This window comes from Phodopus roborovskii, unplaced genomic scaffold (genome assembly GCF_943737965.1).
Source record: "Phodopus roborovskii unplaced genomic scaffold, PHOROB, whole genome shotgun sequence".
NCBI lineage: Eukaryota > Metazoa > Chordata > Mammalia > Rodentia > Cricetidae > Phodopus > Phodopus roborovskii.
Genome location: NW_026126541.1, coordinates 28,236,536 through 28,298,935, shown reverse-complemented (window position 1 = coordinate 28,298,935; position 62,400 = coordinate 28,236,536). Strand labels below are relative to the sequence as shown.

The following is a 62,400-nucleotide window of genomic DNA, read 5'->3' as shown; positions in this document are numbered from 1 at the left end:
AGGTTGGCCTTGGGGAAAGATTAGAAGGGAAGAAGAGAGGAGCTGAGTAGAATCAGGGCTGGAGAATCCATGGAGAGGAATGCCAATAACTTATAGCTCTCAGAAGCATGCAGTGTTTGGGCTCAGAAGACAGCAGCCACACTGTTTGATGGCAGCAGTGGCCACAGAAAGGCAACCAGACAGCCCTATGTTGAAACCCAGCTCCATTATCTAGTCACACTGTTATTTTGGGAGAGAAGCTTAGTTTAGCCTCAGTTTACCTCATAGGGCCATTATGGAGATGAAGTGACATAAAGTTGTGCGTGTAATATGACACATGAGAAGTGCTCATATTCAGTGGATATCCTAGGCATTTTAGTTTTCTATATTTCCCTCATATGGTACTTGCCAGAGCCTGGTTTGGATTTGTGAACATAGATTCCTGAGATTTCATGTCAGTCAATCTTATCCTAAGAACTAAGGTGCAATAAAACAACAACAAACTAGGTCTTGATAGAAATAGATTTTCAAATAGAAAAGTTTCAGAACTAGAAAGTCAACTAGAGGGGAAATTAAGTAGTGTATTTAGCAGGGAATGCAGAATGAAGTTTCTAGAAAGTCTATTATTTCTCAGAAGAGAAATGTGATGCCTCAAGAACACCCTCACTTTGGGAAAACCTAACTTAAATGTTAGTGAGGAGTCACACTCAGAAAAATTATGACCCTGTGTAAGCACAGAAAATACATACATTTTTGGAAGAAAGAAACTGGCTGCATCTCTTTACTGTTTCTGTAACTGGAGAGCCAGATGGGTTTTTTTTAATGTATTTGTACAGAAATTTCATGTTTCCTAAGACTTTTTATGAATTGTGACAGATGGCAGGAGAGGAAACACATCTGTCACAGCATCTCCTGCACCCTTTCAGGGCATAGGCACTAGAGAGAGAGAGACATTTGGAGTCCAGAGGAAATAAACAGAAATGGGGGAAAGGCCTGCATATGCCTTTGCGTCTGGATTCCTAGACCATACAGTACCAGTTAGGGGTGATGCTTTAAGGACCCTCTCCTCTGAGCATCTTTCATTTAGTGAGACTACATGAGATCTGTTCCTAAGTTCCATGTGGGTCTGCCAGGCTTCTTTGCTTGGGAGGGAGCTCTCCTCAGAAGGCAGGAGCTCCTATCTTCTGACTGGGCTGGGCCTGTTCCTCTTGTCTCCAAGAGAAAGAGTCCTAGGAAAGAGTCTGGTCAGTGTGAACTGGTGACTCCAGTGAGGGAGCCCCCAATGAGCCCTTGATTGAAGCCACTTACTTTTCAATGTAATAATCAATATAAGGGTACTTGATTTCACAGCTTTACTTCAATAAATTTTCATCATAATTTCAGTCATCATAACTTCAAATTATCAGAAAGGCTCCACTTTTGACAAATGTGCATAAAATTACGAATATCTGCTGTTCTCTCTGCCTGGAAAGGGTAGAGCTTGGCCTAGAAAGTCAAACACATTCTCTCCCTGCACCTCTTTCTCTCTGTGTGTATGTGTCTTTTTCTGTCTCTGTCTTTGTCTCTCTCTGCCTCTCTCTCTGATAAGAAATTGTTATGTAGCTCAAACTGGACTTGAACTGACAATCTACTGCCTTCACCATTTGAACACTGCAGGCAGGGGTCACTACTCCTGACTTGAAAGTAAGTCTCTGGATGTCCAATATTCTTCCACTTTCTCCAAAACACATAATAGCAGGAATAAAAGGTGTTAAAATGCAGTGTTCTATACAGATCTGAGAAGCAATCTTTGTTCTGTCTTGAAAACAAGTTGCAATAAATGCTCTAAACTTCAGCAAGCATAGCAAAAGTATTAAAAGCAAATGTTTTCATAAAAATGCTTATTTTGTGATAACTTGGAAAATAAGCATGACAGTGAAGAGAATGAGCTCACAGACACAGCACTGACATATTATGTGAAAAATCGGGCTTTGATAGTGGTTGCTACAATTGTTCCAGTCATTAGTGAAAAACTATCAGCTTCACTGAAACACAATTTACGTGCACATAATTTGCCCATGACAAGACATACAAGTCAATATTTTAAAGCATGCTCACAGTTAGGCAGCCATCCCCACCATCAATTTTACATTTTCATGATCTCTAATGAAATTCCACACTGTCTACCATCATTCCCATTCTTTCCCTTATCCCAGTCCAGACCTTGATGACCACTCATCTATTTCTGTCTATCTAAATATTGGGAGATTCTGGGGCTTTTCTATAAGTGGAATTAGACAACACACCACGCATAGCTTTCACTTAATATAATGTTTTCTGGGTTATTCATCTTACCATACATACCAGGACTTCATTACTTTATACTGTCAAATAATATTCCAGTCAATGGACTTTCAGTCTCCCCTTCTGCTGTTGTGAATGGTGTTGCAACCACTCATATACACTCTTTTCATGAATACATGTCTTTATTTTTCCTCACTGTACACTTAGGCATGTAATTCCTGCACTCTATGGGAGACTTGTTTAATCTTTTGGTGAACTCCCAGAATGATTTCCACAGTAGCTACACCATTTACACTTCCACCAGCAGCCATGAGGTGAATCTTTGTAAACTGGATTTATAGATAAATATATCATCATGGGCAACAGTATGGAGGTTCTTCCAAAAAATGGTGGTACATGCCTGTAACCCCAGCACTCAGGAGACAGAGACAGTGGTCACAGCAAGGTCAAGGCCAGCATGTGCAACACAACACATTCTAGGGCAGTGAGGGTTACATAATAAGAATCTGTCTAAAACCATTTTTTTTTTGTGGAAGCTGGGGGACCCGAGATAGGAACCATATCTGACTCTGGTTTAGACCAGAGGCTGAGGCTCATAAGAAGTTCCACATCTGCAGAGTATCTAAAAGTTCCAGCTTCCCACCTCCTCTCTAACACCCATTACTATGGCTGCTTCTTTTATATTATTATTATTATCATCATCATCATCATCCTAGTTTTCATTAGGTGGTATTTCACTGTGATTTTGATTCACAATTCTTTATAGATAGTGATGCTGGATTCTTACATGTATTTAGTGACCATTTCTATGTTTTCTTTGAGAAACTTGTGTGTGTGTGTGTGTGTGTGTGTGTGTGTGTGTGTGTGTGTAAGCCAGAGGCTGGTATTTATGTGTTTAAGTCAGAGACTGGTGTGTGTTCATGTGTATCTGTGTGTAAGTCAGAAGCTGGTCTCTCTCTCTCTCTCTCTCTCTCTCTCTCTCTCTGTGTGTGTGTGTGTGTGTGTGTGTGTGTGTGTGTGTGTGTAGCTCAGCATTTGGGCTCCATTGAATGACCAACAAGCTCTGGGGATTCCCTGTCTCTGCCTGGGATTACAGGTATGATCCAGCATACCCAATTTTTCCATAGGTAATTGAGGTCTGAACATATGCTTGTGCAGTAGGTCTTTTACCACTGAGCCACTTTCTCAGCCTCAGGAAACTGTGTTTTATGGAATATATTTTGCTGGACATAAATTTATTGCTTAACAATTTGCTTACTCTTCATTCTCCCCAGAATATTATTCAGTTGCCTTCTGGAGTCTACTGTTTCCATTGTTTGGCCACTGCATACAAACAGGGTTTTTCTGTTACACTTTTCAATGTTTTTCTTTGCCTTGTCTTTTAAGATTTTTGTTGTTGTTGTTGTTGCATTGTGTGTATCTTTGTATTTAATTCTCACTTGAATAGAGATTTTTGTGATGTTTGGGGAATATTTGACCAATAATTCTTTGAATATTTCCCTTTGCTCTATAGACTACTCCCACTATGGCATATATTTGTAAATATACTGGTGCCCTACACTTCCCTGGACATCTGCCATTTTTCTTTATTTTTTTCCTGTTTTTTTCTTATAATCTCTAACAATCTTATCGTTTTGCTGTTGCTTTTCTTCTGCACATTCAAATCTACTAAGTCCTTCCAGCCAGTTTCCCACTTTAGGTATTATAATTTTCACCTCTAGAATTTCTGATTTTCATCTTTTTTTTTAATTTTCTGTTTCATGTGACAATGCCTTCAATCTTTTTAAAGATAAAAATAAAAACTTCTTTAATCATGATTGTTACAAGCATGTTTTTCCACCCACCTGCCTGGTCCCACAGCCGTGTCAGCCCCAAATAACATACAGAGATACCGTATTAGATATACAGCTGTTGGCATGTTACTAGTATTTCTTATTGGCTAGCTCTGCCTTAAATATTAACCCATTTCTGTTCATCTAAGTATTTCCACGTGGTCTTGGCTTACCAGAGAGAGGGTCCAGAGTTCTTCTCTCTGGGTCCTACATTTTGAATCTCTTCCTCTATCTATCCCCAAATCTTTCTTGTCTCCTAGTCCTGCCTATCTTGCACTCCTATTGACCAACAGGGCTTTATTCATTAACCAATAAGAGAAATACATTTACAGAATGACATCTCCCATCATCTCCTCTTTTCTGTTTAAAATAAAAGGTTTTTAACCTTAATATAGCAAAATATATAACAAAACAGTTATCAAATATGAACCACAGTTAACAATATTTAGTCCATTAACATTTATCAAGATTCAAGGAAATTATTTCATTATCTATCCTAACTTTGTGAGTCTAAATTCCTATATGTAACTTATCTTTAATCCTAACTAAGAAAAACTATAACCATAACTATTTGTCTTTAACTCCTTTAAAGACTACAGAAAAATAATATATGAACTCTAGAAATGACAGAGACATCTTGCTACCTGATCAGTCACCTGAAGTTTCTCTGTAATGTTCTATTTTCAGCCTATAGGCTATAGTGTGTCTTGCAGACATCTCAGCAAAGCAAGAACTTTCATAATGTTCCACCTGTATTGGCAGTTTGTCAGTCACTTTTCTCTGTGTCCTGTAGACTGTCTGGCAGACTGCCATGAAGCAGGAACCCTGTAGCAATGTCCATCTTGTATCAGCAGTCACTTTCCTGTGGGTCCTGTATGCCCAGTTTATAGAGCATAAAGTCAAACAGTCCAGACAAGAGCAGTATCTTGCCCAAATGACAAGTCTTGCCATATTGACAGCAATCTGCATAGTGAGTTATGTCTCACTACTAAGAAAAACCCTAAACCATTTTAATGCCATATTCTGTAGGTCTTTGAAAGGTTTGAAGAATGCCTATCCATCTTAAATACATCTCAAATACATCTTGAAAACCTAACTAACTTAACTCTAAGTTTTGACTATCTATAATCTGTACTAAATTATACATTACATTTTTAAATGAGCTATATAAACACAATACCTAAACAAGAGGAGAAATATACATATTACAAAAATGACCTTAAATTTGTATCAATAAGTGAAAATCCATTTCAAAACAAAGTATTCATTTCTATACCATAATCCCCTTTTTACCTTTAAAAATTGATTGGTTGTGATCACTAACCATTTATAACAAGCCCATTTAAATGAAAACAAACATGTATAGACAGTATTTGGTAATTTGGGCGTTGTTCTTTCCATACTGCTTCCTGCTGGTAGGTGGCGCTGTCATGGGGAGCCTAAGAAGATGCAGAAATCCTGGCTGTAGTCTGCCTTGACCCAACTCTTGAATGTTGGATCACCTGGGACATTGCTTCAGGGGGTCTGGCTTGATCAAACCATGTTAGTCTGGAAGGAATCCACAGCTTTTCATTTTTTGTGGAAACAAAAATGGAAATCCTTTCCCCCAATAACCTGTCCTTAGACTTAAATTTTGAAGTCAAAGTATTTTTAAAATATACAAATTGGAATAATTTAGCAGTATTGATAATCAAGTGTATTGTAGCAATTATTTCTTTCTTATTCATTGAGCAATTTAATGACAATATGATAGCCTACAGTATCCGGACTCTGTGTGCTTTCCATCTTCATGTAGCTTTTTTTTTTTTTTTAATTACTTTATTTCTTCTACTTTTATTTTTTTCATTTTCTGAGACAGGGTTTCCCTGTATAACTTTGGCTGTCCAGGAATTCACTCTGTACACCAGATTTACTTTGAAATTACAGGTATCTGCTTGCCTCTGCCTCCCAAGTGCTGGAATTAAAGGCGTGTGCCACCAATGCCCCAGCTAGTCTCTCCAGCTGCTCATACACACCATTGAATTGTTAGCAGCACTTCTTAAAAGCCCTGTGGTTTTTTTTTTGTTTGTTTGTTTGTTTGTTTGTTTGTTTTTTTTTTTTTGCTGCTTATGCTGAGTCAGGAAACCTCCCTTAAAGGAGCCATGCAAGTCTTTGTTTGTCTCTAGCAAAACAGAGTCCAGCCGAGAAAAAGGCTGCAACCAAGAAGCCTGGCTTGTCTCTGTTCTTTTGTTTCTAAAATCCCTTTTTAAACTTTTGTTAAGTTTTAAGTGGAGGTTTTTAGTACCCACATTGCAAGCGTCATTTTGTTACAATATCCATCCATCCATCCATCCATCCATCCATCCATCCATCCACCCATCCATCCATCCAATCATCCATCCATCCAGTTTTGGTTTTGCCAGATAGGATTTCTCTATGTAGCTCTGGCTGTCTTAGAACTCACCTTGTAGACAAGGTTAGTCTCAAACTAGCAGAGATCCACCTACCTCTACCTCCTGGATACTGGAATTAAAGGCATGGGCTACCTCCAGCCTGGTATGTATTTATTTATTTATTTTTTTTTTTAAAGAATGAATGTCCACATACAAGAAAAAGAGCAAGCAACTAAAGCTGCCTATGGGGAAGTCTATATGGACTCAACGTAAAAAGAACTCAAGAAGCTTTTAAACGTATGACCAAGGGGCCAGAGAGACGGCTTAGCAGTTAAGTGTGGTTACTGTACCTATACTAGATAGTTCACAACTCCCAGTAATTCCAGAGATCCAGGTCTCTCCTCTGGCCTCAGTGGACACTTGTACCATGTGCATGTGGTACCTATGAAGGCCAGAAGAAGGCATCAAGTTCCCTGAAACTGGGGTTCCAGGTGACTATGAGCCACCATGTGCATGCTGGAATTGCAGCTGGGTCCTCTGAAAGAGCAGTAAGTGCTTTTAAATGATGATCCATCTCTTCATCCTCAAGACTTTATTTTATTTTTAATTATGTGTGTGTGTGTGTGTGTGTGTGTGTGTGTGAGCACATGCGTGCACACACAGCAGGCACATGATCATACTTGTAATAGCATCTTGGAATTCCTTTGATGTTGAATCCATCAGAACCTCTCATAGGCAGCTTTTATTACTTGCTTTTGCTTTTTTTCTTATATGTGGACATTTTTTTTTTTGCATGCCACAGTGTTTATTGCTGTTGTTGCTATGTTCACAACAGCTAGGAAATTGAACTGATTTCTGGGCTTGCCTTGGCTCACTTAGTCTCTTTCCTTTCCAGATCCAGCCATTTACTTGCAAATTTCACGATTTTGTTATTTTTCACAGTTACATGATATGCCATGGTACATACTAGCACTGTTTTCTTATCCCTTCATCTGCTGATAGGCATTGGGATCAGCTCCATTTCCTCTCTGTTGTGGACACAGCAGCAATAAACACTCATGTGTAAGTGTCTCTGTAGTAGGATAAAAGCCCAGGAGCGGTGGAGCTGGGTCATAGGGCAGTTCTCTGTTTAGCTTTTTGAGAAACCTCCAAACTGATCCCCAAAGTTGCTGGACTAGTTTACACTACACCAACAGTATGTGAGTTCTTTACACCATTTGTTGGGATTTGTAATCCTGCTGCTGATGGCCATTCCTGGTGTGGTGAGGTGGAATCTTAAAGCAGTTTTAATTTACAGTCCCCAATGGCTAAGGATGTCTATCAATACATGTATGAATATGAAACAATGCTACACATGTACAATGGCGTATCATTTGGCTGTAAAAAAAAAAAAACTGAAATAGTGAAATTTGCAGGTAAATGGCTGGATCTGGAAAGAAAAGAAACTAAACGAGGCAAGATGAGCCCAGAGAGACACATTCTGCATGTTCCCTCTTATGTGAGGATCCTGGTTCTAGTCTTTTGCTTTGTGTTTAAGTTGGAGCACATGTGAAAGCCAGGAAACTAGAACAGAGCCTGTGTGTGTGTGTGTGTGTGTGTACACGTTAAGGAAGGGAAGCAGTAGGTTATAAATAAAGCAAAAGTAGAGGTGTAGAATGGTATGGGCAGAGAGGACCAAGCAGGGAGGGATGTAGGAGGTAGAAGGGAGGGCTAACCCAAAGGAAGAGTGATAAGAAAGCCTATAAGGAGGTAACTATTTCACAGTCCAATAAAAAAAAATAGTAGTTGGGGCCAACTAAAATTCCGGGACAACCTCATCCCAGGCTCATATGGGCAGTAAACCATAGTCTTAGTGACCTGTATCTTTTTAAAAAGGATTTTAAGTTGGAATGGGGTGGGGGTGGGGGACATGAGTAGAGATAAGGGAGGGAATGGGAGTATTTGGGCTCATCTTAAATGAAATATGTATGAAATGTTGGAGAATAAAGAAAAATTTTAAATGTGTAGATGGTTCAGAGGAGCTTTATTTTTCCCCTCCCAGCAGTCAATGAGGAAAGAGAGTGGTCCTTTTGTCCATCTGAGACAAATCACTGCTGCAGAGCAGAAGAACGCTCTTCTGTGTTGGGGACAGGGATGACACAGACTTCCCATCAGGCGCTGGCCTGGGTTGGGAGGCTGTGCACTTCCAGGAAAAGAAGAAGCTAATTGAGTCAATTCTGCCAAAGGAAAAAAAAATGGTAAGATGATTCAGTGAAGGCTGCCAGTGTTCCCAGTGTCCCCAGTATCATCAGTATCTCATTCACAAACGTGGTACCTAGCATGTGATATTCTGTTCCTTCAGCTGCAGTGTGAACACTGAACTTGGGGTATGATGAACAAGTGCTGTGGGAACGAGATGTAATAGCACTGGCTATGAAACGATAAATGGATATTCCCTTTGGAAATTCAGCTCAATTCACATAGACAAAACATGCTAAGCAGAGGGAAATGATCAATCAATGAGCTTAAGATGCAAGCACATAGGCAGTAGGAGAGATGGCTCGGCAGTAAGATGCAAGTGCATTTCTTTCTTTTTCATGTCCCCTCTTATTTTATTTTTCTACCACAATATTTTAGTGATTATTCAGGAGTTCCACACCATGCATTCTAATAGTACTCACTTCCTAGTTCTCCCAAGTCTGCCCCCACCCTTGTGATTACCCCACCCTGGAAAAAGAAAAAAAAATATTCAATTTGTGTTGCCTATATTCTCACTGGAGCAATGGTCAAACTCTCAATGCTCAGCCCCTTAAGAAAATTTAGTCCTTTCCCATCCCCACTCCCCATCATTTCTCTGATGGTTTCTGTCTAGGCTGTTACTAGGTTGTTTTGTTTTTGGTAAGGAGGTAGAAGGTAGGAGTTGTTGCAGAAGCCTTCTGATGTCCCTGTGAGTCTGTAGTTATCGATACCACCACAAATATGGCTTCCTTCCCCTTTAGAGGGATCATGGACCTCTACATGGTTTCTGCTGGCAGCATGGGCCACAGTCATTCACATGGTCTCCAATGTAAGCAGAGCAACAGCCCTCAGCAAGGTCTCTGGTGGCAGTACAGACCACATACATCAGCTTGGCCCTCTGCTGCAGCATGGGGCACAGACATCCATCCACATGGCCTTCAGCTTGTGCCCCATTTTTACTGTAGTAGCAAACCAACCTCCGCTGTTCTAAGCATCACAAATCTTTTCAATGGAAAGCTTTGCTGAACACAGAGATTTGATTAATAGTAGTGTTGTTTGGAAACTAGACTGTACTATAATTTCATGTCAGGTTCAGAAGGTCTTTGGAACAGTCCTTGTTGAGTATGACCTAGTAAGATACAGTACTATGAAAGATGTGATTACAAGGAAAAAAATGGTTTAAGGAATATCTTTCTGGGGAGTGGACAAAGGAATCGAGGAGAAAGGTCACTGGTGTTTAAGGGATAATTCAGGATTGTCAATACCATATTCCATGGGGGAAAAATGCTACTACATAGTCTAGGAATTTGAATATCTTCTTCATTTTACTTTAGCATTATTTAAAATGATATATTAAAAAAATAACATTACCTCACTATTACATACAATTCTGTCTTCATGTACAAGTCAAAGAAATAAACATCGGATGTCTGTAAGCTTTCTCATTTCAGACTCTTAGAATAACTAGTATAATGAAGATATTAGAATAGACGAAAAATGGAATTCCAGAGTTTAAACAATCTGTTTTCCTAGCCTGTTATATTTTAAAGAATAACGTAGGTCCCATGTTTAGGCAGTAAATAAATATAAATCCCTAGATAGAAAAAGAATTCTGGTTAGAGAGATCAGAAGCTAAGAACACTGGCTGTTCTTCCAGGGGACCCAGGTTCAATTTCCAGCAGTCACACGATGGCTCACAACCATCTGTAATGAGATCTGGTGCCCTCTTCTGGCCTGTAGGCATACATGAAGACACAACACTGTATATATAATAAATAAATAAATTTAAAGAAAAAAAATTCCATGTGAATTAGCAGTCCTGCTACTGGGCACACACACAGGAACTGGTCATTGCAATACAATAGCAACAGAAGAAACTTAAGTGCCCATCGATGATAAATGAGTTTTAAAATGTGGTGTATGTGCTAGAGAGATGGCTCAGTGGGTAAGAATACTTGCTTCTCCTGCAAAGAACCCAGGTTTAGTTCACAATACAAATGGGAGATGTCATTCTGTAAATATGTTTCTCTTACTGGTTAATGAATAAAGCACTGTTGGCCAATAAGAAAGCAAGATAGGTGGGACTAGGAGACAAGGAGGAGAGAGGGAGAAGTAGGCAGGAGATTCAACATGTAGGACCAACAGGGAAGAACTCTGAGCCCTCTCTCCGGTAAGATAAGATTGATAGAAATGGGTTAAAGACAGAGCTAGTCAATAAGTAACACTAGTAACAGGCCAACAGCTTTATATCTAATACAGCGTCTCAGCCTGTTATCTGGGGCTGGCTTGGCTCAGGGTCCAGGCAGGTGGAAAAACTGCTCGTAACACGGTACCCTATGGTGGATGATAAATGTCTATAACTCCAGTTCCAAAGAATCGGATTCCCTCTTCTGGCCTTGACAGGCACCAGGCACACATGTGATGCATATACATATAGATAGGCAAAAAAATTCATACACATAAAATAAATCATTAAAAAGATGGTTTATTTGTGTAAGTAGCCCTGGGTGTTCTGGATCTCACTCTGTAGACCAGGTGGGCCTTGAACTCAGAGATTCACCTGCTTCCGCCTCCCAAGTGTTGGGATTAAAAGTATATGCCACCACTGCCTGCCTGATATTTTAATATTTTTATTACTATTATTTCTTTATTTTAATGGGCCTTGCTGTCAGTTTGTGGAGAGCAACTTATTGCCTTGGCAGCAGCCTGATTTTGGGGGGATTTCCATGGAACCCGTTTGGCTAACAACTCAATTGGATAAAATCCAATCCCTTCCTGGAAGTTTCATTTGGTAGCAAGAGATGGTCAGTTGGAACTCTGTCTCTTGAATTCTTTGGAGACTTCATTAGGATTCCCTTTTAGGAAGTATTTAGTGCACTAGGTTTCCATCCCACTCCTCAAATGTCCCTCAATTCTAGCTGTCTCCCCTGATGTTCCTTCTCCCTCCCTGTCTGATACTCCTGTTCCTGTCTATCCCCCATTTTTATATATGAGCAGCTTCATACAATATTTGTCCTTTAAAAATGTATTATTATCACATAGCAGAATTCTATCCAGTCACCCAAATAATGAAATCTTGGCATTTGGGACAATGTGGGTGAAGCTGAAGATCACTGTGTTGAGTGAAATAAACTAGCCATAGAAAGACAAGTACCACATAGTCATGACCACAGTCATGTGCGGGATCAGCAGAGGCCACAGAGAGCAGTGGAGGAAATATGGGGCAAAGGTGACTGTTTTATTACGTTATAGTTGGATAGGAAAAAGCAGTTAGGGTATGCTAGTGCTTAGTATGATAACTGTATATAACAACCATTTCCTGTACAGTTCAAAAGGTTAGAAGAAAGGATGTTGAAAAATCCTCATGACAGTGAAATGCCAAATGTTTGAGAAGACAGACAGGTTTTGGATATACACAACACATAGATATATCAAAGCATCACATTGTCTATTACATGCATTTTCATGCATCTGTTAAAACTGAATTATTTAAAAAGATTTCTTGAACACACTTTTCACCATTTTCTGGATGCTCCTAGAACAATTTTCAGAGATTTCATTAACTTTTTTCACTACTTACAGCTGTTTCACAGAAGACAGTCATTACAGAAGTCCCCATGCAAAAAATATTAAAGACATAGTAAAGCTAAATGAAATCTAGAGGTCAACTAAAATATGAAAACAGTGGCAATTTCTGTACTAACACAGACTTTCTCGCTTTCAAATGAAAAACTTGAGAATAGAAGTAATTGGCACAAATGAGACCTGTTTCATTAGAGTATGAAGCCTACCATCCTTGGATCCTTTATTTCAACCACGTATCACCATCTTTGTTCAAATACCAGCTTTAAAGACTTTATCTTCACCACCAATGTTATCACAACTATTTTAATACACATGAAATATTTTATTATTGCATGGATCCTTAACCCTGTGATCTAAGAACCCAGTTAGCACTGTACATTTCTTGAACTGCTGCGTTATCCCTCAGACCTAGCTGAGTTTCCATGCTCAGTCATTTTCATCTCTTTGCAGACACTTTCAATCCCCCACCCTGCTTCTATCTCCTTGTATTATTCTCATCTCTTTAATGTCAATCCAGTTGAACACAATACTTGCACCGGAGCCGCTGAATGCATCTCAAAGGCAAAAGTATGTTGATGCATCTCACTTTGAATGTAAGATGACTAAATGTAAGTGGTATTCAGGCTTATCCAGAATCTTATATAGTCCTGGTCAACTTTTCAAGATTCAGGAAACTATTCTCTTCTCTTCTCCTTTTTGTCTGTTTTTTTTTTTTTTGTTTTGTTTTGTTTTGTTTTGTTTCCAGACCAGCCAGACACTGAATTTGCTATATAGACAAGAATAACCTTGAATTTCTAACCATTCTTCCTGGACTTCCCTTGGGAATACAAGCATGTGCCACAATATCCAGTTTTCCATACTTCTGGAGATTGAACCCAGGGCTGTGTACATACTAGGCATGTACTGCACCAACCAAGATACAGCTCTAATCCTGTTCAGTTCTACACAAACATTGAATGCCTCTCTACCGCCCTCATTATTAGTCCTCCAGGCGATGCAGTAGCAAACAGAATTTCACAGAAACTATACCCAAACTGATAGCCTGTGTTGTATGATGCCATGTACTCTGTCTCCATTTTTAAAAACAATGGATGGGCATTGCATCTTGTGGTTTGGATCTGAAATGCTCCCACTGGTTTATGTGTTTGAGCACAAGGTACTTAGCTGGTACACTGCTTGGGAGACTGTGTGGTACCTGGCTAGGGGGATGGATCACACCCTGGCATCTAGTCTACTTGATCTACTTCTTGATCCACAAGATGTGGGAGGTCCTCCAGCTTCCATGCCTCCCCAGCTACGAAGGACTGTATGTCTGAAACTGTTAACCAAAATAAACTTCTCTTTAGGTGGCATCTTCAGAAAATTCTGATGATGAGAAAAGTAACCAGTACATATCCCCTGGTGTCACCTGTTACCCCACTTGCATCAGCACATTTGCTCTGAGATCCACAGATTGTGACCAGCACTCTCAAGACAACCTGCTTTCCCTAAGGACACATGAAGAGCCCCCAGGACAGCATTCTTTTTGGCAAAATTGTTTCATAATCTCCCAGCCTTCCACTAAAGCATCTCTCAGCACAATAGCCATCCTATTCAAAGTCTCAGAAAAAATTACAAAATATTGCTTTTTAACTACAAATTTCTCTTAATACTTAGTTCTATTCTTCCCCAACTTTGAAAGGTCAATCTTAGTTTTCAGAACATCATCCGTGCCCCTTAGCTGTTGGATTCTCCAGCTTCCCCCAATTCCTTCACTCCTCCCCTGCTCAATTTTCAACCAGGCTTGTGAGTTTTCCCTTGAGCAATGACAAAGCTACATAAATGCTAAACTCCAGCACTTTCTGGCCCCACACTTGCATTTTCACTTACAAGTATCTAGTAGAGACTTAAAATCAGTGAAGTCTCCAAAAGGACTCTTTCTGTACACCAAAACCTACCTATGTATCCCAATATCAGTAAAGGATACATCATGTCACACGATGAAGGGGCTTGATGAAGCCCACTTTTCTTCCTTAACTTTCAATTTTAAAGAAATCTGCTGATTTCATCTTCAAAATACATGCCAAATAAAAATATCACCATAGGATAGGCCCTTGTCATCACTTCTAGACTATTTCGATAGCCTCCTAATTGAAGTCCTTTCTAAAACATTCAGTTTTATTGACACAAGCTACCATCACCAAGAAAGAGGGAACCTTACTCAGAAAAGACCTCCATAATATTTTCTTGTTTGCATTTTACCTAAGCAGGTGGTCCTGGCTGTATAAGACAGCTGGCTGAGCAAGCCATGAGAAGCAAGCCATTCAGCAACACTACTTATGGCCTCCACCTCCAGGTTCCTATCTTGGCTTCCATCCATGATGGACAATAACTTGTAAGTCATTACTCCCTTGTTGGTTTTGGTTAGTGTTTTATTGAAGCAGCAAAGAAATAAACACGGAGCCTCACCTTAAATTCTTTTTCTACACTGTAACTAGAATAGGCATGAGGTTTCCAATGATGGGTAGGCTTGAACTTTCCCCCCAAGACAGGACCTCACTGTGTAGCTCTGGCTGTCCTGGAACTCAGTATGTAGACCAGACTGGCCTTGAACCTACAAAGATTCATCTGCCTCTGTCTCCCAAGTGCTGAGATTAAAGGCACGCACCATTATGCCTAGCTAGAATGTGGTATTTTGATGAGTGATTTACTTTTATTAAATTCTCCTCCAATTTACCTGTTTCACAACTTATGTTAGTATTTTTTTCATGTGTTTTAAAGATTTTGTTTATTTATTTCAAAAACTAAGAGGGTGGGCAGTGCTGGGTTGGCTCTTCTGGAGGACCTTGGTTGGATTTCTAGCACCCACACACCAGCTTCCAACTATATATAACTCCACTTCCAGGGGCTCTAATGCCCTCTTCTGGCCTCCACCAGCAACACACACAGGCACACACACATGAACAGATACACACATGCATGAGTACACACACACACACACACACACACACACACACACGCACGCACACACACACACACATTCAAACACATTAAAAACAAAAATTTTAACAGAGAGCCCACACGAGATCAGGAACTGGATGAGGCCAGAAGATGGCAATAGATGCCCCGGAGCAGAGCGGAAGTACAGTTTGTTGCAAACCACCTGATGTGGATTCAGGGAACCCAGCTCAGGTCCTCTGCAAGAACAGTGCCCATTTGTAACCACAGAAGCATCTCCCCAACCCCTCATCATGATTCCCTCCTAAGTGTTTCCATGTGTCTTATCTTACCAGAGTTCCAGAGTTCTGCTCTCTTGGTCCTACATGTTGAATCTCTTCCTCCCTCATCCCGAATGCTCCTTGTCTCCCAGTCCCGCCTATCTTGCTTTCCTATTGGCCAACAGGGCTTTATTCATTAACCAATAAGAGAAACATATTTACAGAATGACATCTTCCATCAGGGAAGGGGAGGAAGAGGGAACTAGGAACGATATGTAAAATAAGAAATGATAATAATAATAATAAACATGTCATGTAGATTGCCTACAGAGACATGCTCATCTTTCTAAGAGATTCCCCTTAGAAAAGAGTGCTAAATAGCAGCAAACCATGTTCACTCAGAGCCAAAATGCAGTGACCTTTGAGTTGACTGTAGCAGGCACCCATAGGCCTGAATGGGCAGGGTTGGCATTCTGTCTTTTAGCTTCTCTCTTCCTGTTCTCTCCATCCAGTCACATCTCCTCACTGAACTGAAGGAATTGTGACCTGGCATTCCTGTTCCTTTCTTAAAACATGCCACCTTCGGCTTGCTCCCATACAGTGTATGTTCCTCTGCTCCACACATACAGAGCCTGTTCCTCCAAGTTCATCCAGTCTGGCAAGATGCCATCCAAGGCTGGCTGCCACTAGGGATCTGTTCCTGGTGCTGCTTAGTGGCTGAGGGAAAGGTATACAGGTCCCTTTGAGAAGGCAAGGAAGTTGGCTCTCCTTCAACTCCAGATCAGGCTCTTTGCAATGATGTTTCCAGGCAGGAAGGTAAACACTACTTAACCCTAGTAACATGTCTTTACTTTTTTTTCCTTTAAGCTAGCTTATTTGGTCTGTTAGGGACCACAGATTTGTATTATCTTAATGGTAATTTTACATCCTATGAAATAATCACCTTAGCTAGCTAGCCTAAAGGATTTTTCTTTTCTTTCCTGGTGTCGATTCTTCAAACCACTGGTGTTTGCCTTCTTTTGTATTATTATTATTATTATCATCATTATTAATATTACTCACTTAATTGCTCTGTGATTAGAATGTGGAGGCAGATCAGCTATGTTGAGATACATGGAGCTATGGGAGCTTGTATTTGTAGATAAGCTGCATAGTTCTGATATGCAACAGGGAATGACTTTATTATAAAAGAATTTGGAAGAAAAAAAGTGACATCTTAAGATTTCAAAATCAGCCAGCGGCAAAAGTGTAATATAAAAATGAAAAACCGCCAGTAAGAACAGTGCTGGAGGTAACACTTTGTAGTTTCACTTAGAAGTTTGGAATTCATGCGCCAAACTTTGAAGGGTGGGGGGCAGAGAAAGAATGGAGATGGAAGGAGAGTTGCATGTGAGATAATTCTGGCATGAGTCTGGAAGAGGGGAGGGCGCATAAAATCCATCATTGATAATTAAAATTTACAATCAAGACAGAGAAGAAAAGTAGGTGTGGTGGCGTTCCAGTCTTGGAGGCTGTCTGGAAGGTCCTGAATTAAAGTCCAGCCTAGGAAAAATAGCAAGAGTTTGTCCCTCAGCCCCCCTTCTGCAATCAACATATAAAGAAAAGGCAGGAGGGGAGGCAGAAATCGGGGACTATTAGATGGTGACAGAATAGCAACACTACAGCTGAAAAGAATGATGCTATTAGCCTTTTGAAAAGAAGCGAGAAAACTGGCCCCAATCCTGCCTCCCACATTTCCCTTCTAAGATTATTTGGTTCTCTGCCAAATCCTGGGTAATAAAAAGCGGCTGAGGCGCTCTGCACAGAGGAGAAACTGCAGTTGCTAAAGAGAGAAATCCAGACAAGAACACCAAGGTAAGATTGACACCACAATTGTGAGAAACTTTTGCAAAGAAAAAACTCTTAGGAACCATAGCGCTCCCCTTCCCTCCCATATTTCTGAGAAAAAAAAATCATGGCTAATAGAAGTGGATGAGAAGTAGCTGCTATTAACTCATAAGCCATTTGCTTTCCTTCCGATGATTTTTAAAATCATCAATAAGTTGTGTGATTAGACATCCCTTTCCACTGTGAAGCTGTACCAAACAAGATGATAATTCGACTTCTTACTTTTATGATTAGCAATTGTCTACAAGTGGATCTCAGTCAAAGGAAGGTCACAGAAAAACTGAGAATAGTGTTGGGGGGTGACGGGCAGGGGAAGGGGGATGTAATTACATAAACGGATACATTTTAAAAACTCATCTGATAGCATTCACCTAAGAGACTCTTCTGCAGGCTGCTTGTCCTTTATGCTCCTGACTTTTCTCTACCTCTCTGTAAATCAGTGTGGTCAAACTTTCTAATGCTGCAACCCTTTAATACAGTTGTGGTGACCCCCAACCATAGTTATTCTGTTGCTACTTCATAACTATAATGTTTCTACTGTTAAGAATTGCAATGTAAATAAATATCTGATAGGCAGTATGTCTGATATCCGACCTCTGTGAAAGGGTCATTCAACTCCCCTCAAGGGGGTCGAGACCCACAGGTTGAGAAACTGCTGTAGAGGCACGTATACAGCACGAACTGCCCCGGTACTGATGCCACACAGGAGCCAGAGACTGCTTGTGGCTGCCTGCCGGGGCTGCACTAGCCTTCAGCCTGTGCCTGCTTCCTGGAATCATCCTTGCTTTATGCTGTGGTCCCGCGCTTGACACACCACCCTGGACAGCTAGCTGCTTTTCATTTTTGTCTTTCAAATACTTGATAATCCGCTTCTGGTTTCCTCCCAGATAATACACAGTTCTACGTTCCAAACGTCTCAGACTCAGGGGCCCCTGAACCTTGTCACACCGTGAGAGAGTTCCCATAAACAGTTACGCGTGCCATGCAGACTGTGCTATCATTCTCCTTGGGCTCGAATTTCACATTTCCCCCATTCCTCTCTAAGTGGCTCTGGGAGCTCCTGTAGGACAAGAGCAGTGACTTCTGACTTCCTCAGCAACTCTCTCAGCCTTTTCTTTACATCCCTGCTAACTTGCAGTATATGCTTCCCATTTACGCAGGAAAACGAGTCCATGGTGAATTTAACTTTCGTGCACAGGTCGAGACAGGGCTGGAAGCGAATTAAAAACAGTAAGAAATGAGGACTTTTCTTCAGGGTCTGCCAAGGGTTACGGGAAAAGCGCTTTGTGAACAGATTATGGGAACGGGAGTATCAATTGTCAAGAGTTACATTCCATCCATAAATCAACTCATGAAAAGGAAGTGGTATAAAGGGGCAGTGCTGTGAGGAGATAAATATATGACTGGGAATATTTTCACCGAGGAAGTCCAATGATATGTACTTTATTTTGTTTTTAACAACCTGAGTGCAACTTTGCCAAAATCAATGGCATTTACGCAACAGTTGCCATTTTTGCAAACACTGTGAGTCCAAAATTAGGGGACAGAATTTCCCCTTTGTGCATCAATTTGCAGAAGGGACAGTTAGATACTATCAGATCAAATGTGAACAGTTGAAAGGAGCAATAATTCTGTGGAACAACGCAAAAAGATGGTTGGTTCACAGGCTTCAGGAAATTACGGTAGACTCTCTTGTCTCTTCTGTTCCTTACCACTTCTCTGGTGTTGGTGTGTGGGCGCAACGGGAGCTTCTTTTCATCTGTCTGTTTTGTGGTGCCCTGGCTCACACCCAAGGCTTTGGGCATGCTGGGTAAACACCTGACCACACTGAACTGCCTCTCCAGCCTACGACCCGGCACACGTTCTTTTTCCTTCACTGCTGCTGTTTGAGGAAGCCAATACAGCTCCGCTGTATGTGGCACGCAGACTTCTTTGGAAGCAGCTGGGTCACTCAGGCAGTGGCCTGGTGGAAATTCTGTTCCCACAGGTCCTGCCAAATATAACTTTTCATTAAATCTCTACCTGGTTTTGCCCCGTCTGGTGTGAAATGTGAAACAAAGCAAAAGCATCAAATAAACATCACTGAAACCCCACTCAAGAGAAGTTCTGGACTGGCTGCGCAAGAGGGAAGTGGTCGTCAGAGGCTGTGAGTCCATCTCTTGAACACCTACTGAATGTGAGATTGCCTCGAGTTCTTGCGGTACCTCTGAGGCATAAACGTTACCATCTTGATTTGTGAAACCAAGAGAGTGAGATTTACAAAGGCCGCGCTTAGTCCAAATGGCAAAGTTGGTAAATTTCAGGTTGGACATTTAAATCCAAGGCTAAGTTTCATTAAGGGGGGGGGGGGGGAGAAAAAAGAAAAAAAAAAAAAGACTAAGAAGTAGGCATGCTTCTAAACCAACTTCATTGCTATCTCTAAGCCTCTCTGGGGAGGAGCACTTACTATTCAAAATTCCCATAGTTTTCAAGTGTAAAATATTAGTGAGAAAACACTAGAGTCTTCTACCTATTTGGGCAAGGCTGAACCCACTGTTACCCGAGGGAAAGGTTTCCAAGTATCACCTCTTCTCTATTTCTTTTGCTTATGAATAAGATAGGTCTGCCCACAAACTTGGCAAGGTGCTTTACTGTTTACATGTAATTCCCCTCCACTTTGAACACCTCACAAATCAAATGGTCACCACAGAAAAACATTCCTTAGCAGTTTGAGTTCATCTGAGAATGCACTTAAGAAAAATAACCAGGAGACTGTTTTGCTTGTTAATTCCCATGGGATCCTAATAGGGACTGGACATTTGCAGTTGTGTATGGCTGCTCTGCTATGTCTCAACCAGTTTTAGCTTGCTGACTTGTTAATAACAGATATTTAAAAATGATATTTAAGCAAGTTATACTTTCATTTGTGGAGTGTGTGTGTGTGTGTGTAGATCAGAAGATGGCTCTGTATAGTCTTTTCTCTCCTCCCATCTTTATGTGGGTCCTGGGGATTGAACTCGGGCCCTTGGACTTGCATCGTAAATGCCTTAACCGGCTGAACTCTCTGGGCAGTCCCATCCCTTACCCTTTTTTAAAGGAAGTTTTGATTTTTTGAGACAAGGTCTCACACTGCAGCCCAGGCTAGCTTGGAGTCCCCCAGGCTGGTTTTGAACTCATGACCATCCTCCAGCCTCAGCCTCTCAAGAGCTAGGATTACAGGCAGGAACCACTACACATGCTTTGTTTTGTTTTTCATAAAAGACCATATGCTTTTCATCACTTGTTCTCACTTGGAGCTCATCACAACCAATCAGAATTCTTCAAAACTGAACTTATTAGTTCAAGATTTCTATTCCCTGGGTTGTATTTTCTGTTATCTCTTATTCATATACTATATATGGCGCACTCATGTTCACACTAATCATGTTCAAAAATACTTTGCAGCCGTTGTAATCCAATCACTGGAGAGGCAGAGACAGGCAGATCTCTATAAGTTTTTCTCAGATCTACGTAGTAAATCCCAGGCCAGCCAGAATTCTATAATGAGAGCCTATCTCAAAACACAAGCAAAAGCACACTTCATCAAATCTCTATATAGCATCTTCATATTGGCAAATTATTACTAGTAGTGCTAAGCTTTCATGAACACTAATTATTTCAAATATTTTCTGAAAGTTTCAGCCAGAGAAACTTTGGCTGAAGTTGGTTCTGGCTTAGTGACAGTCTTCAGCTTCCTGCTCTGACTTCCATAACAAAAAGTCCATATTACTGGAGTGGCTATAAAGATTCTTCTTCTTCTTTTTTTTTTTTTTAAAGAAGGCACATTTTTTTTTTCTTCATTGACCTAAGAGTACTTTTTGTGAAACATCATAACTTTCATTTTGTAGTAGATACTTAATATAATAAACTGGATGCTCTTAATTCAGTGAATACAAACAGCTTAACTGTTTGGAGCGTGCCATTCCTAGGATGTCAGGCTGGACATCTGACTATTATCTTCTTCATTATATCAAGTGGAATGCTTCCTTCTCAGTGTCAGACCCATGAGTGCGGTCTCAGATTCAGATGGATGAAAGCTGTTAGTATTCTGATACAACGGGGGGTGGGAGTTATCTTTGAGAAAAGAGATGCTTAACTGTCTTTTTCCTTTAGTTTTCATGTCAAATCCAGTTACTAGATCAGGAAGACTAAGCCCATTTAAAGTGATGGAGGCAAGGATATGGCAGATGGCTGTTGCAGCACGTAAAGTCTGCCACACAATGCTGGTACATCTTCAGACCTCTGAGTGGCATTTCTGTTGACATAGAATGTATAGCCATTAGACTGTGGGATGAAATAACCAAGGTATGGACTGATGCTTGGTTCCCTAGCTCTCTCATTATCTATGCTTGGAAAGCATAGATACCTTTAACTTTCAAATGGCTCATCATCAGCCAATATTATTCAGTACAGGATGCAGTTGGTTAGCCTCACCTCTGAGAAGACCAGTGTAAAACAGGTCTTTTGAATGTTTTCACTTCAGCCAAACTTCTACTAATCAGGACTGAGCCCACTAGGAATCCTATGCAAAAACATTGAAAGCAGAGTGCTAGGATGTAGCTAGAGATGCCCAAGAAGGGGGACGAGCAGAAGCAAGAGCCAACCTTACAAAATTAAGTCTATGAAGCCAGGCAGCTGGACGCCCATGCTGGGAGGGATTTGAGTTTTGGCTTTTGACTATGGCAGCTGACTTGGGAAGGTGTGGTAGCGAATGTATTGGGAAACGTGTAGTGTTACATAGCTTTTAACAGCCTGCTCTACAATGTGAGTGTTTCTGTTTCTGTCCAATGAATACATCACATACACTAGAGGAAACTCATAAAAACTACACTAGCCTCTGTACAAGGAAAACTTTTTCTGTATCCTATGGATATATTTAAATTAATTTTAGAATAAAGGTGATATGAAATAACTTTTTAATCAGAAAATATCTTGTAGTTGATTTGCCTTTTGGATGCCACTGTGGACTTGGCAGTTTCATGATTCTTTTGGCTAAGTCATTTTAGTTAGCTGTCGTTTTGAGTCAAATTGTCATAATTGGACAAGTTGTCCTGATTAATTTTTAAGTGCTGATATTGGACTTTATTTATTTATAATTTTATTTTATTATTGCATTTTCAAGAAGGGGTTTCCTTGGGTAGCTTTGGCTGTCCTGTGGACCAGACTGGCCTCAAACTCACAGAGATCTGATTGCTTTTGCCTCCTGAGCACTGGGAATAAAGGTGTGTGCTACCACTGCTCAGTTGTTGGCTTTTGTTTTTGTTTTTGATGCATTTAGTTTTATTTTATGGTCTGAGTGGGTGTCTGCCTATGTGTACTGTGTGTAGTGCTGGAGACCTGAAGAGGGGCATTGGATTCCTTGGAACTGGTGTCAAAGATAGTTGTGACATGCCACGTGGCTGCTAGAAGTCAAACCCAGGTCCTCTGCAAGAGCAACCAGTGCTTTTAACCACTGAGTCACATCTCCTGCCCTTAATGTTGGTTGTATTTACAGCTTTCCTTTTAACTTTAGAAATAGCTCCTGGGGGAGATGGCTTGTCTGTTTAACAGCTCAGTGTATCAACCAAATGTTTAACTGAAGCTTTTAAATTAGGAAAAAGTTCATACATGAAAAACCAATCTATATATAAATGTAAATTCTGAAGAAAAAAACCCCAGTAAACTGTATTTGCCACTCAGCATAAAAAAGAATGCTACTGGGACCAATGAGATGACTAGAAGGATGAAGGCTCCTGCCACACAAGCCTGACAACCAAGTTCAACCCCTGGAATCCTCATAGAAAGTCAGCTGTGGTGGTTTCAATCTGTAATCCTAGCAGTTCTAGGGTGAGATGGGAGGCAGAGACAGGAAAGCCACTGCGTGTTTGCTTATGCAATGCTGTGGTAAATACAAGAAAGACCCTGCCTCAGAAACAAGGTGAGAAAATGAGCTCCCCAAAGTTGCCCTCTGACCTTTGCATGCACACTGTGGCACACACACACACACACACACACACATGCATACACACAAACATACACACACATACACATACATATACACACATACACATACATATACACACATACACACATGCACACACACATGCATACACACATGTATACACACATGCTTACACACACATGCACACACACGCACATACACACACATGCATACATAGACACATACACACACATGCTTACACACATACACATACATACACACACATACACATACACACACATGCACACACGTGCACATACACACATGTATACACAGACACATGCACACACATACACATACATACATACACATACATACACATACATGAACACACACAATACACACATACATACACACATACATACACACACATGAACACACACATACACACATACACATGCACACACACATACATACACACATACATACACATACACGCGCACACGCACATACACACACATGCATACACAGACACATGCACACACAAGTACGCATACATACACACATACATACTCACACAATTTAAAAATAAAATATTTTTTAACAACAAAAAATATTTTTAATGCTTAAAAAAATCCTTCTATGCAATTGTCTGAAAACAGCCTCTCCGCCACCCCCAGCCTTTCTCTCCCTCTTTTCCTTTGTTGATTTTTAAAGTCCTTATTGGGGAGAGGACAAGTTGTTGCTATGAAGCCTAGGCTGGACCTTGGGTTCATGATTCTCCTACCTCAGCCCCCTCAAATGGTGGAACTACAAGGCTCGTCCTCTCCAGCTCAAAGTCTTGAAAAGTTATTTTGTCATTATCTGTTCTTCTGTAATTACTACGTGCTGGAGTTACAGGCACGCGTGGCCCCACCAGGCCTTTTGTGTGGCTGCCAGAGATTCAAACTCAGGTCGTTGGGTCTTTGAGCAACAGCGGTTCTCACCCACGGAGCCATCTCTCCAGCCTTGCTTCTCACTTTTTAAAGATTTCATGTCTACACCTAAGAAGGGCAGCGGAAGCCTTTGAAAGTTGCACCAAGGATTCTGCCATAGTCTAATAGACACCTCAGCTATTCCCTTTAGTATGATTAACTTTCACTTCTTTAAGGACAGAAAACAGTGCTTGATCAAGCATATCAGAACTCATCTTCCATCTAACAGGAGATGATTTTGTCTTTTCTGTCAACTAACATTGGTTCAGACAGTCCTCTTAATTGAACAAATTGTATACTTAATGAATTGTCATAAGCTACACAAACCTATGTAATTATATAAATAATCAGAAGACTACAAGAAGGCTCCAAGTCTCCTCACTCACCTCTCTAATATTCCATGTCAAAGGTAACCATTATCACATTTCTCAGTGTCACATATGGTCCTCTGTGCATAATGACACTTCAGTCAATGACAAACCGCAACCGAGGTCCCAGAAGATTATCGTGCCAATGTGGCACATGAGCCATCTCAGTTTGTGTAACTACATCTGTAATAGTTACAGAATGATGTATTTCTCAGAACACGTCCCCATCGTTAAGCAATGCATAACTGTTTTACATATGCAGTTTTGAATGATACATAAGATGTATCCTGCCTTTCCATTATCTTCGTGTTTCTAAGATGCCATTTTATTGTTGGTCAAATAACAGAAGCTGTTAACTTCACACAACTGATTAGAAGTCCTCTAAATAAACACAGCACAGCATATCTGTTACGGTGCAGATGGACACGTGTGCTATTCCCTACTTAGAGATGCATGGCCAGGATCACTCAGAGCATTCCCTGGTAAGCATTTTTATGCATCAGTATTGAGTACATACCGTCAGTGGAACTTCTGGGTCAAAGATGTGCAAGTCTTGAGCACTAGTGGGAAATGCCACATTGTTTTCCATAGATGTAGTAGCAATTTGCATTTCTACCAGTCATACACAAAAATCCCAGCTCTACCCCAAACTTGTCAATGCTTGTGTTGTTTTCTATCTTTCCCATTTGAATTACTCTGATACTTTGCCTGGAAACATGTTCTGCCAGGCATGGTTTTGCCCCAGCCGAGACTTGCATTAAACACACTTCAGAGAAAAAAAAAAATGAGTTTGGGACAAAGCCCTCTTCTGCCATGTTCCAGTTGCAGAGCAATGTTAATAAGGGAAGGAATCGTTGGTAAAAGAAGCAAGCTCTCACATCGCACTTGTGTTTCCGAGGGAGAAACAGTCGATCAAAAAAGCCCTCTTAAAAATGTTCTACTGCTGCGTGTGGTGGCATAGGGTTTTAATCCAGCACTTGGGAGGTGGAAAGGGGAAGACTGGAAGTCACCCTGGGCTACCTAGTGAGATCCTGTCATAACCCCTGGTTCAAATGTCCTGCTGTAGTAGAATTTATTTATTTATTTATTTATTTATTTATTTATACGTTAAAGAAGAGGGTCACAGGGTTGCAGGATCTCTATGACATAGGGCAGCCCTGTGTGACTAGGGCTGGCCTGGAACTCACTATGTAACCCATGCTAGCCTTGACTTGTGGAAATCCTCTTGCCTAAGCCTCCTGAGTCCTGGGGTCATAGATGTGAGCTAACCTACCTGGCTTGAAAACATAAAAATGCAATATAAAAACTTTTTAAATGGAGCTGGTACAGTTCCACCAGGGAGAGTTTGCTATTGTATCTGCTTTTAGCTTCCTTTTTTTGGGTCTGAGATGTTAAAATCTAGAATCTTCTTTTTTCATTTCTATAAACACATGCCATCTTTCACAAACTCCTCCTGTTGGTTCTTATTGTTTTCTAAGGATGCCTTTAAATGATGTCTACTGGTGCATATGGTCTGTTCTAGAAGCACCCTGTGCACCACGAACAGAGTTCGGGATGCTTTCGAAGGCTCTAAATATAAGCCCATGGTGTCTGGAGGAAAACAAACTTCTTTTTAATGTTTTGTGTAACTGAGAAAAGCATTGCACTCAAGCAAGCCAGCTCCTTTACGAGACAATCAATTTAAAGAGACAGTACACTCTGCTTTGAGGCTGAGCTAGCTCCAGATCCAAAGTGTCGAAATCTGGAATATCTCATGCTTCCCTTGAAAAATAAACAGTAAGACAGGGGACAGAAGTCAGAGCCCTGCCAGAAAAGCTATCGTAGCTAGGATCCGGACCTGTGCATGCTGTAGAAACCATCTAAGGCTTCGGAATTCCGGTACTGTTTCCTGGCTCACATTGGTAAGCCTCTACTCATCCTCAGTTACGCAATCTCTTTTGTTTGTATCGCTGCCAACTCCAATGGTGTCAAACCTGGAGGGATATCTCTGCAGTAAGTTAGCTAAGAACTAGAAATAATTGGTCATGAGTGCATACGATACTTTCTCTTTGTGAATAAGCAGAGTGATACATTTTGAAGTCACTGTTTGTTATTCTTGTAAACCGTCTCCTTTGTGTGTCTATGGCATAAACATTTTAGACAGCAAGCCACACGCACTCTAAAGTGAGAGGAAGTAAGACAAATTGGATTTCCCCTACCTCAGTTCAGTGAGCTGATGGATTTGAAAGCCATGCTATGGTTTTGTACCCCTTTCCTTGTATATTTATTTCTCAGCAAAGCCTTTGGATACACTGAGATTTCTTCTGCCTCTCCTCTGCTGCCTTCCATCCAATGTTGTGCCAAAATTTCTGTGCCTGAGCTTTAAACACATGTCTACCCCTTCCTCTTCTACCATCACACCTTCTTCCACACCAAAAGGAAAAAGTCAAAGCTCCATTCCCTTCCACCATGAAGGGGGTGAGCAGCAGAGCAGTCTTCCTAGAGACTAGCAATGCAGTAGACTATTAAATCCCATACATGAAATAAGAATAGTACCAAACACAAAAGCAAAAAAAAAAAACCTCCCTGATAGATTAAACTGTAATTTTCCTCCCATTTTGTTTTTTCTTTGCTGTTGTTTAACATGCTAAAGAAATACCAGGAAGATAGGAGCAAAATATTCACAACAACTGCCCTTAGAGTTGAGTTGAATTGAATTGAGTTGAGTTGAATGACCTGAGTGCTGGTCCTGGATCCAGCAGAGTCCAGCTCACTGTGTCATGTACCTTACCAGTAAAATATGGTGTTTGGGGCCAACCCTGCAGTCTCAGTAGCGTTTAATAGATGGCAGAGGTGCTTCTGCATGTATCCGATGTTAACTTTAAGGTTCTGGGATAATGTGAGACATAATCATCTACCTAGAAGCCTACTGTAAACTTTGCTTCTGTTCACTGAAATATTTTTTCATTGAAATGTTTTTGAGAACTGATATTATAATCTCCTCTTTTAATGTTCATTGGGTTCACAAGTAATAAATCGAGCTATGGTCCAGGCAGTAGTGGCACATACCTTTAGTCCCTGCACTCGGGAGGTAGAGGCAGAAGGATCTCTGTGAGTTCAAAGCTGGCCTGGCCTATGGAGCAAGTTCCAAACAGCCAGGGCTACACAGAGAAACCCTGTCTGGGAAAACAACACAACACAGCACAACAATGACAAAAGGTATGGAATGCTTCCTTGCCCTTCTTCCCTGCTCAGGATCCCTTGGTGTCTTTTGTTCTGTGGATTGCTTTCTTTAAAACGCTTTGACAAGTTCTCATATTCTATCTTCAATATTGCTCCGTGGGGTACACATTAGACAGCCTCATCTATCCTCCAAATTTCCTCCCAGCTCTTTCACATTTCCCATCTGTCCGAGTCTCCAGATTGTAGCTGAGCAAATGCTTCCACATGTTCCCTAGGACACGGTCGTGCTTCACCTGTGTCGAATATGCTTCTTAGTTGACACAGTGTTAGTTTTCGTGCCGTTTTTAATCTCAAGGTTTCTATTTCCAATTCCCATTTTCTATTTCTTTGAGAACATTTGACAAACAGATTGAAATCAGTTATTTCATGTCTTTCCAGATTGCTTCAGTGAAGGGAGCCTTGTGGTTGCTCTCGGCTTTTCTCTGAGGACTCTCGCCATCATCAGAACTCTTACTTACTTTGCAAATTTGGACTATACAATATTCACTTGCCCTGAAACTCCTGTGAAATAGCTGGTGGTTTTTAGTCTGGCTAATGTCTTTAAGCTCTGTGTTGGCTGTTTCTATTTATTTTAGGACATTGCTATGTTAAAACTGCTTTCCATTTAATTCTCTAGGTTAGTATTTTGGAATTGCAGAGGCAGAATGATATCAGGATACACATTCACGTGGGGCCTGACTTGTCAGGAGATGACGAGTTCTCAAAGGGATGTGGTTGAGGCAGGCTTCCTAGCTGTCTCCTTTGTGTTCCGCCTTTTTTTCAGCCTGGCATCTTCTCGTAGCATCAGCTTGAGAACTCTTCTTCTCCGTACCAACTTCCTGCTAGAAGCTCCAGCTCAGGCATGCCCTGGGTCTTATCCCCCAACCTTGGCACTTCCTGTACTTTCTAGCTTTTCTCTGGGACGTAAAAGGTGGCTTTACAAGAAAACTGGGCTTGTTCTGGACACTGCAGCCACCCAGACCGGCCTCAAATTTGAGATCTTCTGGCTCCATCTCCCTGAGTTCTGGGATTACTCTTGTGCGCCACCACATGCAGCCTTTAATTCTTTCTTTGATTTAAAGATTTGTTTTTATTTTAGCTGTGTGAATGTTTTATTCACATTTTATTCACATATACATGCATTTGCATGCATGTATATGTACCACATACATGCCTCATCGATGCCTCAGGAGACTAGGAACTGGAGTCACTGATAGTTGTAAGCCTACAAGTGGGTACTAGGAACTGACCAGGTCCTCTGCAAAGGCAGACTGTACTCTTAACCACCCAGCCATCTCCCCAGGCCTGGTTATTCCTTTCAGTAAAGTTTTAGCTTCAGCATTCTTGTCAGGAAGGTTTCCATGGTAACTAAATCGACATTATTCTGGAAACCATTTTTTTTTTTTTTTTGCCTAACTGAATTTCTGTTCACTAAAGACGAATTTAGACTTAGAAACCGTGCTTTCTTTGATAAAGCACTGATTTTGCTTTTCTGTTTGTCTACTAGGTTTCTACAAAATAAATATTTGAGAAAAGGTTTTCCTGCCTCGAAGTGTTTTGAGTTCCCTTTTCTAATGGCAGCACGTAGATGTGTCTTTACTATGTTGTAAGATTTCCTTTCTACAAAGACCAGAACCCATGATGCCCTGAACCCTGAGTATGACCCTCATTCTTGGGGTCAAATAATCCAGATGACACTGTTCTAATGCCACATTTCCAAACTTCTAGTTTTGGTTTTCTTAGCACGAAACCCTATGCTACCTAGGAAATCTTAAGCCCTCGACAGAAGAGGAAGTTTGCTGGTTTGTGAGGGTGGTGAGGGAGATGTGGAATGTAGCAGGATTGGGTCACTCCACCCATTTCCTTAACGTGTTTGCTTGGGCTTTTAGCCACTCTACCTAGGGTAAATGACTTACACATCTACTCTTCATTTTCTTCATTTGTATAAGAGAAGCCATAGTACCACCCTGGAGAGACTGCTGTGAAGACCAGGTTAACTATGTAAAGCACTTAGCAAAGTACTTGCCACACAATACTTATTCAAGTGTTAATTATATAGATTATATATTTAACTATGTAAAATACACTTGTCACACGGTGCTTATTCAAGTGTTAACTATATTTATATTGCATAGATTTCAAAATGTGTTCCTTGTTGGGCACGGAAAGAGAAAGAAAATGAATGAAGCAAACAAGCAAGAACTGTATTCATTGGAGATTTCATATTCATTTTGAGTTTCTATGAAAGTCATTTATGTATTTACTTGTTAAGTTTTATCTAAAACCTATCCCAAATGTAGAAGAAAAAGTGGCTTTGCCCTTCAGAATTAAACTAAGGCTAAGGTCTATTTGTTACACACACCCTTCATGCCATTATACCCAGCTTTCTTCTAGCACCAACAGCTCTTTGAATACATAAAAACAAAACAAAGCAAACACCTCTGTGGGATCGCCTGCCTCATCCTGTGTGCAGGAGCTAACAGTGAATGGAAGAGGACCAGGATGGCATCTTTAGGGTGAGCAGGGAGCATGGGCAGGTATGAAAGAGGATTCTGGGAGACAGGAAGCAATGCACACACACCCTTTTTGTTTGTTTGTTTGGTTGGTTTGGTTTGGATTTTTTGTTTTTTGTTTTTGTTTTTGGAGACAAGGTTTCTCTGTAGCTTTGGAGCCTATCCTGAAACTTGCTTTGTAGACCATGCTGGCCTTGAACTCACAGAGATCCACCTGGCTCTGCCTCCCAATTACTGGGATTAAAGGTGTGCGCTGCCACCACCTGGCTTATAATGACTTAGAAGGCAACAGATTTTCCACTCTTTGCCTTAATTTTTTTTTATTTTTCTGAGTCAGGTTTTTTTTTTTTTTTTTTTTTTTTTTTTGTGTGTGTGTGTGTGTGTGTGTGTAGTTTGTAGACCAGACTGGCCTTGAACTCAGACATCTGCCTGCCTCTGCTGGGATTAAAGGTGAGTGCCACCACCGTCCGGCTCACACACATTTTTAAAATGGGGAAACTAATAGGAACACAGAAAGGGCAGAGAAGGGGAAATGATGCATGGCGGGAAGAGAGATTCAAAGTGACTACAGAATTAATGCACCCACCACATAGGGGACATCCAAAACATATAAAGCACAAGGTGGGATTCAAGGGGGGATGAGAAATAAAGGAACATCCTGAAATTAATAATTTGAATGGTCTATCTAACACCACAGTGCATGGGTCAGCTACATTAAATGCTTTAGAAAGAATTGTTACCCCAGAACAAGAAGTCTGAGTTCCATTAGGTTCCAATGTAGAAAGTCATCACCCCATAGGTCAAAAATAATAGAGTGGTGCCAGGTTGGTACAGGTCAACTCAGAGTTCCATCTGCCCTGCTCTGTAGACCTTTGGGATTTGGGTGGTATCCTACATATCCTCATTAAATGACACCTGCCTTAACTAGTTCATGGAGATTCTCCAGGCAGGCACTGACCCAAACTATAGAATGTGTACCTGAATATGTATGTGCAGAGTAAGTTAAGTTCCTGCAACAGATAGTTCCCTGGAAAATGCTGATGACACCAGCACGGCCTTAGTTCCTGGTGAGTGAGTAGTCCAACAGCAGGGGCAGAGAAACAGAGCTGGAAGTGATAAGCAAGTATAAGATGAGGCAATAAAGTTGCCTTAGCCGTGGGCTGTTCAGGTGATAAATGTCTGAATTATGCTCCAAGGGTCAAACTGAAACATCAACAGACGTCACTGGCAAGAGCAGGTGGGCAAAGGTGTGCAGGTGTGAGAGCAGGTGGGTACCAAGGAAGACAAGTCTGTGTCCTGCGAGGTAGAGGATGGGGAGGGAAGTGATACGGGCTGATGGGACACGTCCTGGCAGATATGAAAGGGAATAGAGAACACTGTATGCAAAGAAGGAACAGAAAAGCATAGCAGAGATTCACAGGTTAAAAAAAAAAATGCTGGGGCTGGAGAGACCACTGTGTGGTTAAAAACACTTGTTGCTCTTCCAGAGGACCCAAGTTCAGTTCCCAGGGTCTGTATGAAGCAGCTCATAGCTACCTGTAACTCCAGCTCTAGGAGATCTGATGCCCTCTTCTGGCTTCCTTGGGTACCCGGACACATGTGATCTGAGCACATGTCTGTGCACGTGTGTGCGTGCGTGCGTGCGTGCGTGCGTGCGTGTGTGTGTGTGTGTGTACAGATAAAGATATTTTTTAAAAATACTGAGTGCCTCTCACATTAAAGAAATCTTTAACCTGCCGTCCCTGTCCTCCCTCTGAGTGATCCGTCTTGACTCACGGATTTGTCAGCTTTTTCCATGGACCATTTCCTTTCCCTGGGAGAGAGACATTTCAGAGCAGTGGGAGGAAGAAAAGAGAAAGCAGTTAGCTCCGGTGAGGAGGTTCACCTCAGCCTTCCCCTCCTATGCTCCCTCTATTCTCATTTCCACTAGAAAAGAAGTGAAACCCCTGAACCCACGAGGACCCGATGTGAGAGGTCACTTGGCATCATTACTGTCCTACGATGATGTCGTAGTGTGTGAGAAAACAGCTCCCACTCTCTTCTCCTTTCTATCAGCCTGGACCATGTGACTGTTTCAATTTGACACAACCTAGAACCGTTGTAGACAAGAGCCTAAGCAAGGGATTGGGCACAGTGGGCCAGGCTGAATGGATGTCAGTGGGGGATTGTTGTAGTTGGGTTAATAGATCTAGCCCACTGTAGGCGGCACAATTCCCTAGCAGGACCCTGGTCCTGAACCGCACAGGAATGGAGAGGTAGAGCTGAGTACAAGCAAGGAAGCATGTCAGCATTCACTTTTCTTTTCTTGGCTGTGGATGGGATGTGAGCAGCTGTTTGAGGGTCCCGCCTTGACTTCCCCGTAACGATGGACTTGGAATCGTGAGCTGAAGTTGAAAAATCCTCATTTCCCCAAGTTGCTTTTTGTGGGAATGTTTTATCACAGCTATACAAATAAAACTAGGGCAGGCTATTTGAGGCATGCTGTTCTATGAACTAGCAACAGGGTTTTGAGATCCTACCACAGATTTACCTAACGTCTTCCCACGATAGAGCACAGATCTTGGCTGGTAGTAAACCGGGACTTGCCTCCCCAGACCTCAGCATCTCCCCATTCTATCAACGCTCCCCATACCCTAAGGAAAAGATCTCCATATCAGATCTGGCTTCGCTTACTATTGCCGCTGTAATCTTTGCCTGACTATCCCTCTAAGCGACTTACTCACCTATAAGAGGGAGAGAGTCATATCTAAACAACTAGTGAAAAGGCTCTGGCTCATATCCAGTGCCAAAGCACTGCAGCTGTTATCATCATCACTGCCCTCACTCCTGTAAGAATCTGGCCCAAGGGCTACAGCTGGTTCAGCAGTTAAGAGTGCACACTGTTCCTACAGAGGACCTAGCTGAGTTTGGCTCCCAGTAACCACATCTGGCAGCTGTGCATCTGGGTTCAAGGGATCTGACTCCCTCTTCTAGTCTTTGCGGGGACACACACAAACACACACACACACACACACACAGAGAGAGAGAGAGAGAGAGAGAGAGAGAGAGAGAACGAGAGAGAATGAGAGAGACAGAGAGAGTTTAAATTCACACAGACACATACACATTAATTTAAAAAACCAGTAAGTCTTTTCTAATTCTTGTCCTTCAGATATTTCTAGTGTGGCAGCCATAGGTTTTTGTTTGTTTGCTTGTTTTTAAGGAAAGGTCAGGACCCAAAGCTCAGTTGGTGGAATACTTGCTTAGCAATCAGAGTCCTGGATTCAAGTCCCAGCATCCCACAACTGTGCATCGTAGCAGACTGCACTTCCAGCACTTGTAAGATAAACTTGGGAGGACCAGAATCCAAGTCTGGGTCACTAAGATGGTACAGTGGATAAGGATGCTTCCTGCTAACCTGGTCACCAGCGTTCGATGCTTGGGACCACATAGAGAAGGGAGAATAGTGGCTCCAGCAAATTCTCCTCTGATTGTGTCACAGCATATCAATGCATGAGTAAATGTCACCTTATAAAGCCCTTTACACAGTGCTTTGATACCAGTCTTGAATACATCTCTGTCTAGAAGAGGAGGGAAGGAAGGAAATGAAAAAAAAATAATGAAATGGAATAATGAAAAGAAGAAAATGGCATCCAGAGATTTTCCTTTGTTTCCTTGTGTATTTTAAATTGAACACAAGCTACTTCTTTTGATTTCTTGAGCCCAACCAAACCTGCCTCCCGCCTCCTGCCCTCTACCGTCTCTAAGCCCATCATCGTACTATGCTCCTGGTAGTTGCCTGGTAGTTGGCCAGTCTCTCCCTGTTCTTTAAGCAGATTGTGCCTGCCATGAATTGACTGCCTTGTCCTGGACTGTTCTCTGCCTACAAGGCAGTTCTGCCCCTCCCCTCCACATGCTCTTTGCACCCTTTGGATGGACCTTAGACATTAGGTTGTGACTGCACTTCCTCAGTCCACCCCACTCTGACTTCCTGACGTCAGTGTTCAGGAATGTGTTTGTGTGAATATTAATTACTCAGTAGCTACCTCCCCAATTCGGGGTAAACTTCAGAAATCAGAACTTTGATTTGGTTCACTACTGCAGCCCAGCCACCTAGCCTAGCAACAAGGTATTTGACTTATTATTGTTATTATCATGAGATAGCCCTCTGTAAACAGACCTAAGCCCATCACAGCTATGACCTCAGGACCTCGGGGGAAGTTAGTTTCCTTTGCAATGATGTCTAAAGCACTTAATTACTTTCTTGAGTGTCAAAGGTTGAATTTCCTCTTTTCAGTAGTACCCAGATGCATGTTTGGCAAAAAACTTCCTCAAGAACCTTGCATTTTAGCAATATTGGTCATGGGAACTTGATGATTCAATATGTTTTCAAAGATTCTAAGGACAGAAAGGTTGGCATTAAGACTAACACTCTGAGTGCAAAGGCAAGAGAGCATAGGGGTTTTAGGAAAGGATTTGCTGGTTGACCAAATGTTGATAATGCAAAGGCGAAAAGCAAATTTCACATTGTATCCCATGGGCTCATGCTCATAGCCCCTGACCTAAAATGGGAATTCAATGTTTTTAAAAGCCAAAGAGGCCACTCTGCACATTTTCACTTTAGAAAGGATTACAGTTCACACTTTTCCGGTTTTTTTTTTTTTTTTTTTTTTTTTTTTTTTGTTGTTTTTTTTGTTTTTTTGTTTTTTTGTTTTTTTGAGACTTACAACTGTGGACTTCCTCATACTGACACCTGAGGACTCCGGACTCTGGAGAGTGTGGATAGCCACATTCAGCGTCATACACTTCATATTGGTCCCACTTTTCGCCTGACATTTGCCACCAAACTGATCTGTTTTCCTCTCATTTCCTTTGGGATTTTGCATATTCAGAAAACTATGCTCACAAAACACACTGAATGTTTCTCAATTTTAAAAAGATTTTTGCTATTAGCCACACATGGTGGTACACACTCTAATCTCAGTACTCGGAGGCAGAGGTAGATGAATCTCTGTGAGTTTAAAACCAGCCTAGTCTACATGGAGAATTCCAGGCTGTCTGAGGCTATATACTGAGATCCTGCTTCAGAAATAGAAATAAATGTTTTAGAAGTTTCTGGCTATCAGTTCTCCTTACTCTGTTCACAGCCCTGTATATAATACTGAGGCCAAAGCTGGATTGCAAATGTTTCTGAGACAAGCAGTTGAAAACCAGCAGCAGCAACAACAATGTGAGAGAGAGAGAGAGAGAGAGAGAGAGAGAGAGAGAGAGATTTGTGTCTGACCTCAGAGTGCTGGATTAAAAGTATGTGTCACCATGGCTGACTACAACTTACATTTCTATGCTTATAGTAATAGTCAATTAAAGATTCAAGTATAAAATATTAAATAATAAAATTTTAGGGAATAACAAGCAAATTTGCTTTTAGTCATAGATGAGAAAGATGCCTTAAGACACAAAGCACAGAACTTTTAAACAAAAATTCTGATCAAACATTTCCACATGATATTTAAAAATCATATGGATTAAAAAGTCATTTAGCACTAAGGGGCAATGTTCTAGCAAGCATCACTGATGGGCTTGACTTCTTAATTTACAGAGTATAACTCATTACTTTGACAAACTACCCTGACGAAAGGGACATAAGAGGAAAGGTTTATTTTTGGCTCATAGTCTGCACAGCCCATCATGGCGGAAACACACAGCGGCAGTATGAACACTGGCATAGCTGGTCACATGGCATCCACACTCAGGAAGCAGAGAGCAATGAATATTAGTGTTCAGCTCATTTTCTCCTTCTTATTCAGTCCAAGACCCAACACATGGAGCAATAGCAGAAAATATTTCCAGTCTTCAGAAAGGTAAATGTGTTAAAGGTGACAACTATTGCAGCTTCAGGGCCAGGGATAAGGAAACTCAGAGTGTGGACAAACTACAAACCAGCAGAAGCCTTTGGAAGTCCGATGGGAATGACTGCAGATAAATAACCAAGTAAATGCAAGCACCTCTCAACTTCAAAGTTTTCTAAGAAGCATGCACATGCACCCTCCCCCGCCCCCCTTTCAGAAAACTTAGGATACAATGTTAATTTTAGAGCAGGAAAAAGGTGGTTCACAAAATACTTGCAGTATGATTTTCACCTTCTAATTAAAAATAGATGCACATGCAACACTTCCACATTGAGGAAGAAAATGGTATCACCAACACTTTCTAGATATTTACATATTTTTCTGAGGGCACATATATCATTTTTATAGTCAGAAAAGAAAATGTTACCTAGAAAAAAAAAACCAACTTTCTACAGAAGAGACAACCTGTTCCCTTGAATATCCTATATTCCAGAAAAAGCACCACTGAGTGTCTGTTTTAAAGATTATATATTTTTAATTACTAATTGAGTATAATTCTGAAATTCCTACTCTGTTGGGATTTTTCCTGTAGGAAAAAGCTACACACCCACACATTCTAGTGCGTTCAGATAGCTCTGTTTGCATAGCTTCATTCATAAGTTATTGACACCTACATTGCTTAATCTGAGCTACCATATAAATAGAACTGGAGTGTGACTGCGCTGGCTATCAGCTAGTGCTGACTGCAGGAACGCACGTTGTCCAAGACCAGCCATTTCCTGCCACTAGTGAGGTGAGTGTCACACCAACCTACAAGAATATTTGCTCTCTGTTGCTGGGGCGGAGGGGATGGACAGGGGGGAACCAGTCCTGTTTATAGGCTCTCAAATAATTCTGATAATATAAAAAGATAAAAGACTTGTTATTGAATAAAGTGGTTTTTTTTTTTTTTTTTTTTTTTTTTTAGAATGGGGTTTGAAAACAGCTCTGGATTACATACCTTAGATTTTGTAATTGTAATAATGAATTTGATTTTCCACGTTGACAACTCCAACATGGTTTACCTCTTAGTTTCTATCTTGTTCAACCATGCATGTGAACAGCCCTCTAGAGCTCTTCCACACGTGTTTTCTCAGGCTTGTCCATGGGAGTAATGGAGGGAGAGAAGGTTATGATAATCACTGAAAATAGAGAAAAGCAAGCCAGGCACAACGCTTCAGTCAGGGGCTATGGCGTCTTTACTATGTGCCCATGAATTCTAACTCTCCAAGAACATAGGCTACAGACTGCAACAAACAGATTTATTTAAAAGGCAATTTTTATAACTAGAAAAATGTTTCTAGGACACATTTACCTTTGGGTGAAGTAGCCCAGAAGGGGCAATGTTCACTCTGCTCATGCTACCTCGTTTCTGACTGGTACAGGTTACTATTTAAACAATTTTTTGTTCAACTGAAAACCCATTCTTAACGTGTTTACCCAACCCCATGATCCCATGCATAAAGGTTAAAAATTAACTATTCTGTAAAAGTTACAGGTCTGCTTTAAAGAAAATAAGTTATTCTAAGCCAGCAGTAGTGACTGATCACATGGATTCAAATTACATGAAAGTTTTTAGGCAATGAACAAAGGCATCATAAGCTAATACATTCAACAGCTGCATTAGCCATAAGCAACATTCTCAACAAGCAGTAGATACAAAAAAATAAGGAAATCTTTCTTGTAGGTTGTGTATGTTATCTTACAGTGCCTTAGTATTGCACTGAACATAAACAAAACATTATGAGGGCATCAGATCAGATACTTTTATTAGAAGGAAATGGCTGCTTACACAAAAAGCCTAAGACAGCTTGAGATAATCTGGCTCTTGATCTTACACCTCTACAAAATCACGGTATTTCACTCAGCCAAGGAGAAGAGTGTGTGAAATAATCAGCACACATACAGCTTCTTCAGGGAACTCTGCCTTACACCAATATCTTCAGAAACCTATGATTACTATTTTAAAGAAGCAGGGCCTGTTTACTGAGTACAGGAAGGGAGGAATATTTAAAACAAAATTCAAAGTTCTGACCCACCCCTCCCTGCAGTTATTAACTAATACACTAGTTGAATGTACTGGTTTATGACTTCCTTTGTCCTTTGCCTGAAAACATCCATGTAACTGCTTTGGCATAGGAATGCATCGTTAGGATAACCTGAATCCATGTTCCTGAGCCAGGATCAGTCATCATTGCTGGCTCAAAATAAATAATTTCCTTTAATCCAGGATTGTAAATTTATCTTATAGGGTAGTTAATTTTTAACCCCTCTGAACAGAAAAGGGAGATAGAATGGTAATGGAGGGAGAGAATAGGCAACATCTTAAGCTTCTTTTTTCTTTTTATTCTTTTTGCAACATTCTTCTACATGTGGATATCCAGTTTACCCAGTAAAAATGTTTAAGGCTATGTTTTTTTCAACATATGTTTTTGATACCTCTGTCAAGAATTAGATGGTTCTATTTGCCTGAGTAATGATGTAATCATATTTTTAATTAAAAAAAATTTAAACAGAGGAAAAAAAAGACAACATGTTAAGATCGAAACAATGTGAGAAAGATAACAGGAAATTTAAAACTCAACTATAAAAGAAGTATAAAATTAGAAAGAAATAAAAACATTAAAATTCAAAATAATAAATAACAGTTTTAAATGGAAGGGAAGTCAAAAGGGAGAGAGATGCGTTTTTCCAGGTCTTTGTGGAGAGGGCAGTGGGTTTGAGTTTGCTCCTGCTGAGCAGGCTGCATGGAGGGCAGGCACATTGTCTGCATTCATCAGGGCTGTGTTTTTAGACTCTTAATAAAAGTCTAGAGGCTTTCTTCCTTTGCGTTTCTGGGGCCTTGGCGTCCCAAGCTGCTGTCTACATCCTGTAGGCCGGGTAGGTTCCCATTCACTCCAGACAGAGAGCCTCAGTCTGCCCTCCACGAGATGCCAAAGTTCACCTAGTTTAAGGAGGGCAATCAATCAGGCCGCCTTGCTTCTTCAGAAACCTGCAGCTGCAGGCTTGCAGGCCTCAGTCAGGTCACAGTCCTCGCCACAAGGGGGCAGGACTTCTGATCAGTGTGTCTTCCACAGCCCAGGCTCGGGGTTCCTGGAATTTCTCGGTGGATCTGTCATCCCCGGTTCTTACAGTGTTTTCTCCTGGACGGTCACTATGGCAGAGTGTTCCCCGGCACCCTGATTAGTCACCTGCCTGTATTTTCTGACCTCCAGAGTTGCTCAAACGATAGGCTCCCTTTGAAGACAGCTCCTGATCACAACGCCCCGAGTTACGGAGAGAGAGGAGATGGCTCCGTGATGCTAGTCAGCAGTGAGAGAGGACTCACCTCAGATCAAATGCCTGCCCTGGATTTAACGCTTGTGAGAACTGTGCAGTCTTGACAGTCACGGGCTTCTCCCGATGCTACCACCACCGCGCCTTTGTTCTCCTATGGCCACCCAAACCGGGCTGACCACGTGATTGCTGCTTCCCTCCCTCCTCACCCCTCCCAGTCCCTCTCTCCATCCTCTCCCCATGCAGGGAGCCCAGCTGGACTTTTGGACTGTTTCCTACTTCTCCGCGTTATCTTTTGTTTGTCCTGCATTTTAGCTACCGCCCACCTCCACGCGCCTCGATTCCCCATGTCTTTCGAATATAGTTTCTCCTGTGTTACTCTGAACGTCTTACTTGAAAGTGAGCAGAGCCAACTGGCAATCCTGCTCCCTTCATTTATTCCTGAGAAATTGTGCTTACTCTTGATCACCGTCATTACTTTTTGAATATTCAGAGGGTGCCAACTCTGACAGGCAGAAACTCCAAGGCGACTCCGGCACGCTTTGAGAAAACTTCATTAGTTTTTAACTAACTGATGCTTTTCTGACACACGTTTCATGTTCATTATTACTTTCCTGGCCCTGTATCTGGGGTCATGGTTCCTTTCATGTGGAGAAAGTATTTAGAAAATAAGATATGCGCACACACTACTGCGCATTCGTTTAATACTGACTAAATTTACCATTACAAGGATTTTGTCTTAGCTTCTGAGTTACATATTTGTATTTCTTTTCCCCTACAGTGAAAATCATGCAACATCTGTATGTCTACATTTTTTGCTACGTATACAACAAAACAATCCTAAGTTTTCAATGCGAACATTGCCACTAACAATAACTCTACTCAGCTTGAGACGTTTCTGTGCTTTTAAAAAGATTATTATTATTCTATGGCTAGATTCTAGCACATACCTTTTCTGTATGGCTATTGATTTCACGTTGAGTTAGCCAAGGTTGCTTCTGGTGATGTCAAGCACATGTGGTTGAACTAATATTGTATTTTATTCCCATAGAAACCTGAACAATGAGACCTAAAATGACATATTCAACCTCCCAAATTTCCCCAGCCAAGCTGAGCAATGCAACAGGCAAAGCCCTGGTGAAGTCTTGCAAGCTAAGAAGTAAGAGCGTCAGCATTCCTCTGTTACACGTTATTTGAAATGTATTATCGAAAACTTTTTATTTCAATGTTCAGACATGCCACTTACGGATAGATAACATCTAAGAACACACGAACTGAAAGGAAAAAGGAGGCAGCTCATGTTTTTATTGGGAACAGCACAGGATAGGGCTGGCTTAGATAATGCAGACCTTTGATGAGTGTAAACTTAGAAAAATACAGTCTTTTACATCATTCCCTTCACAATTCTCACAGATCCTGCCATTTCCCTAATTAACTGACACATCTCTAAACCGATCCTCTTCCCTCCAAGTTTGTCAGTCTACTGATTACTGATAAAGGAGAGAAACACAAAGGAAGATACCCAGGCCCCAAATGAAGAAGAACGGACCAAATATAATTATCTAATTACAAACTCAGAATGTGGAACACGATGAAAAGGAGACAAAGTATTAGTATTCAGAAAATGAATCCCATTAGATATTATGGCGTAGACATGCCAGAATTCCCACACTGATGACAGAGCTCAGTTTAACGTTGAGATCTTACAACTCACATGCTACAGTCTTTATTTCAACCTGACCCTGAGAGGTTATTTATGATGTCTAAGACACAAATGGAACTTTCTTTCTTTGGCTAAGTAAAATAAGGATTACTGAACAACTGATTATTTTTGTGTTTTGTTGTTGTTGTTTTGGTTTTCCTGTTTTTGTTTTTTTTAGTTCAGTTGATTGAATGTGCATTTGGTTAGCAGGGAAGATTTCACCCCACCCCAATGTAGCTCAGACTTATCTGGATATTCAGGATCCTTCTTTAACCTCTTGAAGGCTGGGATTAGAGACATGGCCACATCTGGACTGTGATCATTTTCATCCATGGCGGTAGAGTCCAATGAATAGCTTTGATATTAAACATACGTCGTTAATTACTTTTACACCTCTATACCCAAAACCTTACAGAAACGACTTAAAGACAGACAATTCATTTTGCTTTGTGGCTCAGACTGTACAATTCATTATGATATGAATAGCGGCTGGATCAGTTTGACCTATGGCAGCCAAAACTTGCAAAGTTTCTCCTATGGCACCAACCAGGGAACTGAAGGACCAGGCTATAATATCCTGAGACTAGCCCCTGTGGTGTGTGTATATTAGCAAGGTCCTGCACTCTAAAGGCACCACAGTCTCCCAAAGGGTGTGACCAGGTTAGGACCAAGCATCCAAGTACAAGAGTCTGTGAGAGCATTCAATACACTCCTTAGAGAACTCATGAGCCATGTAACCTTGGACAGTGTTGTAATTCCTAGAAGCCTCAGGTTGTCATTGTAAAGCTAAGATAATAACACTTTACGGGATTATTATGAGTGGCTAAATTAAAAGTTCTATGAAATTTAGTGAGCAGAGTGTTTGGCCAAGGGCTGACACTTGGTTAATCCAGTTATTTTAGTATCAATACCTTTATTGTTTTCAGCCTTCTAAAAATTATTAAAAACAGCCCAAATCTCATATGGATGTTAATATCTCCCTGGGTTAGGCAATGGCTGGGCTGATGCATACCTAATGTAGAACCATGATTCCTCAAATGACGTTCTGAAAAAAACAACAAAGACCTAAATGTTTCAACAGTTCATTTGCAGCCAAATGACAATCCCAGACCACTGTCTGTTAAATCCCAAAGTCTGTGATGGTTAATTTCAAATGTCAACTTGACTGAACCATGCTTGAGGCATTCCTGAGGCATATCTTTGGATATGCCTATGACAGCATTTTCCAGACAGGATTATTTCAACCCACCATGAAAATGGGCAGTGGCAACATCCCATGGCCTGGATCCAGAGCCAATTAAAAAGGATACAGATAAGACAGCTCCACACCCCCATTCACTCTCCATCCTCTCCCTTTCACGGTCTGCTGAGATGTTGAGCAGGCAGCCTCCCACTGCCACACCTTCCCTCTATAAAGGACCTGAAACATGAGCAAAACTAGTCCTTTTCTCCTTTAGTTTGCTTCTTGACAACGATTTAGTCACTAAATAGAAGACTTGGTTCCTTTTGTGTAACATATCCTACGGCTTACTAGAAAAGTAGTCAAGTTAATTTTTAACCAAGTAGTGCTACTCCAGTCTCTGTTGGAGGAGCTGTATATATTTTTTAGGATATGACCTACAGAAATCTAAACTTTTTTTCCCTATTGTTAGGATCCCAACACAAAACCAAAGAAATCTGCCATGTCTACTACATGAGGCTCCGTTCTGGCCTCGCCATAAGAAAGGAGACCTGTTACTTTGAGAAAGAACCCACTGAAAGTTATTCACTGAAATCAGGTAAGTTCATTCCTGGACAGACAGATGGGCATCAGTTGCTTTTACTTTCCACATTTTATATATACAGTTTTCCCTCATCCAAGTTCTCCTTGAGGAGAAGAGTAAAGATGATACTGTGTGGGCCATTTTAGTTGGGGGTGTTTAGTTACATGGAAGAAATGGATACAATGGTGAGCTAAAACAGATGATACCTGGTCATACATAAGTACGGGGTGATTGAATTTTTACTACGGAGGAAGTACACTAACTGGCTCCCAGTGGCTGCTTTTGAGTGTTGAAATTGCGGTGAGCAGTTTCCTTCTTCTTGGTGGTGAGCTCTGCTGGAGTGTGATGACCTCACCATTAAAGAAGTCCTGATTCCATTAGACCATTGGGTGAGCACTGTCCTGAGACCACATACCAAAAGGGATGGTATCTTTGCAGAATGGAGATTGATGGCTCTCCTCTGCCTCCTACTGCTGTCTTGCAGGTAGAAAGCGTGAAAGGAACTTCCTTGCCTTCCCCCAGGATGCTACGAAACGCTCCATGTTTGAGGCAGGCAGTTTCCAAGAATGTGTCAAATCACCTGACAGAGAAAGTATCCGAGGTATGATTGGTCACAGGGGCCATGTGAGGGTGGGGTGTGAGGTAAGTGCTATTCCACACAGCAGATGCAAGAGTCTGGGTGCCGTGTAGCTGTGCCTGTGTGTTCTCTAGTTAGCAATCCATTGATATTCTGGAACACTTGCTGTAGGCTGGAGTCTACACTAGTTCTGATAAATGGATTATCCTTTGAGAGGAAAAAAACTACATTAATCCCCATATCTCACAATTTTCACCATAACTATTGTCTTTTAAAATACAATTTTAACACGATATGGCTTGAAGAATAAAGTTCTTACCATTTGTGCAAAGTCCCAAATAAAATTTGATAATCAAGATGTGAGGAGAGTCCAGGGAGTGTAACTCAGTGGTAGAGCACAGGCCTCATGTGCAAGGCTCTGCATTTAATCTCTGTCAACGTGGGAGAAAAATAAAAGTGAGTCCTGAGCATAGTGGCATGTGCCTTTAATCCCAGCATTTGGGAAGCAGGTGACACAGTGTCTCAAAAAACAAACAAATGTATCCCTGGTGCAGGAAAGGACTTTGGGAGCACATTCCCCATGGGAAGGAAACTCCCTTAACTTAGAGACAGGAGGGAGGGCCTAGACCCTACTCCAAATGACTTAGCAGATTTTGATGATTCTCTCCTGGAAGGCATCACCCTCCCTGTGGAGTGATGGGGGGAATGGGATAGAAGTGGGGTGGGTGGGCATGGAAGGATGGGAGGGAGAGGGAACTGGGATTGATATATAAACTAAGATGAAATTAAAAAATACAAAACAAAAGGCCCCAAATCAATTAACAAGTGAAAAAATTCCACCACTAAGGAAATAATTAAGAACCACATGCTGTAATTTACATATATATTACTTTTTATATGTAGGACATTATGTAAAGCAATTTAGTATGATCTATAGTGTTTAGTATATGTACTTAGTATATATTTAATACAAATAATATTAAGCTCCTAGTCAATATTCATTTCTCATAAACTGTTTTTAAATTTCTTTGCTTTAGATGTTCATATACAAATTCTTACTTTGTATATTATTTTTATTTGTAAAATACAATAGCCCGTAGAAGATACGGTAAATTTTAATGGAAGAAACTCATGTGGGCCCAAGTCGGCTTCAGTTTACCCACATAAGCTTTAAAAATATTATCATGTGCCCTGTATGTGTCTCAGGCAAAGGCACGGACTAGCTTACATGTGCATCCCCCTAGAACAGTGGTTCTCAACATTCCCAATGCTGTGACCCTTTAATAAGTTCCTCATGTTGTGGTGACCCCCCACAACCATAATTTTATTTTTGTTGCTACTTCATAACTGTAATTTTGCTACTGTTATGAATTGTAATGAAAATATCTGATACTTAGGATAGCTGGTATTTGACCTCTATGAAAGAGCTGTTCAATTCCCAAAAGGGGTTGCGACCCACAGATTGAGCACCCCTGCCTTAGAGTGTTGGGCATCTCTAAGTAACCGTACTTTATAAAGGGGCATATGTTCACCTATGTCTTCCAAAACATGACCATTCTTTCCCACAGTCCCTTAGACTGTATGAAGGCAAAAATAGGGCTGTCCTCTTCCTCAATCCCAGCCCCGCCATGCAGAGGCAATCCCACCCTGGTACCAACTACAGTACAAGTCTTTTGCCTGTGCTACAATGACAAAGTATAGCTCACATAAAATACAAACAAACAACAAAATTCATCAGAAGAATTGCTTCAAAAAATAGCCAAGAAAATTGTTGACAGGGTTGTTGGTTTGTTGTTTTTCCTGGCTGAGAGCAATTTTGCTCCTTACAGAGGCCTGTGCTTCCCTGAGCACATACAATGACCAATCTGTTAGCTTCAAAGTTTTGGAGAATGGACGCTACGTGATCAATGTTGAAGACTGTGGAAAAGACCAAGAAAAAGGTAGGCAATTTTCGCCTACTTCCTCATGTCTTTACTTAGTAATGATGACTGGTGAGGTTTAAAGAAAAACTCTACTAAATGATCAATAGCAGTGGGTTTCATCATCTATGCTAATTTCAGTCTTCCCTGTGTTAAGCAGGATTCCATGCAGTCAGCTTCTTCAGGGAAGAATGCAGATGTTGAGAAATAACTATTGAGAAATATGGAGGGAGAGACCACGTGTGTTTATTAAGGCTGAATACTCACTAGCTCTTTCTCAACCTTTTCAGTGTCACCATAGCATAAAGGCTTTTTCAGGGTCACCATAGCATAAAGGCTTTTTTTTTTCTTTTTTGTGAAAGAATAATTCTCTGCCATAAGCAATAACACCCATGTTGGAGAATTCATCAGAGCATAATATATTTTGCAGTTTTTGTAAGAATCACTGAAGTTTTTGCTTTTACTGGTATATGGCAAGGTATAGGGCAAGGTTTTCTGGCCCTGTGTGTGATGGAACAGAAACCTTTAGAAACAGTTGTCTCTCACCAAGTGATACCATGTTGCCTTTCAGACAAGATGCTGCTGCATTACTATGAGTCTCCCCATTCCTCAAATGAATCAGGTATGTGGAGGCAGGGTGGAGGTGGTGCTTGGATTCCATTCAGGGATGGATCTAAAATAGCCCTAATAGAGAAAGAGAGGAGCGGGGCCCGCTGGTGGCGCACACCTTTAATCCCAGCACTTGAGAGGCAGAGGCAGGTGGATCTCTGTGAGTTCGAGTCCAGCCTGCTCTACAGAGCTAGTTCCAGGACAGGCTCCAAAGCAATACAGAGAGAGAGAGAGAGAGAGAGAGAGAGAGAGAGAGAGAGAGAGAGAGAGAGAGAGGTTCAAAAGGTTATCCTCAACCCCATGTTCATTGTAAGATCTTAGCTTCTTAGAACATTTATCCCACCTCATCTGTTTCTGGATTAGTATAATAAAGGCTTAGCTACATATAATAATAATAATAGTAATAGTAATAATAAGCTACTTATAATAATATAGCCTGTCTTCAGCCACAGCTAGAAAGATTCTGCTCAAAGGTTGTTCAGAGACAGTTCCTTCTATATTATCATTCTGCAATGTCTCATGCCCAATCACAAGAGAGGGAAGACGAGTGAGTACATTCTTTTACCCTTCCAGGACACAACTAGGGTTACACATCAAGTGTCTGCTCATCCTTCAGTTGGTCAGAACTTAGCCCAAAAGCAACACTGGGCCATGAGAACACAGGCAGGGAAATATTCTATAATCATCTATTAAAAGACAACTCGGTGGTGGCTTCATATACACACAGGCAAGCTGATGCCCAAAGATGTGCCCACTGTAATCAATTCAATTAGAAAACATCCGAACAACAACAGAAATTAAAAACCTAACCTCCTCCTCTGAGGATTTTACAAAGTCTCTTAGGTCAGATTTTGTGGCACACATCTTTAATCTCAGCACTCTGGAGGCAGAGGCAGGCTAGTCTCTAAATTCAAGGTCAGCCTAATCTGCTGAACTAGTTCCAGGACATCCAGGAAAGAAGGAAGAAGGGAAGAAAGGAAGGAAGGAAGGAAGGAAGGAAGGAAGGAAGGAAGGAAGGAAGAAAGGAAAAGGAAGGCAAGGGAATAAAGACCCTCTACCTACCTGATAATAACTCTTCAGTTTTGTTTGGGTACAAATACTTCTAAATGAATCAATGAGCTATTTTCCTTCACATCTTGGATTCTTTGGTTTAAGTTAAATTAAGATGTTACAAGGCTTATGCTTTTTTTCCCTTATAATTTCTTCTGTTCTTTTTATTTTTAATTGATAGGTAAAATTGTATCAATTGTGTACAATAGGAGACTTTTTAAAAAAGATTTTATTTTTATGTGCATGAATTTTGCCTGCATGTATAAAAGTGTGTCATGTGCATGCAGTGCTTGAGGAAGCCAATGGAAACAATGGACCTCCCTCAAGGGAGCCACCCTATGGGTCCTGGGAACTGAATCCAGGTCCTCTGCAAGTGCATCAGGTGTTCTTAACCAACCACAGAAGCATCTCTCTGGTCCCACAACAGGAGCTTTGGAAGTACCTGTCGTCTGTCTACCTTGTAGAATGGTAGCCAAGTGGCAAATGCATCACCTCACGTGTTATCGTTTTCATTGTAAGGTGATGGTGTGGATGGTAAGCTGCTGATGGTGAACATGAGTCCTCTCAAGGACACGGACATCAGACTGCATGCCAATGACAAGAACCACTCTGTGAAGGTAACTGAAATGCGACTGTGTAACTGCCACAAATTGATTCTACCTGTGTGCGTGCATCTAGATGTTAGGGAAGTTCGAAGAGACAGTTGTGTGCATGCTATTGTAAATAAAATACAGTCAGTCGCCTCTAATGACTTGCTCAGCAGTAGGGGAAGGAGGAAAGTGTGGTGTGGCTTTGCTACCGCAAGCTTGCTCCCCAGCAACAGCACAAAAATCACGTGCTTTCCATTTGGCTGTGTGCTACTAAGTTATATGGTGATTACATATCATATATATTGACTATATATTATAAATAGTATATAATGATTATATAGTAATTCACTTCTGGATCCAAGTCTGTCAAGGAGAGGGCACCAAGCATGTCCATACACCAGCAGTTATTAGCAGCATAAAATTCTATATCTGATCCATTCTTATTTACAGGTAGACATTGGCCATGACAAAAAAAAATTGCGAGCATGTTGATGGGCAAACAAGCCAGAACACAAAGTTAGGAAGGAAACAGGACAGCATCATAAGGAGACAATTTCTGTAAATATACCAAATTTAAAGTGATCCAGTCATGTAAGACATCAACATAAAGAGCTAGTGATCCACACGCTGGTCAGGAGGGTATTCTCAAGTGTGTATAATGTAAGATCTAGCATATATAATAAAAAAATAACAATGGAGTGCCATGGCATGTCAAGTCCTTGATTAATGCTTCACAAGACTTGTCTCTAACCCTCAATGTAAGTGTATGATGGAATAGTTAGTTACACTGGTCAGCTATTGTGCAACAAACTATCTCAAAACTCAGTGGATTAGAATAATAACCACTTATAGGTCCTTAGCGATTGAGGCCTGAGGTTTATACTGGTCAGCTATTGTGCAACAAACTATCTCAAAACTCAGTGGATTAAAATAACCACTTATAGGTCCTTAGCGATTGAGGCCTGAGTTGGGTCCCCAGTATTTATTGTCAGGTGACTCACAACCACTTGTAACTCCAGCTGCAAGGTGGTCAGATGGCTCTGGCCTCCATGGGCGTCTACATTCATGTGTACATACCCACACAGAGATACACCCATATGTCTATATTAAAAAAAAACAAAACAAATCCTAAAGATAACATAAATAATAATCACAAATTGTATGTAATAATTTAAAGAACTGAAGCTATTAATTTAATCTAATTAAAATTAAATAAAAACATGTCTGGAAATCTATAGGGAATGCTGGCTATATACAAACCTGGTACATGATCTAGCTAGTTAGAGCCCATTCGCTATGGTGGGATGCCATGCTCAGTCTTAATACATGGTCTGAGAGGGGCCTGGCCCTGCCCCAACCTATTGTGCCAGACTATGTTGACTCTTCATGGGAGTCCTTACCCATGAGAAGTGGGCTAGGGGGGGAGATGAAGAGGTGTGGGAGGAGGGGGGGTGGAGGGAAAACTGTGCTTGGAATGATGTAAAAATAAAATCAAAAAATGAAAAAAATGTAAAAAAAAGTTGAAGTTTGCTAAATAAAGCACCATGTTCTTTGTATTAGAGGCAATAGACAACAACAGAGGGGCATAAATCCAGAGGACCTCATACAGATCTGCTCAGTCTCCACCACGCAGCTGATCTGAATGTACCATGTCCCTGTGAATCACTGCTCCTACCACGCATCCTTTGCCCTCTGCTTTTCCCTCCACCGCTTACTCCTCCCTCCTCAACTCAGTAAACAGGCCTGCTAGAGAGACCAAATTATAAATAATTATTCTCCCCATGGGTTCTAGCTCAGGGAGGCTACTTTAGCCCTGAACTTCCCATTAACACATTTGTTAGCCCTGGACTTCCCATTCACGCATTTGTTAGCCCTGAACTTCTTCCCATTCACACATTTGTTAGCCCTGGACTTCCCATTCACACATTTGTTAGCCCTGGACTTCTTCCCATTCATACATTTGTTAGCCCTGGACTTCCCATTCATACATTTGTTAGCCCTGGACTTCTTCCCATTCACACATTTGTTAGCCCTGGACTTCCCATTCACACATTTGTTAGCCCTGGACTTCTTCCCATTCATACATTTGTTAGCCCTGGACTTCCCATTCACGCATTTGTTAGCCCTGGACTTCTTTCCATTCACGCATTTGTTAGCCCTGGACTTCCCATTCACGCATTTGTTAGCCCTGGACTTCTTTCCATTCACGCATTTGTTAGCCTTGGACTTCTTCCCATTCACGCATTTGTTAGCCCTGGACTTTTTCCCATTCACGCATTTGTTAGCCTTGGACTTCTTCCCATTCACGCATTTGTTAGCCCTGGACTTTTTCCCATTCACGCATTTGTTAGCCCTGGACTTCTTCCCATTCATACATTTGTTAGCCCTGGACTTCTTCCCATTCACGCATTTGTTAGCCCTGGACTTCTTCCCATTCATACATTGTCTTCTTTTCTTCTTCCCTCAGCTGGAAAAGTGCCAAGCTCCTCTACCAGAAGAGGTCTTTTTCGTCCTTCACAAAAAGTCCTCCGACTATGTGTCATTCGAGTGTAAGAATCACCGTGGGACATACATAGGAGTGAAAGATAACCAGCTTGCTCTAATACAAGAAAAGAACAACGACAGTGAAAATATCATGTTTAAAATTTCTAAAGTTTAATGGAACAAGAAACTTGTGGGTTCTGGGTTGAACGACTAAAGGAAGGGTGTTACCACTAAAGAAAGGGCGAGAGAAAGAAAGAGACATCTAAGAGAATGGTTAAGATGCTGTGGAATGTTACTATATATAAAAATTCTTTTCTTTTCCTCTGTACCACTACACATGCAATAAGAGCATGATATATGGCATATGGCATTTGGTAAGGAAACTGAAAGATATTCAACCTTGGCATTTACTTTTGTCTGCTTTGAGTCCTGAATGAATTCACACTTGCAGATCTCTCCAATGCTCTAGACAAGGGTCCATTTTTAAAAAGCCTTAAAAAAAATACACAATTTTCCCTGGTTCTAAACAAAAGGTTGAAATACTAGAGCAGCTAACAGAGGACCAGTTGCTGACCAGGTTGACTGTTTCTCATTCAGAATAAAGCACCAAATGTATTGGTAGATGCCCCAGGCAACCCTCAGACCAGCTCTTTCTGTCAAGAAATCTAGCATTCCAAATATCTACATTCCTAAACAGGTAGGATTAATGTGTGAAAAGGTAGGATAACTGAAAAAAAAAAAGAAAGAAAGAAAAAGAAAGCCAGTATTTGTGACATGGAATAATGTTACCTATAGTTGTTTCCTTGGGGTAGGGGGTTGGAGACAGGGTTTTTCTGTGTAACAGTCATGGCTGTCTCATAACTCTTTCTGTAGCCCAGACTGACCTCAAACTCAAAGAGATTTACCTGCCTCTGCCTCTGCCTCTGCCTCTGCCTCTGCCTCTGCCTTCCAAGTGCTGGGGTTAAAGATGTGTACCACCACTACCCAGCTACTTGTTTTCTTTCTAGAATTCTGATGATTTTTTTTTAAAGATATCAGTTTAAGTTTAAGCAAGCCAAGCTTACATTAGGACATGGAACACATTTTCATTCATAATTGTGATTAATAGCATTGGCCATATTTAACAAACTTAAACTCTTCTGCAAGTACCGACCAGGGCATATATTAGGGTATCCAAGTAGAACAGGATCCCACAGTGAGGTCCTCGTAGAAAGACATTGAATTAATTTCAGATTTTCAATGTTTGTGACATGCTGTGTCCTTCTCACCAATTTCCAAGAGCTGTCACTTTGGATGTGTGCATCGACTTGGATGAAATTTCTCGATGGCTTGCTACACTTACACAAAAATTCTTTTGTCATTTGAGTTCACAGTAGCACTGTTCACTGTGGGATATATTAGCTTAACTTTTACTCTTTCTTTGGTTCTTCTAACCAACGAATCCTTAACGTATCTCCTATTCCCTAAGCTTCATTTTTGTTTTCTCTGACATCTATATGCCAAAGCTTCTATTCTGCTTGGTTTATTTTGCACTGTGGAATTTTATGTATACATATCTACTGGTTTCAAGTTTGTTCACTAAAAGTTTGTGTGTGTGTGTGTGTGTGTGCTTTACTGTTACTAAAATTTATATTAACCATATAGTAATAGTTTGAGCTACTGAAGGAATAGCTTTGCTTACTTAGACAACAGCAATTTCTACTATATCTTATTAGCTTAAAATGTAAAGCAAATGTGAAAGATCACAACAGAAAACTGATGGAATATAATATGACCATTTCTGAAAGTGTAAGCTTTTAGTTTTCAGTTGATAAAAGCTATTGTATATAATAGCTGATGGAATGTATGATAAAAGAGGCTTGGAATTGCTTTATAAGGCCATACAATTATAGCATGATGTAACTGTCTCATTAATCTTCACTGTTTTACTATGGAAACAAAAGTAAAAGCACAATCTATGTCATCCCCCTAGAAACCACAGTGTTGACTACATGAATTTGTACAATAAACTTAAATAATAATTAAGTAGCCAAATATATCTGTGATGTTGTTTATAACTTTGAATAAACTGTTTGGCAAAACCACATTTGAACATGACTTTTATCGCAGAATGCTCCAATGTTCTGAGTTTTTAAATGAAAATGAACACACCCCAGTCCATCACTATTGACAAATGAACGGAGCAGGAAATTTGAAAACTCAGGGTATTTAAAACTAAAATTTCTCACAGAAGGGATTGTGTCTACTTTGCCTTCATCCTCCCAGTGTCCACTGTAATAGACCTCCTCCCCTCTCCAAAAGGACTTTTAAATTTTGCTCCAACCCAAACACACACCCAGGCGTTTCTGAATCAGAAATTAACCTAAAATTTCCAACCCCTTGCTTTCACTCAGCTACCTTATTTTCTGTTTTGTTTTGTTTTGTTTTAAAAGATAATTTTAGAGCTGAGGAGACTGTTAAGCAAGCATGAGCAAAGGAGTCCCACACATAAGCACCCACACAAAAGCCAAGAGCGACTATAAACCCCAGCGCTAGGAGATGGGTAGAGCCAAGCTCATCCTGGAGGGCAGCTGGCCAGCCAGCCAGCCTAGCCAAAGGGATAAAGTCCGGATTCTGAGACTCTCAAAATTCAGAGGAGCAATAGAGGAAGAAATGATGTTGGCATCTGGCCTCTATACACGTGCATATGCACACATCTCACACACATGTACACTTTCCACATTATTACAATCAGTGTTATTTGATTAAAATATTCAAACGTGTACTGACATTTTGTCTTACTTGCATTGCTTTGATGGCTGATAATACACGTTATTGGAAGTATTCTTTCCGTTCAATTATAGCAGAAATGATAATTTTATCTGACAGCTATCTCAAAATTTACAGTTATGTAACTTTATGTTCTTTAAGTTCCTGTGTATTTGGGGGAGTTGTTTTTTAATTTTGCCTTTCTTCTTTTCCTTCCCCCAATTTCTCTCAGATTTGTCCCCACCTCCCAATACCCTACTTCCTGTTTTTATTGCTCTTTTTCAATAAGGGAAAACATGAGACCAATAAAACAAACAAACAAACAAAGAAAACCAAAAAACGACAAACTATAGGATATAGGATATATAGGATAAAAAATGCCAAAACAAACCCAAAAGCACACACAAAAGCATGGTGTCTGTTTGCTGTTGCTCCTGCTATTGACATGAGGCCTGTCCTGGAGTGTGATTGACATATCCAATGACACTCTGGTGGTGGTGGTGCTGATTTTCCCTTCCCCAGCAGGTATCAACTACAAATACCCTCTTGGTTAGAGGTAGGACAGTGTGTCCACTTCCCCGTTAAGTGCTGGGATTTTTGTCTGGCTTGAACCTGTGCAGGTCTCGTGCATGCTGTCACAGTCTCTGTGGGGTCATACCTCCATCAGCACTGTTGTGTCTGCAAGACAGTTTCCTGGGAGTCATCTGCCACCTCTGGCTTTTACAATCTTTCTCTCTCCTCTTATACATAGGTCCCTGACCCTTCAAGGGAGGAGTTTGATAAACACTTCCCACCTCAGGCTTAGTGCTCCAAAGTTTCCCATTCTCGGTGCATTGTCTAACTGTGGACCTCGTCAAAGTGTCTCTGATGAGGGTTAAGTGATACTCTGCTCTGTGGGTATAGCAATGTGTCATTAAGAATCATTTTATTGCTATGTTCCTTTAGCAGAAAAATAGTAGGTTTTCCCCTAGCCTATGGCCTCTCTGGTTGTAGGTTCTTGGCCACATTAGCAGTGTCAGGTATGGGTTCCATCTCATGGAGTGGGTCTTAAGTCAAATTTTAAGAAGTGGTTGGCTACCCCATGGCTTCTGTACCACTGTTGTACCAGTATACCTTGCAGTCAGGTAGATCACTGGGTGACTTGATAATTTCTTTTTCGCACCAGTCTGCAAAGAACTTTCCAGAACCATGAATACTTGTCAGTAGGGTGAAACATGCAGTTGAGCACCAACTCAATTTCTCCACATTTGATGACATAAAGAAGTTGTGTCTCTGTAATAGGGTTATACTGTCAGGTTAGATATGGGGAGTAACTATTAGCCTTAGCAATAAATGGTTACTGATATTTGGGAGTAGCCTATGCATCCCTTTGGCCAACAGCTCAGCAAAATTTAACCCATTCTTGGTAGTGGAGGCTTTACATGGTGGTATAAGACAAGTTCTTAGGACATTGTCTCCATCATTATATTGTCACTCCATTTAAACTTCCTTCATATATGTATATATTTTAGGAAGTGACAGTAGGTTTCCATATGGCTTTTTCAATAGGTCTTTATTGTTAGCTGTCCATCTTCATATGTTCTCCCTTACCTTGCTCTCTCATCCTCTTCTCTATTTAATCCTACTTTCCTCTCTTTATAACACCAGATTCTCCTCACTGGTCCCTTATGAGCTACCTAACCTCTGTGGTTATTCGTGTTGAAACACACAAATGAGAGGTCTTGTCTCCAAAAGTATGATGTCTGATTTATGAAGAGCAATACTTGAGGCTGACCTCTGGCCTCCATGCACAATATACACACATGTATGTACCATCACACACACAAATGCATACACACACACACCCCTAGAAAAAAGTCATAAAAATTGTTACGCTTACTAAAATTAATTAATAAAATAATGTGTTGACACAAAACTATGTTGTTATTATTTTAAAACTTTTAAGAAATGTACCCTTGGTCTTAGGTAGCTGTTGCTAAACTAAGCTCTTTTTTCAACTGTTTAATACGTGGATGTGTAGATAATAATCTAACAAGACTAATGCCCACCTTTAACCTGCCCCATTCATAAGACTATCTAGTAGGCCCTCCCTTTTCCTATGAGTGATACTTGGAAGGAACACATTTGGCAAGCTTTGAATATTTGTCAAGGTACACTTGGCCCAACCCTTAATACAAAGTTAAATACTTCTTAGCTTGCCTGTGACTCTGCAGAATCTATAATTTGTTATACAATCACTTCCTTTACTTCTGGAGAAATTAGGCAAGAAATTCTGCCCAAGCCACCAGTAAAGGTCAACTTTGAGAATCACATTTGATCTTTTTTTTTTTTTTTTTTTTAAGGTACCATGTCTTTAAGGAAAATTCCAAGAAAGGGAGAAGGATCCGATCACCCTCACCTCCTCTCTCACCTCGGTTGTGCACCTCTCCCTTCTATCAGCAAGGCATTGTGCTCCCTCTTCCTTACTAGACAGCATTTCTCTCTGGCCCTGAGGCCACCACATTTACCACTTTATCTTAGCAGTCGGCAGAATGTGAGAATGCAGTAGACAGTCCAAATGCATCCGCCTAATAAATACAGTGATATATAAATAAAATAAATCTATCCTCAAGTATGTAGCAGCAATTCCTGGAACCAGTGTTTCCAGTACATAAGAATTTAATTTAAGCATCTATTGCAAAACCATAACCAAGATGCTTTTTAAAATGTTTCCCTCAAGGTTAGCAACTGTGAATATACACAGCCAATTACCAGATTCCCTGAGGGATAAATTGTACTCTCATACTGTTATAATTTATTATCATTATCTTTTCCAAGAACATAAGGAAAGCATTAACAGGTTGGTTAAGTACATGTGTGAAAGTGGTCCAACTCTGGAATAAAATATCTTAGAGCCTTGATTCACATTTGGGTCACTATTGGATTCTTCTCCTCCTTCTGCTCCTCCTCCTCTTTCTCCTCATTTTCTTCTCCTCCTCCTTCTCCTTCATGTGTGTCTATTGTGTACATGTTCATAGGTACATATTGTGCACATACATGTAGAGGTCTGGTCTGAGGTCACCATGAGGTGTCCTTCTCAACCACTCTCCTCATTTTTGGGGACAGAGTATCTTACTGAACAGGGAGTTCATTGATTGGGTAGTCTGGCTGGCCAATGAGCTCCATGGGTCTGCTTGTCTCCCCACACCCACCTTCGATTTACAAATTTACACCATCATGCCTAACTTTTTATGTCAATGCTAGGGATCCAAACTCAGGTCCTCATGCTTGTGTGACCGGCACTTTAACAAGTGACTCTTCATTTCCTGCTTTCTTTCTTTACCTTTAAAAAGCCCCTAAACAGAGCACACTAGACCTGCCTATCCACGAGGGACCACCCACAATTTCAACGTGCCTGGTCTCTGACCCCCACTGCCAGTCTTCTACTGGAGTTCCAGACCCTCCCAGAGATCCACCTATCTCTGTGGGACCACTCTGAGTTCCTGAGGGCTGGATCCTTGACCCCCATCACAGGGCCTCTGCCAAAGAGGCCTCAGCTGGAGAGTTCCAGGCCTAGGCTAGATCTGCATATCAGCTTAAGGAACATTCTGAGTCCCAGCATTCGAGATCGTGGACTCCCATCACCAGTCTTCTGCTGGAGCCTGATCTTTGACCCACATAGCCAGGCGCCTGCCTATGGAGAGACCTTCTAGATAGCTTGGACCACCAAGAGCTACAGACATCGAACCTCTGACTCACCTAAGCCCATCGGGGAAGCACCATAGAGAGAAGGAGAGACTCCACCAACACCTACTGGAAGAAGGCAATACAAGAAAATACCTAACAACAGAAAAACAAGCATAACACCACCAGAACTAGGGAATCTACACCAACTAGACTGGAACACAACAAAGCAGATGAAGGAGAAGAGAACGAATTAAAAATTATCATCATAAAAATGATAGAGGCCCACAAAGAAGATGTGACAAAATCCCTTAAAGAAAGGGAAGAAAAAACAAACAAAACATTGGAAGAACTGAACAAATTTCTTAAAGAAAGTACAGAAAGCCAAGAAAAAACAAACAGGTGAAGGAAACGGTTCAAGACTTGAAAACTGAAATAGAGACAATAAAGAAAACACAAACTGAAGGAATGCTGGAAATAGAAGAACTGGGCAAACAATCAGGAATTACAGATGCAAGCATAACAAAAAGAATTCAAGAGATGGAAGAGAGAATCTCAGGCATGGAAGATAAACTAGAGGAAATAGATTCATCAACCAAAGAAAATCATAACTCCAACAAATCCTTAACACAAAACATCCAGGAAATGTGGGACACCATGAAAAGGCCAAACCTAAGAATAATAGGCATAGAGGAAGGTAAGGAAGCCCAGTTCAAAGGAGCCAAAAACATATTCAACAAAATCGTCGAGGAAAACTTTCCCAATTTGAAGAAGGGCATGCCTATGAAAGAACAAGAAACATACTGAACACCAAATAGACTGGACCAAAGAAAAAAGACCCCTCGACATATAATAAATAAAACACCTAACATACAGAATAAAGAAAGAATATTAAGAGCAGAGAAGGAAAAAGGACAGGTAACACATATAAAGGCAGATCTATCAAAATTACACCTGAATTCTCCATGGAAACCCTCAAGGCCAGAAGGTCCTGGATAGATGTTCTACACGTACTAAGAGTCCACGGATGCCAGCCCAGGCTATTATACCCAGCAAAACTCTCAATCACTATAGATGGAGAAAACAAGATATTTAATGACAAATCCAAATTTTCACAATACATATCTACAAATCTAGCCCTACAGAAAGTTTTGGAAGGAAAACTCCAACCTATGTCACAAAGACGTAGGCAACAGGTAATCTCACTTCACCAGAAACTAAGGGTAAAGCGGGACAATACCACTGCCAAAAACAATTCTAAAACAAGCATTAACATTCAATGGTCCTTACTCGCCCTCAACATTAATGGTCTTAACTCACCTATAAAAAGACAGGCTAACAGAAGGGATACGAAGACAGAATCCATCCCTCTGCTGCATACAAGAAACACATCTACGCTTCAAAGATAGACATTATCTCAGGGTAAAGGGCTGGGGAAAATCTTCCAATCAAATGGACCCAAGAAGCAAGCAGGTATGGCTATCCTAATATCTAAAAATTTAGACTTCAAACCAAAATTAATCAAAAGAGATGAAGATGGTCATTTTGTATTCATCGCAGGAGAAATCCATCAAAACAAAGTCTCAATTGCTCCAATATGCTCAATATGCTCCAAATGCAAAGGCACTCACATTTGTAAAAGAAATGCTACTAAAACTCAAACCTCACAAAAAACCTCACACACTTAGAGTGGGAGACTTCAACACTCCACTCTCACCACTAGACAGGATCACAAGTCAGAAACTCAACAAAGAAACAAAAGAACTAACAGAAGTTATATCTCAACTGGGTTTAACAGACATCTATAGAACATTCCATCCAAACACTAAAGAATATACCTTCTTCTCTGCTCCACATGGAACCTTCTCTAAAATCGACCACATACTAGGTGGCATAACAAACCTCAACAGATACAAGAGAATTGGCATAGTCCCCAGTATCTTATCAGATCACCATGCTTTAAAATTGGAATTCAACAACACAAATCGCAGAAACCCTACAAACTCGTGGAAACTGAACAATGTGCAATTGCACCACTCCTGGGTCAAAGAAGAAATAAAGAAATTAAAGACTTCCTAAAATTCAATGAGAGTGAGGACACAACATAACCAAACTTATGGGACACCTTGAAAGCAGTGTTATGAGGGAAGTTCATTGCACTAAGTGTCCAGATGAAGAAAACTGAGGACAGTCACATTAGAGAATTAACAGCACAACTGAAAGCCTTAGAACAAAAAGAAGCAAACTCACCCCGGAGGAGTAGATGCCAGAAAATAATCAATTTGAGGCCTGAAATCAATCAATAAAATAGGAACAAGGAAAACAATACAAAAAAATCAATGCAACAAAGAGTTTGTTTTTTGAGAAAATCAACAAGATAGACAAACCTTTATCCAAACTAATGAAAAAGCAGAGAGAGTACATGCAAATTAACAAAATCAGAAATGAAAAGGGAACATAACAATGAAGACAGAGGAAATCCAGACAACTTTCAGGTCATACTTTCAAAACCCATACTCCACAAAATTTGAAAATTCAAAGGAAATGAACAAATTTCTGGATAACTATCACTTACCAAAATTAAATCAAAAACAGACGAACACTTTAAATAGACCTATAACCCGTAATGAAATAGAAGCAGGCATCGAAAGCTTTCCAACCAAAAAAAAGCCCAGGGCCAGATGGCTTCAGTGCAGAATTCTACCAGAAATTCAAGGAAGAGCTAATACCAATACTACTCAAATTGTTCCACACAATAGAAACAGAAGGTTCGATACCAACTCTTTCTACAAGGCCACAATCACCTTGGTACCCAAGCCTCACAAAGACACAACCAAGAAAGAAAACTACAGACCAATATCTCTGATGAACATCGATGCAAACATACTCAATAAAATACTGGCAAACCGAATCCAAGAATACATCAGAGAAATCATCCACCATGACCAAGTAGGCTTCATCCCTGGAATGCAGCGATGGTTTAACATATGAAAATCTATCAACGTGATCCACCATATAAACAAACTGAAAAAGAAAAACCATATGATCATCTCCCTAGATGCTGAAAAAGCCTTTGACAAAATTCAACACCCTTTCATGATAAAGGTCTTGGAGAGATCAGGGATAACAGGAACATACCTAAACATAATAAGAGTAATATACAGCAAACCAACAGCCAACATAAAACTGAATGGAGAGAAGCTTAAGGCAATTCCTCTAAAATCAGAAACAGGGCAAGGCTGCCATCTCTCTCCATATCTCTTCAGTATTGCACTTAGAGTTCTAGCTAAAGCTATAAGACAACAAAAGGAGATCAAGGGAATCCAAATTGGAAAGGAAGAAGTCAAGCTGTCTCTATTTGCAGATGATATGATAGTTTATATGAGTGACCCAATAAACTCTACCAGGGAACTCTTACAGTCCATACACACCTTCAGCAAACTAGCAAGAAACAAGATAAACTAAAAACAAACCAGTAGCCCCACTTTATTCAGATGACGAAGAGGCTGAGAAAGAAGTCAGAGAAACATCACCCTTTACAATAGACATAAACAACATAAAGTATCTTGGGGTAATGCTTACCAACAAGTGAAAAACCTATATAATATGAACTTTGTGGCTTTAAAGAAAGAAATTAAAGAAGATACCAGAAAATGGAAAGATCTCCCATGCTCTTGGATAGGTAGGATAAATATAGTAAAAATGGCAATCTTGCCAAAAGCAATCTACAGATTCAATGCAATCCCCATTAAAATCCCACCACAATTCTTCACTGACCTTGAAAGGATAATCAACTCTATATGGAAAAACAAAAGACCCAAGATAGACAAAACAACCCTGTACAATAAAATAACTTCAGGAAGCATTACCATCTCTGACTTTAAGCTCTACTACAGAGCTATAGTTCTGAAAACAGCCTGATATTGGCACAAAAATAGACAGGTAGACCAATGGAATCAAATCAAAAATCTTGATATTAACCCACCCACCTATGAACACCTGATTTTCGACAAAACAGCTAAAAGAATATAATGGAGGGAGGAAAGCTTCTTCAACAAATGGTGCTGGCACAATTGGATGATGGTGTGTAGAAGACTGCAGATAGACCTATGTCTACCGCCATGCACAAAACTCATGTCCAAATGGATCAAAAACCTCAACATCAATCCAGCCACACTGAACCTCTTAGAAGAGAAAGTAGGAGGTACCCTTGAACAAATTGGTATAGGAGATTGCTTCCTGCACATAACTCCAGAAGCACAGACACTGAGGTCAACAATTAATAAATGGGACCTCCTCAAACCGAGAAGCTTCTGTAAGGCAAAGGACACAGTGGACAAGACCAAACGGCAGCCCACAGACTGGGAAAAGATTTTCACCAGTCTTACACATATGCACATTTGGCTATAAATATAGAACTAGAACATAAGTATTTATCAGTGTTTTCCTTAGGGAAAAGAAAATGGTCAATAACAAACATAAGTGAAGTAATATGATGCATAACTCATCTTTTAGGTCCCAGTTTTCAACATATAACACTTCAGTATCCAAGTTTACTTTCTTCATAACTTCCTATTGTTGTTGAGAGTCTTTACCTTATAGGAAGACTGTTTGATAGCTCTAGCAAAAGAGGTCTCAGTAAGACAAGGTTCCAGGTCTGATGTAAATAACTGACTTTCTTTCTGCCCTACAAGCACAGATACCCAACTGTTTCTATCCGTGACACACTTTTGTTGTAACTGCTGATACTGACTTTTCTAACCAACCACTTCTCCAGCTCTCCAGATACCATGAGTGTATTCTACAGTTGCGTTCTGTCACAGAAGCTCAGTTTTACAAACCACCCCTACCTCATAGTCTACAGGTGGCACTGACACCCTGCTTCATCTCCCTCTACCCCAAGTCCTTGACATGGAAGCCAGGGTCTGTGTATAAAAGCAAGCGCTTTGCCGACTGAACTATATCCTAACCCCATCCTTGGTCCTCCTGCCTGACTAAATCTAGGAGTTTCTGAACACCTTATGGTAATTTGCTACAGTGATCCACAGAACTCAAAAACCATTCTGCTCACCACTGTCATTTTATTATAAAGGATACGGCTCAGGAACGATAAGAAGAAAGAGGTATGAGCAGGGGTGTGGCGGTTCCCGGGTCTCTCTGGAAATGCTACTTTTCCTGTGTTCACCCAACAGGAAGCTCTTTGAAGTCCCTCTTTCAGAGATTTTTTTTTTCAGGCTGATGCCTTTGCAACAATACCAAATAATCATTTGCCACTGGTGATTGACACCACCTCAGCCCGTTTCCCTTTCCTGCAGATAAGGCACACAGTATGAGGCGGAGTGAGATAGTGCCAATAGTCCACTTATGACCCCGCCTTTTTGGCCAATCTGAAGTTCTCTATGAGCCCTTTGAGGCGCCAACTATTTTGTTAGCATACAAAAGATAAGCACTCTTATCAAGTGTTTAAGGAAGTATGTACAATAACCAAGGTAGGAGCCCACATAATTTATTTTTGATTACATTACAGCATCTAAACTCCTATTTCACAATAACTCTTGGCCTCGGGATACAAATAAATCTCAGGCATTCATCATTAATATTTATAAATCCACATTAAGGCATGTTATTACTTGGTCAGCTTCATCTTTACTTGCACAGAGTACAAGGTTAAAAGGGGACAACAGAGTTTGTCATGTGAGTCCTGCCCAATAGCAAATCATTAACTACTCTCAACCTTTCTTATGTTACCTGCTTTGTGAAATGGGAGACAGCTCATTTTAGCCTAACTACATCTTTTGTAAATCCC

General features: G+C 40.7%; 1 protein-coding gene across 1 annotated transcript; it reads left to right on the top strand.

The window, feature by feature from the left end:
* The first annotated feature begins 36,925 nt into the window (after positions 1–36,925).
* Il33 (interleukin 33) lies at positions 36,926–52,267 on the top strand. The gene is made up of 8 exons (XM_051199983.1): positions 36,926–36,967; positions 40,541–40,648; positions 42,844–42,969; positions 43,439–43,555; positions 45,361–45,471; positions 46,022–46,072; positions 47,629–47,726; positions 50,167–52,267. Exons 2-8 carry the CDS (start codon positions 40,552–40,554, stop codon positions 50,356–50,358), a joined length of 792 nt encoding a protein of 263 aa, XP_051055940.1. The 5' UTR covers positions 36,926–36,967; positions 40,541–40,551; the 3' UTR covers positions 50,359–52,267.
* The last annotated feature ends 10,133 nt before the right edge of the window (positions 52,268–62,400 follow it).

Bases quoted from the DNA above. Each gene is read 5' to 3' on its own strand.
- Il33 (XM_051199983.1), top strand. From the start codon at position 40,552: ATGAGACCTAAAATGACATATTCAACCTCCCAAATTTCCCCAGCCAAG. The intron at 42,970-43,438 runs GTAAGTTCATTC...GCTGTCTTGCAG, and splicing joins AAGTTATTCACTGAAATCAG to GTAGAAAGCGTGAAAGGAAC. The intron at 43,556-45,360 runs GTATGATTGGTC...TGCTCCTTACAG, and splicing joins TGACAGAGAAAGTATCCGAG to AGGCCTGTGCTTCCCTGAGC.